Source organism: Cricetulus griseus, chromosome 8 (assembly GCF_003668045.3).
Source record: "Cricetulus griseus strain 17A/GY chromosome 8, alternate assembly CriGri-PICRH-1.0, whole genome shotgun sequence".
NCBI classification, from domain to species: domain Eukaryota; kingdom Metazoa; phylum Chordata; class Mammalia; order Rodentia; family Cricetidae; genus Cricetulus; species Cricetulus griseus.
In genome coordinates, this window is record NC_048601.1 from 3,669,687 (window position 1) to 3,741,775 (window position 72,089).

Sequence of the window (72,089 nt, forward strand, 5' to 3'; positions counted from 1 at the left end):
AATAAATAAATAAATAAATAAATGAATAAATAAATAAATAAATAAATAAATATCTTCAGTCAAATAATGTACCAATGACAGTTTAGACTCCTGTTTATTTTGTAACTCACCTTTAAAATCCTCTGTATCTTACAACTTAGAGCATGCCCCTGCTCAGGCTAACCCCTGCTCGGCCTCGCCATTTCAAATATTTGGGGGCCATCTGTGTCTACCTATGACAAGAAGACAGCAAAGACCTAGATCAGTTTCCTTGTCTGTAATGTGAATGATAAGACTATCAGTAGTTTTCCAATTGCCCTGGATTTGAGTGCTGGAGCTTCTTCAAAGTGCCTCAGTGGAGTGGTGTGTGTGTGTGTGTGTGTGTGTGTGTGTGTGTGTGTGTGTGTGTGCCCCTTAGTGGAGAGTGTGTGTGTGTGTGTGTGTGTGTGTGTGTGTGTGTGTGTGTGTCTGTTAGGGTGTGTGTGTGTGTGTGTGTGTGTGTGTGTGTGTGTGCCTCAGCAGTATGTGTGTGAGAAAGACAGTATATGCATATGTATATGTGTTCATGAGTGTGTATGTGTGAGTGTGTGTATGTGTTGTAATGGTGTGTGAGTGTGTATATGTGTGTATGTATCTGAGAGAAGGTTTGGTTTCAGTGGGATGGAAGACGACCAGCCTTAGGATCAATCATTTGCTTCTGTTTCTGCTTCGTGCCAGGTAATTCTAGACTTCATTGTTTTAAGTCTCTATTGGACTTTAGTGTCTGATCTTGTTGAAAGAACTGGTTCGTGGCTAAATAAAGAAGCTGGCAACCTTGTACAGCATAGCCTGCAAGCTGCACTGGTAACCACAGCGTAGACTCTCACATGCCTAAACAAGAAGTCCCAGGCCAGGCCAGGCCAGGGGTCACAGCACCAGCTGACAAGCATGGGCATGGCCCCACACTTTGGATGGTTATAAAGGACATATGGCCCCATGACTGTACCCTGTATCAGCCACAAAAGGATCCCCAATCGGGTTACTGGTTAACAGTGAACGGAGGGGCGGGACCTGAGCTTGACCTGGGTCTCTTAAGCCTTTGCCATAGGTTAAAGCATGTGGGGTGTGGGCTGAATGGCGCACAAGGGTCAGGCCCGTGTGAAGCAGTCTTGGCTCTCTTGCTGAGTGTTCTGATAAGAGCACACACTGCCCCATAGGGGTCTCCATGTGGCTGTGTGCATTTTGCCGTGCTCTCGTAGTTTGAAATGGAAACAGAAGACACAAGCGGTTCAACAGCTGCGAGATTCAAATGGCGGCATCAGCAGAGGGTGAAGGCTGTCATCAAACCCAGCACACCCACTCACTTCCCAGGGCCAAACCAGTGTGAGACAGACCTTGTGGCTGCAGGCTTTGAAACCCAACCCCTGGGGAAAGACACACATTTTGGTTCAATTATTTTCCTTCATTTAACGAGTTTTGAAGCGGTACTGGTGTATTCAGTTAGACACATGGTCCTCACTCCTCTGGGACTTGGAAATGTTTCGGTAAAATGAAGATGTCTTCCTCATTACTTGGCTAAGGTTTCCCTAGTCTTAGGAAAACTCGAGAAGAGCGAGACATACGTCAAACTATATAGCTTCTTGCTATGTGGATGTTGCCAAGGGGACAAAACCACAGCTGTGTGCCCTGCACACAACAGTCTTCTCTCTCCTTGGATGCTGCTTGATTCTTTGGGCTGTGTGTCGGATGCCATGATATAATAAGAAGTATATATTTTAGTCTCCACTCTCAGTTTCTAGCCAGGGCTCCTGAAACACTGAACAATTTGTAAATGATAAAAGTTTAAAGGCCTTGGGTTATTCATAATAAATGCCTTTGTGAATTTATGTTAATGAGGAGACTTTTGGAAAGTCCCTAAGGGTGGATGTGTGGTTGCCATGGGAATCATGTATGTGGTTGGAGGGTTGGGATGTCTAGGAAGTGGGAAGGGGCAAGAGATTGAGTTAATCACCATCGAGCAATGATTGAATGAATGGCTCATAGCCACATCAGGATGCCTCCACAAATACCCAAAGAGATCAGGGTGTACAGCTTCTACATCCCACACACATGGGGTATTTATGGGGTGGAGTTCCCAGAGAGTTCAGACAGCCCTATCACTTCTCCCATGGCTTTTCCTACACAGCTCATCGTCTGGCCCTTCAGCTCTATCCTTTAATAAAGTTAGTAGTGATTCGTGGTAGTCTAGTAAGTCAACTTTGGCTCTGTGACCTGCTCTCACTAGGATTCAGCCCAAGAAGGGGGCGATAAGACCTCTGACTGCTGCCAAGAGAAACAGAAGCTGGAGTAACCTAAGGACCTGGACCTGGACCTGTGCATGGCACCTGAGGAGGAAGGCGGTCCTAGTGTCGGAATGCTGGTGATAGGATAACAGGCCGGTGAATGATGAGAGAGAACTGGAGAATTCCTGTAGAAACACACACACACATGCACACAAATACACACACATGCATACCCATACATATACACACACATGCATACATACAAACACACATATATACAAATACACATGCATGCATACTCACACACGCACATATATGTATACACAAATACACATGCATGCATACATACAAAGACCCACACATACACACATATATATACAAATACACATGCATGGGTATTCATACATACACACTCACACACATGTATATATACAAACACACACACATACACAAATACACATACATGAATATATACAAAGACACACATATGCATACACACACAAACATACATGCATACATACACACATGCATAAATATACACAAGTACGTACTCATGGGTATGCATACATGTGCGCGTGCGCGCGCACACACACACACACACACACACACACACACACGCACGCGCCACCCTCACTTTGATGGCCAGAAATGAAGCATCTGTAGTGATTAATTGGAGCATAGTGGGTAATAGTTTGTTTTCCCCATCAGATAACACGTAGAAACAAGTCCTCGGGGTAGCACTTGCTCTCTCTCCAGGCCTAAGTGACAACACATAATTCAGAATGATTAACAATGATAGCCTTTGCAATGTCCCCAGCACAGACCTGTGCATCTCCTGTGACATGTTGCTTCATTTCATTTCACAACCTTCAGGAGAAGCACAAGACCTGCAGAGCAGAGAGCTGTCTCTGGGGATAGGAGGCTTTCCCCACATCACGGTGCTACGGAGAGAGGTAGACTGGCTCCTCCCCCTTTGCCTAGAATTTAAATTCTAAACCAAAGCTGCACCCAAACAATTAAGATATTAAATGATAATCGTCCTGAGAGTCACCCGACCTGGAGCATCTGCCACCCTCCAGTAACATCACAATGTGTGATTTCCCCTTTTTCCTTAATGCCCTGCATTGCCTAACACGGAGCGAGTAAATTTCTGCGATGGTTAGCTTACTGAACATGCTTGCTGGTAACTGGTCCCGGGAGGTCAGAGTCAATTCTCACCTGCCCACTGCAGGATCAAGAGGAGACAAACTGTGGTCGATGCAGACCCTGCTGACCACACAACCGTCCCGCCACGATCCCTGCATCTCATATCCAGCCCTACTGAAGCTCTTTCACATACTTCCAGGACAGAATTGAGGGTGCTGTACACCTTGTTTTGTCATGGCAGGCCCTTGAACAAGTCCAGTCCTACCAAGGCTTATCTTCAGAGTGTTGGCTTTGAGTGGTGGGAGCAGACACCACGGGGTAGGAGCACTAACTCACTCTTAAGGGCTACACCAAGACCTTCGGACTCTTACCCTACAGGTCATCAGATCCCTGCATTATTGAACAAGAAAGCTATGGAGTTATTTTTTTATTTTTTGTCATAGTGGTAGAAGAAATGGCAAGTAATTAAGTTCTTGCTCAACCATCACTTCAGACGAGACTGATTAGGTTATATATGCCTAAGCTTGACAGACACAGAAAAAACACATGTATTTACAACTGCCAGTCTAAGCCAATCACTGCCTTCCTAAGAATGTATGTCTCTCACCGCACAAACTCCTGGATTCCCTCAAAGGGCCTACCTTATGTCTTATTTCTAAGAGAACAGAAGTGGTTTGATGAATGGTTATTCTGATACATGGATTTAACCATATAAAGCCTTTGCAGAGCGTTTCAAACTCATTACGCTCAACTCTTCATTTTACAATGTACTTTCTTTTTAAAAAAACAGAAGGGAGTAAAATTTAGATTTTCCAAGAAAAGCAGCAACTTGACTCAAGAGAATTACTTTCAGCTGGCTCACCTCTTGCTTAACCTGGTCCAGGTAGGTCATGCAAACCAGTTAGGAAGCACGTGGACACCTCAAGTGTTTACATTGCCTCCTGAAAAACATAAGTTCTTTTCTAGGTCCACGAAAGAGACTCGAGTGGTTTGTGGGTTGACCTGTGATTTGGATGAAGTTCTGGATGGGTTCATTTCATTACTTCTCTCTCCTCAAAGCTCCAATGCGCCTTTCTTGAACTTATGACCTTTGCCATTATTTCAGTAGAAGCAGCAAGAAGAGACCTTTCACAAATGACTCCATCTCTCACGTGAACGGACTTGCCCACAGACAGCCCGCCTCCTTTCCCTGATGGACGGATGTCCCCTGCCGCCGGGTAAAGCCAAGCCTCTGCTTTAACACCTGGCGTCTCCTCACTGACTCCACCTCATCTCCAGCTCCCATTTCAATATATGCTGTTGTCTTTTCCACTTGACCAATTTTATCTGCGTAGGAATATGCTTTTATTTCATTTATCTACAAAACAAACCTTCTCAGCCCTGCATTTTCTTCTGGATTCTGTCATATTTCTTGAGATAGGAAATGCCTTGAGACAGGTATCATGGCTCCTATCTATACTCCTAGATTTTAAAAGGCTGGGGCAGGAGGTTTGCCAGGAGTTCAAGGCCAGCTTTGGCTATATAGTGACCTCTAAGTTGCAGAATGAGACAGTGACTAAAACCAAAAAGAAGAGGGGTGGGGGCGAGGAGGAGGAAGGAGCAGGAGCTGGGAGGGTAAGAGGAGGATGAGGAGGATGAGGAAGAGGGGGAGGAAGAGAGGAAAACCTCAAGAGAATTTTACTTATTTACTATTTTTATTGTCTCCTGACTCTTTCTCTGGGTCCCCATTATACTCAAACCTCTCTTTTAATGAGACAGGTCTTTCCAGCGCAGCCAGTAAGCCTTCTGGTCACTCTTACTTGAGCCATCTGCAGCATTTCATGCCAACATTTACCTCCTCCTCCAAACCTTCCTCAGCTCAACTTCTAAGATGCCAAGCCCTTGCGCCATTCCTTTGCCCTCTGTGAGCATTTGTCCTTGTTTCATTGTATCCAACTATTGCAAGGTTGGTTTGGGTTGTTCTCTCTTTTGTATCTATACTTCCTTACAGGTCTTGTCCATTTCATGGCTTTTGGTCCTGCCCCAAATTGTAAAACACCTGAGTACACATCTCCAGCATAGACCACGCTCCTTAACTCCAGACTTCTATCACCAGATGCCTGCTCAATACCTTCAGGAAGCTGTGTCAATCATCCCAACCAAAACACCAACCTTCATGTACCACCCTGAACCTCCTCCTCCATCTTCCCTCTCTAGGAAAATGGCAACGACCTCACCCTTCTTGACTTTCGGAAGGAGGAAGATGAGAATGGAAACAGTGCCTATCTCACAGGGCTGTTGCCGGGATGAGATGATCAGTGCTTGCCATGAACCTGGAATAATGCCCAGCATGGAATTACTACATTGACTCTTGCTAAATGATTAAAGTAACATCTTTGGCTCTTCTCGGTCTCTCAATTCCCTGTATCTAATCATCAGTTAATCCTTTTGGCACTCCCTCAGAAACACATCCAGAGCACGGCTGCTTCTCCTCTGTGTTGGTGATTCCTTCTTAAGACAAGCCACTGTCACCTCTTGCCTGGATGGTGTCTTCCTCAGCCTCTGCCCCACTACTGTCAGTACCAACCCGGCACTTGGAGTGGTCCCTTCTAAGTAGAAGTCACATCATGTCACGTCTTACTCAAAACACTTTAACAGCTCTCAGTTGACTCTTACTGTAATGTTGCCTTCCCTGTCCCCACCTGGTTGAGGGGCATCTCTGTCATGGACGCCTCACACCCCTGCCACAGCCATGCTCTGCCTTTCTTTGTCTTGCTTTAGTACCAAGCATGCTCCTGCCTCCAGTCTCACTCGTTTCCTGTTCTTTGTGCATGGGTTGCTTCTTCTTTGCTCTCATTTCCCTCAGACACACTCTAATGTCTCGTTAGAGAAGTCATGGCTGCTAGCCTCCCATTTGGTAACTATTGTCTCCACACTTTCCTTTCCAGCCTTCCAGGGAATCCCAAACCCACGTGGTCAAAACTTCAGTGGTTATTTGTCTGTGGATTGTTTCCCAGAAACTGTGAAGTCTAGAGCCTGTTTTAAGTGCCACAGTACCTCCAAAGCCTACAACATCTGGCACACACAGAGACGGTACTGAGTCAGTACTGACTGAAGTACTCAGGAGCAAAGCCCCGTTACTTGTGAAGGTCCCATCTCCCACATGAGGTTGGCTCTTAAGTGTAGACCCAAGGAATTCCTATTTGGGAAAAGTTCTGAGTCACAAGAGCTTTCATAGTCACCTTTCAATGAGGAAGGCAGAGAAAAAGACAGACTCCATGGATGTAAGGTAAAGCTGCCGACGTCTGACAGAAGCCCTCACGGTCTTCTGACGCCCTCGCTGCCTGCTTCTATCACACATCTGCTCCACACATGTGGAAAACCCCACCTAGGACTGGAGGGTGCAATGTGAGCAAAGGAGCTGACATGAGGGAGTGGGGACAGAAAGCTGCTTTGGGGGAAGAGACTTAGTCACGATGCCCCAGAACAGGTCAGGCACCAGGCTGGAGGATGCACCATCCTGGGAGCATTATTCCTCTTTGTTTTTAAATCAGTGGAGTAATCAACTAAAAATAGGTTGAGCAGCTCTAATGAGCAACAACCCAAAGAACATAACCGCTGTCATCCTCAGCACTCCCCTGATAAAAGTTAAGCATCTTAGCCTCTCTTCATTCTTATAAAAGCCACACTGAGGTGAGCCTTACACCTGTAAAATCAGTAGCATTAAATGAAATCGTTGTAGTACATTTGGAGAGTTATGTGATCGGCACAAGTTGGCAGAAAGTTTTTTTTCTATTCACCTGGAGAACATGCATAGATTTGTGTGTATGTCTGTGTGTATGTGGTTACAGGTGAGTAAGTACATGATTGTGTCGGCCAAAGGCCAACCCTAGGTACTGACTTCAGTACCCTAACTCTAACCATACTCCTTGTGTTTGGTTTGTTTCCTTGTTTCATTAACACACACACACACACACACACACACACACACACACACACACACACACACACTCGGTTTCACTATGTAGCCCTGAATGGCTTGGAACTCAATATGTAGCCCAGGCTGGTCTCAAACTCATGGAGATCCATCTGCCTCTGCCTCTCCAGTCCTGGGACTCAAGACATACACCACCAACCCTAACCCCCTTGTTTCTGAGACAAAAGTGTGGTGCAACAGAATAATTGTTTAACTATGTAAAGATGTGTTACTATTTCACCAAGCCTGCCTAAGGAACCTGATTGGTCTAATAAAAAGCTGAATGGCCAATAGCTAGACTTAGGAGGGACAGGCAGCGCTGGTAGGCAGAGAGACAAGGGGAACCAGCCAGTCAGCCAGGGCCCAACCAACCCGGAGTTAGACAGACAGACACAGAGGAAGCAGGAAGGCAGGGTGAACAGGAGGCAAATGAGAAATGGGTTAATTTAAGTTAAAAAACATCTAGCTAGAAACAAGCCTCAACCTAAGGACAAGCATTCATAATTAATAAGTCTCTAGGTCATGATTTGGGAGTTGGCAGTCTGAGAGAACCTGGATCACAAAAGTCTCTCACTAGGACCTAGAACTTGCTGATTGGGCCTGGCGGAGCCATTTCTCCAGCTCTTGTGCAGAGTTTAAAATCATGAATGGATCTTAGATTTTGTCAAGTGCTCTTCCTTTATCTATTGAGAGGATCTTGTTATTTGCCCTCATATTTTCATCATGGGTGTGGTCTCATGTCTTTAGTCACCCTTATATTCTGGGTGACATCATGATTTGTCTCAGAGTGCAATCAATCTTGCATATTCCTAAATTTAACTTGTCAGTATTGTGGCAGTGATTATTGGGCCTATGTTCATGAAGGTTATTAATCCAGAGCTTTCTTTTCTTGTGATGTTTTTATTCAGCTTTAGTATCAGGATAATATTAACTTCAGACAGTAAAGTGTTCACGTCTATACTTTCTGGGGGAAAAAAATGAAGGTCTAGTGCCTACTTCTTTAAATATAGAGAGAATTTGGTATCTCTGTCTGGGCTTCTGTCAAACAAAATTTTTAACTTAAAAATTCTAATTTACTTATTTGTCTATTCAGGAAGTTTATTTCTTCCTAAATGAGTTACTTATTGTTCTAAGTTGTTGGAATGAGATTGCTCACGACCTTTCCATAGAGTTCTCTTATTGCTGTAGGATTCGTAGTGATGCTCCTATTTTGAACTGGATTTTGTGAGCTTGTGCCTTCTCTTTTCTAGGTTCCTGCCTTGAGTTCCTGTCCCAACATCCATTCAGGATGGACTCTCAACTGTAAGATGACATAAACCCTTTCCTCCCCAAGTTGCTTTTAGTCATGGTGTTCATCACAGTCATAGAAAGCTGACCAGGACAGTCAATATATTGATTTTCTTGATCATTACAAGTTGCTTTTTTATAATTTCTTTAAATTGAAACTAATATCACTAATTTGAAGCTATTTTATTTTTAGCATAGGCACTTAAAATCATGAATTTTCAGACTAGGGTTCAGCTCATGTGCAGAGTTCTGGCGAAAGTGTGAGAGCCTACATTTGCTACCCAGGACTGGAAACCACACCTGTAACAATGATAACAGAACATATGAGTTTCCCTGTAAGTATGGCTTTGCCTCGGACATTGTGGATTGTTACGTTATATTCTGGCTTCCTTTTGTTACTAATATCATCTGGTTTTCCGTGTGATTTGTTGAGAGTATTTTTTAATTTCTCAATATTTGGGAATTTCTCTGATTTAAGTTTCTGATTCTTAGCTAACTTGATCAGAGGGTGTTTTTAACCTTAATTCTGATCTTAATCGTCTAAACCTACTGAGACTTATCCAGGGTCCCACCTATCATGGTCTGTCCTTATGTGCCTGAAAAGAATATACATTCTGCAATAGCTGTGCACTTACACCAAGTGCAGTGAGGTGGCCTCATCATAGCCTTGATGCTTTCATGTACTGTTTCTGTGCGTTGTTCAGGATGGTGCTGAAATCTCTGACTCTTAATTCTTCCGTTGTAAAATTCCCTTCCAGCTCTGGTCTATTTGTTTCACAAACGTTTGGGCTCCTCTTGTTAGGTTTTCTTATAATGATATCTTCCTGGTGTCATGACAGGGAAGGATAATCACTTCCTGCCTTTAAGGTCATCTTTTGTCTCCTTCCTGGCCATTTCCTCACCAGTCAAATAAAGCCAATGATGATACAATGGGGCTCAAGACACATCGTGCCCAAGCATGAGCATAGAAGACCTGAACACACAACCTGCAAATACACTTTGTAGAATGCCTCACTCTCTCCCCGATTCCTCTCTCTCCCTCCTTAAAGGGTTGTAGGGGAGACTGTAGCCACTGTAGCCAGCCCCTAGCAGGCATGGCTACAGTCTCCCCTACAAGGGGTATTTAAGAATTTTAAGCTTTTCTATGGGGGGGTCTCCTTTAGATTTTATTCATATTTATTTCTCTTCCAAGTAGACATGAAGCACACTCTGGTATCAGCTTCTTTTTGTTTTCTTCTTGCTGATCTGTGTTATGGAGAGACATAGTTAAGGATTATTCTGAGTAGGAGGAGACTGTTGGGGAGTTGTAGCAATTAATAATTAAAATGGAAAAGCCACTGTATGGTGCCAAGCACTTCCCTGTCCCTGTTCCTTCTTGTCTCTGGAAGAGTGCACATTTGGCTTTGAAAGCAATTTCTTGTATGACTTTTGTTTGTGTAAATGTCATTATTCTCTATAGGAAGGAGGCATGAAGGGCTCCCTAGGCAGGCAGGGAGGCGAGAGAGTGAGCCTTGGTTCTCCATGGCTGTGAGCCACTGGGGAGCAAGCGGCTGTCACATCACCAGTCCCTGCACACTGTCTTTCTGGACAAATAAGAACTCAGCCCCTCTCACTTGGTGACTATAAGCTCCTGAGTCTGAACAGAACCATTTTTCTCTGTTGAAAGAATTAGAATCAAAGCAAGGAAATATCTGCTGCGTGAGTTAGGAGATTAAAAATTAAACAGCAATTACCCTTCATATGCAAAGAAATATTTCTAATGGAGATTTTTAAAAAAGGCATTGTTATAGTGGCGCAGCAAGGGCTTCTGGATGTTAGCAACCTGATTTCCAATCCAGGTTTTCAATCTGTGCATTCTTTTATCAGCTTGGCATTCACACTGCATGCAGTTTTTTCTGTGAGCTTTATGCTCTGGGAAAGAACAGTGGATTCAATACTGAAAGGGTGGGTGGGGCTAGAGCAACGGCTCATCAGTTAAGAGAACTGACTGCTCTTGTGTAGGACCCAGGTTGGATTCCCAGCGTCTACAGGGTGGCTCACAACCATCTGTGACTCCAGTTCTGGGGGTTTTAACAGCCTCTTCTGCCCTCCATGTGCACCAGAAACACACATCATACATACATGCATGCATGCATACACACATACGTGCATGCAGGCAAAACACTTATAAAATAATAACAAATAAAAAATCTAAACCCTGAAGGGGTGACCAGCTACAGTTGTTATTACTATTTTTATGGGCGCTAGAAATTGAAGCAAGCTCTCCCACATGCTAAGTTTGGGCTCACGGCTGACCTGCTCCCTTCCCTTACCCCAGCTGCAGACAGTCTTCAGTGAGACTTCACTCCTCAGCCCACACCACAGGAAGAGCTACACTCACTCACAGGGTCCTACAGGATCATCAGCCGTGTGCTGTCACCAGCTCTGAAGATGAGGACAGTGGCCTGGGGAGAGTTAATCATTCAACTCTTAATTATTTGGTCATCTGTCTTAGCTGTGGGTGCTAGGTATGGAGACGTCAGGCTTAGCATTCAGGGGTGTTTCTGCTTCAAAGCTGGTCCCCTTACCCAGGAGACTGTCCATGGTTAGAATACAGTTGAATTTTCCTGGGAGGGGGACCTCATACAATTGTCTTTGGTTTTTTTTGTTCAGATGTTGCCCAGATAGTCACAAGTTTACAGGATGTGGCTACATTGTCTCTCCTTTTCCATATCAACAAAAGCAGCCTGTCATTCCTCAACTACTCCCAAAAAGGAAATCTCTCTGAGGTGAAATGACATTTTAACAGTTAACTTATTTAAGGCCCTGGTGACTTTGAATGTAAATATATAAGGATGGGTTACACGCATGGCTCCAGACTCAATCTTTTACTTGGTTATATACTTGCTTCTTCTATGTGATACAACCTGCCCCTCCCATTTGTAATATTTGACATTGGTGCTATTTTTCTCTTATTTTGATGTTCATTGTTTCTTTAATCTAAATGAGATGAGGATGCATACTATGACTGGCTTTTAAAAAAATCTATTTACAGGCAATTCATGTTTTGTGTATTTTTGTATTTGAACAAGACTAAGTCTACCATGGTTTTATTCAGCCATTAACTTTGCCTGTTTTTTTTTTTGGAAAGGGCTTTATTTACCTTCTGTACACACTTGTTTTAAACTAGCACTGCTATGGATATGATAGAGTCAAAGAATGCCGCTAGTCAACAGAAGTTCAAAACCCCGACCTTATACAAGAATGGTGCTACATAATTTTAGCCATATTAGACATATCCAAAATTTCATAATGAAAATTGTGCTTTGCTTTGTCTCAGGATTTTCTCTTAAAGGGAAGGCAGAATATTGCATAGGAAAAGGGTGTTTAAAGCATTTAATGTCAACCCCACAGGGCAGTCACTTGTTCTGAGTCCTAGAGGGTCACTGGTCTCCCAGGACAGAGAGAGACCACAGTGGTTAAATAACCCAATAGAATGAGGATCTTTTCTAGCCCTCTGAGGGAGGCCTGTGCCTTTTGCAAAGGTGGGTAGTCATACCAATAGTGAGTCCCCAGATATTATTGCTTCTTCAAGCCAAGCCATGCCTTCGCTTACCGTGTGTGTGTGTGTGTGTGTGTGTGTGTGTGTGTGTGTGTGTGTGTGTGTGTGTGTTGCATTCAATGGGAAAGTAGTCCACATTTTTCTTTCCTATTATGAACCACTTCTAGCCATGACATGACATGTCTTAAAGGTTGGCTTTGAAAGGTCAATGTCAAGCATGATGTACACAGTACTTTTCCATTTCAGGTATTCATTTTATTAAAGGGATTCAAAGAAATGTTCATTGTTTTCCATCCCAGTCCTTTCTTTGGTACTTCTGAGAAAGTGACGTCAATTTTGAAGCAATGGTCAGTGTTCTGGTTTGAACAGAAAATGTCCCCCCAGAAGCCACGGGGGGTTGAAGGCCTGGCCCCCAGTGAAATGTTCAGAGGTATGTTTCAGGCGAAGTGATTGGATCATGGGGGCTCTGACAAGAATAGGCCATTGTGGATTCATACCTTGGTGGGAAATAGTAGAAGCTAGGAGGCAGGGCCTAACCGGAGAGAGTATAGCATTGGGGCAGCCTAAAGTGTCTCATGCCCACCATGCCACTTCTCAGGTCCTCAGCAACCATGAGGGGGCAGCCCCACCTGACTGGATATTCCTTCCTGTGATGTTTTACCTCACTGCAGTCTAGCTGCAACTAAGGAAGAGGCTAGAGAGACCACTCGGTGGTAAAGGGCACAGACTGATCTTCCAAGGGCCCCTGCCCACATGACGGCTCACAACCATCTGCGACTTCCATGGCAGAGGCTCCAGGGCACTCTTAGGGCTTCCATGCACAATGGGAGCAGGTGGTACACAGACACCCATTCGAGCAAAACACCCATTTACATCAAATAACACAATTAGAATTTTTAAAAAAATGAAACTGAGATCTCTGGCCATAGGCAGAAACCATGAACCAGAACAAAGCTTTTCTCCATTAAGTTGTTTATAACACATAATGACATAAATCGAAAAACCATCAATTATAGAAGCATATTTCCCCAACCTGTACCTGATATTTTTCTGGTTGCTATGACAAAACACTCAACAAACATGACTGAAGGAAAGAGGGTTAACTTTGGGTCATAAGTCCAGCAGGGTAGGAAGGCACAGTGGTAGGAGCCGGAGGTGCTGATCACACTGTGCCTGCAGGCAGGAAGCAAAGAAGGATGGGCTCTGGTGCTCCCTGCACATTCTTGCTCTCCTCCCTCTTTATTTGGTCTGGAGTGCTCCCTTCTCAGGAGGGATCTTCCCCTCTCAGCTAAACCGGTCCCCACATAGCTTTACAGACACACCAACGTGTGTCTCCTAGGTGATTCTAAGGTCCAGCCAACTGACAAAGAGGATGAACCACCCCCCTAATCCAAGCAGAGTACATCTCCCCTGTGATAATGGGTTAGTATGTACGTGTGCATTGCGTGTGTGAAGGGTACACGGTGGGATTGAACTCTACGCCACCCCACAGCTTACAGACACACCAACGGTGGTGCCCAAACTACTGACCAGTCCCTCCAGGGTCCCATCAGCATAGACTTGCGCATTTTCCCATCTGGCAGCACCTACCCCTCCAACACAACACTCTACTCCAGGTACCTCATTGTCTCTCTGCCCCATCACCTAATTTCTTAGTGCATTTGCTGTTTCTTCTACCTGGGGCATGGTCATCGAAACTCATTGCCCAGCTCTTGCTTGTCATTCAGGTTCTCGGTGCAGTAACATCCCTATAAAGGGGCCTCCCGTTGCCAGCCATCCTGTTGTCACCCGCCGCTCCCCTCTCCCATGAGAAACTGTTCTGCACAGGCCCTGACCACTGTAAGAAAAGACCTGCTTATTGTCTTCCCTTCCCGGTGTCTTGTCCGTGTCAGCCCAGGCCTATCTCTTGTGTGGATGTTGGTGACTTCTGCTCCTAGAACGGTGAAACCCAGGTTCTGCGGTAAATCCTAGTGAGGTAGAATCTTTTAGGTTTTCTTTCTCTCTTGCCTGCCTTTTTTTTTTTTTTTTAATCTTGTAGCAAAGAGACAGGGGTATCCCAAAGAAGCTGAAAATACTCAAAGGTCAGTGCATGTGGTCATAGTAGAAGAGCTCATGGCAGAACCTCAGGAAAGAGCACCAAGTGCGAGGTCCTCAGTGAGCAGAGGCAGAACTGAGACTGTGGGGACGTGAGTTGACAGTGCCTGGGCCCTGGCCGCCCTTCCAGCTCGGTCTCCACATCCAGGGCACATCTTTTTGATCAGCTCTTCTCCAAACATATACTTGGAATGGGAAACACATGAATAATTGAACAGTCCAGGCACCGATGCTGTGTAATAAAAGTTTTGGGGCAATGTGACTAAGCAGGCTATTACAGGGATATGGCACTCACTCCTACAGAGATTCTCCGCTAGGGAGTCACTCTGGGTGAGGGGTGAGGCAAGGCCAGAGGCTCAGTCGTGGGGACAGCTCCCTGGCTGTTCCTCCTGCCTCAGAGGCAGAGGGCTGAAATAGAAGCCTCTAGCTAAGCAGGAAGGGAGGCAGGGGACGGCGGGAATGGGGGAGACCCATCTCAGGCCCAGACTGAATTACTTCCATTATTTCTCAATTTGAGTTAGGGTAAAAGCAGTCCGACTGTCTTCTTTAGTCCGTCCCTTGCTCGCCTTTCAATAGATATCTGAAGTCTAGAAATTGATATAATTTAAGTTAATGAAAGGAAATCTCAACAGCTGCATTAGATTTCACGCCATTCTTTCCCCCTCCCTGGGTCCAGCCTCACCCAGCTCCTGTGGCCTCCTGTCCCGTTGCCAAGGACCCAGTGTGGAGTGGAAGAGATACTCTCAGGCCACAGCCAGCCGCCCAGCTGAGCCCACATGAGTCACTTGCTAAGATAAGCTGGAGCCAAGTCCTTTTTTAAAAAATTAATTTATTTTTAAGTTGAGCAGGTGAAGGATGCTTCTAGCTGTTCAGAGGCACAGGCAATGATGGCCATGGTCAGCATTTGTTTCTCTTCTGCCTCCAAGGCCTGGTGTTTCAGCTTTAAGTCACTTGTTTGGCCCCTCTCTGGAATAGTGGGGAGGGAGGATCTGATCTATTTGTGCAATGAGCACAGCCCTCCATTCTCAAGCCGGTGTGTGTGTGTTCATTATGCTGCATTTGTGGTTATAAAGCAGACAGACAATAAAGTCAGACCCAGAGGATGGTACTCTGCAGTGTGAACCGTGGGGCCTCGATGCCAGTTCCTTTTCCTTGCTGGCATTAAATGGCCTTCTGAATGTAACCATGTCAGACCGTAGTGGCGTCTTGCCTGTGAGCCTGTAACGGTGGCCACATCCCTTTGGGCATGGCTTCAGACAGACAGAAGCCCGAAAGAGTAAAGCGTGAGGTGTGGTCTCTCTCTTGTGGGGTCTTCCTCTTGGGTGAGCGGATCCACTTGGAAGGGCAGAGAAACGCTCCTGTGGTTCTTCCCCAATAAACACCCATTTATCTTGGGTCTAGTGATATCATTGCACCCTTCGCCTTCAGTTCACACAGGAGCTTGAAGAGGCCAGAGGATAGGCGTCGCTCCTTGGGTGCATGCTGCCTACCTTGTTTTTTAAGACAGTATCTCTCCCTAGTCTGAGGCTTGCCGATTGATTAGCCCAAGCCGTGAGTGAACCCTGGGGTCTGCCTGCCTCAGTCTCCTCCCAGCACTGGCATTATGAGCACACACGCCTGGTTTGCTTGTTTAAGCCATGAATTCCAGTATATCAAGCTAAAGTCCTCATGCTTACAAGGCCACAACTTTAATTACTGTGTCATCTCTCTGTCCTCTGAAATTGCTCCCTATATTAAATGGAAGTTGTGTACATAGGGTGTAGACAGAAGAAAAAAGACTTTGCTATCATATCAACTCAGAGCTGCCTTATTATCCTCAGTCCCCACCATATACCACAACAGAATCCCTCCTTCTTGCATCTCTATACCAAATCTTCAAATTCAAAGATGGGCCAGGAAGCAAGATGGTCCTGATAACAAACCTGGGTTACACCCTTGGAATGTTCCAGATACTCTGCCCTGCAGGTGACAGACAGTAGCCCATGTAAGACTCACAAGGCACTTAACAAAGCACTCACAAACCCCCTCCTTTGATGAGTGAGGGGACTTAGGGAAGGGTAGTTGAGGACTTGGAGTACAAATAGCTAACAAATGGCAGCTCAGCCTGGATGAGGACCTGTGCAGATGGACTGATGGAGAGTCTGTGTTTTCAACCTCGGAACCACAGAGCTGCCTGGCTGCCTCCTAGAAATCCCCAGTCATGCTTAGCCTCTCCTGATGGGTGTTGTGGCCCCTTGTCTCCCTCTCTGACTTCCACTCTAAATCACTGAGGCTGGGACAAGACAGGTAACTTCTATTTAGCTTTCTTATATGTTAAAAAAGAAAACATATTAGGAGAAATGTCTGTGGATAAATAACTAAATAATTGGGATGTAGAAGAACCACAGGCAGGGTCCTTGGAAAGTAGGTGGCTGAGCCTGTGTCCCAGAGAACATGAATAGGGATTTTGAGCTTCCTGAGGTTAGAACTTGCACAATTGCAGGACTTAGACAAACAGTAAGACACTTTAAATTCCCAAGGTAAGATAAAAATAAAGTATCTTAGTTATGTTTTTTATTGCTGTGAATAGAGGCCATGACCATGGCAACTCCTATAGAGGAAAACATTTCACTGGGACTGGCTTACAGGTTCTAGAGATTTAGTCCATTATCGTCATGGCAGGAAGCAAGGGGCATGCAGACAGACATGGTGTTGGAGAAGTAGCTGAGAGTTCTACTTCTGAATTGGCAGGCAGCAGGAAAAGAGAGTGACAATGGGCCTGGCTTGAGCTTCTGAAACCTTAAAGCCCTCCCCCTGTGACACACTTCCTCCAAAAAGGCCACACCCACTCCTGCAATAATGCCACTCCCTGTGAGTCTGTGAGGGCCCTTTTTCTCTCAAACCACCACATCCCACTCCTGGGCCCCCACAGACTTGTAGCCATATCATACTGAAAAATGCTTTTAGTTCAACCTCAAAAGTCCTCATAGTCTTTAATAGTCTCAACCCTGCTTAAAAATCCAAAGTCTCTTCAGAGACTCATGGCAAACTCTTATCCACAAAAGGAGAGGAAAACCATGCTGGTTTTTGGCACAAGTCTGCACTGGGTAATGGGGTGGATCTGGATGACGGGGCAGACAGTCTCTGCTCTATTCTGCTTGATCTGGTGAAACAAATAGCATGCCAGGCTAGGGGGCCTCTTGCTTTACAGCCTAGACATCAGTTTGAGAAAGAATCTTCCTCCAGTTAAGAAAAAATGTGTAGGGATCAGCTAAAGAGATTGTGATAATATTTTCTTTTGCTTTTGTATTTTTTTCTCAAGTCAAATAAGTATTAAAAAACAACTTTTGATTATTAGCAACAAGATGCAAACTTGAAAAAAAAAAAGGTTCTCTTTTGCTTCATGTCAAGGTCCCAGGGGCGCTCCTGGAGTACGAATTTGGGTGTGAAAAAGAGAAGTGTTGTCTCCAATATATATATATATATATATTAAAATCCAGTAATTTTATTAATGCTTCTAGAGCCCAGCTCTTACAAAGCAGCATGTGACCCCTTCAGAAATCCTGAGTGTCCTGTGGAAGTATCACACGCGTTCCTTCATGTGACCTCCGGTTACAGTGTGACGATGAAGTGTCCCCATAGACTCATGTCCTCAAGTTCAGCTGCTGATGGACTTTTGGGGAGTGGTTGGAACCTGGGGTCTCTGACCTAATTGATGGATTGATGCCTTAATGGGTTCATAATTTGGTGTATTATTGTAAGGGGTTGGAAAGGGGGAGGTGGGGCCTCCCCGAGGAAGTAGGGTGGTGAGGGGTGCGTTCTTAGGGGTTATAGCCTGCCCTGGCCTTTTCTACCCTGTGTCCCTGATTCTCGTCCATCAAGAAGCAGCCAGCCTCTGTCGCACAATCCCGCCATCGCGGTGTTCTGCCTATCCCAGGTTCAGAACTGACAGAGCCGGCCATGGCCATCTGAAATCAGGAACTAAAGCAGGTCTTTCTGCCTTTGAAGCTGCTGATGAGAGGTGTGCTGTCACAGAAATGAGCAAAGAAACAAACAGAAAAAGCCTGACATACCTTTCCCTTCTTTCTCTGTCAGGAGCTGCTGTTGTGTTCTGGGAGAAACAAGCATAAAACTCCATGTGAGGGTCTCTCAGGGCTCCCACACTTCAGTCTCCATGGATCTTCCTCTGTTTCTAGTTCTTTTTGTTTCATTTTAAAGAAAAGAAAGGAAGCGAGCTCACTTGGAGTGGAAGGGGCTGGAGGTTTGGGGTAGTGATGATATGGGTGTGCCCTTTGCCTTCTCATGGTCCAGTCAGGTCCCAGGACACCAGTGAAGGCAATGGCTCCTTTCCTCCACAGCTCTACAGAAAAGTCGTCTCATGCCTGGATGACTGTCTGTTTCTAATTTGTAAGCACACTGTGGATCTGCAGCTGATCTGTCTTAGGTCCTCAAGATCTACAGGGTATAAGTGTACAACACTGCACAGTTAGGTTTGGACAGACAGGGCTGGCCTGTTTTGCCCACTTCAGCTCCAACCCTCAGGGCCTTGGGCAGGCAGAGTGGCCTGATAAGCAATGTTTGAAAACAGTCTAGATGAGAAACTGCAAAGCCGGGGGATGCTGGTTTACCCAGAAAGGTCCTTAGTAGGGCTTTCACAAAGTGCTGCCCCACTATGGGATCTGAGTCACAACTGCTATGCAAGGCTCAGGGACAGAGATGATGAAGAGCAGAAGGTGACTGTGTCTATTAGTTACTCTCCCGTTGCTGACACAAAAGCGACTATGGAAGGAAAGGTTTACTCTGACTCATGGTTTAGGTAGGGATAGCGTCATCGTGTTAGGGAAGGACGGCAGGGCAGCTGCCCCATGAGGCAGCTGGTCACACTAAGGAGTCCAGACTGGACAGGATGTGGGCGGGGCTATGAATCCTTCTACAACCTCCCCAAACAGCATCATCAGCTGGGGACCAAGAGTTTAGATGCCCGAGCCTGTGGGGGGACATTTCACCATAGCACCCAGCTGCTGAAAAAGGCTGTATGTATCCATGCAAACACTTCCTATACCTGCCAGGGCTCCAGAGCAAAGGTGACATGCTGTCCTTCCAAGCAGTTATCGCTTCACTCCCTGAAAGACCTTCTGGGGCGTTCACCTACCAGCCTATGCTCGCCTGGCATGGAGTTCATTCTCCAAGGGCACCAAGCCTCAGGGCTTTCCAGATGCCAGGACTTGGGAAGCTCCGGTTCACTTCCCCCACTGATTAGAAATCACATCTGAGAAAGAACACAAGAAAACATCAGTATTCGTGCTGTGTTTGCAGGGGGCAGAGAGAGGGGTTGCTATTGGGTTATCAGTTTCAGAGGACAGAAACTACTAACTGATGAGTGCTTTGCTAGAGGAGCTTCAGGACCTAAGAGGACTTCTCTGGTTTTCTGCTGTGTCTGTGATTCCAACACGTGGATAGTCACCGTTCTCATCACCACCACCACCATCACTTTGTTAGTCAGGGGTCTCTAAAGGAACAGAACGAATAGGACACACACACACACACACACACACACACACACACACACACACACACACACACACACACAGGAGATATGTAGTAGAAACTGCAGCCAGCCTACCCAAGCCATAGTCACCCTGCCCAGGTGCGAGGCCAGCCTGCATGAGCCTCAGCATGCCAGGCAAGCACGTCCTCCCTGAGCCAAGCCTACCATTGTGCCCTGAGACTACAGACGAAGAGACACCTGACCATAGACACCAATGAGGAAAGGACAATGCAGCAGAGTCAGTCAACTGAGCCAATGGGACCTAGGGAGGGGGTATAAAGGCAGGTCTAACTTCCTTAATAAAGGAGTCTGCAGCACTCTCTGCTACTCACTGACTCCCAGTGTCTGAGTCATTGGTGCTGCATCATCTCACCCCCTCCCCCAAGGGGTGTCCGAGCAGGGTCACCTACAGTATTGATTCCTTAGGGTGGCTTACATAATATGGCCCAGATAGCACAGCCATGGCTGCCTCACACTAGAGCAGCCAAGAACCCTACAGTAGCTCAGCCCCTGAGGCTGGACACCTCAGAAATCCCAGGCTGGACTTAGGGGAGGCACTCCCACCTCCAATAATCTGATCCAGAAAACCCCTCACAGGAGTGCTCAGTGGCCTGTGCTTTAGTTGATCTTAGATGTGGTCAAGTTGACTGGTCATCACCGCCACTACCAGCAGTACCATCACCAACTTACAGTGCTGACTGTGGGTACCATTCTAAGTCATCCATTATCACCCTTCAGATGAGGCCCAAAGAGGAGGTACAAAGAAATTGGCTGGCCTGTCTAAGCTCTGAAACTCAGATGCAGACAGACACTTTGATTCCAGAATTATCATGGAACACTTCTCAACTGTCAGGGATGGCCTCTCAGGTTCATATACACAGATGGGATCCTCCAAATATCATGGGGGCTCTCCCAAGACTAAAGAGAAATATGCTTTTGTATATTATTTTCACGTGTTAAAATATGCAGACTATATGGGCAGTGGTGGCTCATGCCTTTAATCCCAGCACTCGGGAGGCAGAGGCAGGTGGATCTCTTGAGTTTGAGGCCAACCTGGTCTGCATAGCTAGTTCTAGGACAGCCAGGGCTTCAGAGGGAAACCCTGTCTAATCTTGTGTGTGTGTGTGTGTGTGTGTGTGTGTGTGTGTGTGTGTGTGTGTGTGTACTATAATTGAGGGACTTGTTGCTTTAAATTTGTATTATTTCATTGAAACAATAGTGGGTATTATAATTACAGTCTTTCTACAGGCCCTTAAATTTACCATTTTTGACCCTATCTTCAATATTCCCTAAGTCAAAGTGCTTTTGAAATAAGAAGAGTCTGTGGGACAAAAAAAGAAGGGACAGGGGCTGGAAAGAGGGGTCAGCCATTTAGAGCATGGGCTGCTGTTCCAGAGGACCGGGGTTCAACTCCCAGCATCCACATGAAGGCCCACAAGTGTCTGTAACTCTAGTTACAGAGGATCTAATGCCCTTTTCTGGACTCCTGGGGCACTACAGTTACATGGTACACAGGCACACATGTGGCTAAAACACCCACAAACACAATAAAAATAAATTTAAAAAGAAAGGATAGTGGGGTCATCTGAAGTCTCTGCTAATTCCCTTGACTTTCAGCAGGAGATGTTTTTAGCTCTTGGGTAGTGTGTGAATGAAGCCCCTATGAAAGCTACCCCCTATGTGAGGGGTCTTTGAAGGACTGTCTTCTTCTTCTTCTTCTTCTTCTTCAGACATAGACATTCCCCATGTCCCAGTGATGGTTTTTCCCATGTTAGACCCCTTCGGTCAGGGACTTCCCACCAATGTCTGCTGATGCCCTCTCATGGCCAGGTGGCAGTGAATGGGGAGCAGATCTCAAGGGCACTTCCGCAAGCCCTGGAGAGCTCTGACTTGTCCATTTGGGAATGCAAGTTGTATTCAGATAAAAATCAAGCAACTCAACCACCTCCTGTTAAGTGAACTTCAACTTGTCACTAGGAAAGAAGAAACGGGAAGCAGCAGATTTCCCCAGTATTTTATAGAGTGGGGGTTTCTAATTGGATGTGCTAAAATCTTTCCCTGTAAGATTATGAGTAGCTTTGGCCTAAAGACTGAGATCTTCAACAATCCTTGAGAGAATGGCTGTTTTATCATCCAAATGGGAAGATTCTCTTTGCTCCCCATTTTAAAGTTTATTTATTTATTTATTTATTTATTTATTTATTTATTTATTTAGGGTTGTGTCTGTCTGAGTATATACCAGGTGTGTCTGCTAACCCATCTAGGGACCTCTGGGAAAGCAGCCGGTGCCCTTAACTGCTGAGCCACCTCTCCAGCCCCCTAGGTCCCAGTTTTGAAGCTCAGTAAAGAAATATGGCAATCTGAGGCATATTTGTTCTTTGGAAGGTCACAGGTCTGTGGGGAGGAGAGAACAACAGCCTGGACCCCTTCACTCATGAGCAACTCTCCCTAGGGATGCTGAGGCAGCAGAACCACATGGAAATGTCACCTATGAGCAGCGTTTGACTTGTGCAGGTCCACACCCCATCTGTTCTGGGAAAGCTCCTTGGTAACCACACACAAAGGTCCTTTTAATTTTTAATTGAATCCTAAGAGGTCTATTTTTTTTTTCTTCTGGAGGTGCCAGCTTACAGTAATTACTAGAATTCCCAACAGGGCTAATCAGAGATTCATAGAAAATAAAGATGGACAAAGGGACCTTACCCAATAGGCTGCTGTCACTTTGCTCTCAAGGCTCTGAAGATCCGGGGCAGAGGTCACAGTCCCTGCCGTCCTGCGCTATTAATAGGAGTCTTGAAATCAATCCCCTCCTGGTGAGATAAGAGAAACTGATTATACTGCCTGGGTATCTCTCCTTCAAGGGCCAAGACGCCTCCCGTTTTCATCAGCTGTTTATCAAAATCAGATTAGTAAAGGAATAATCAGATCAGAATTGTTTACGCCTGCCTCAGCCTTGAGTTGCAAATGGCTTTGCTGTGCGTCCTGAACTGAACGAGCCACCCTGACCTACGGATGAACCCTGACTTTGTATTCCCTGCACCTTGCACTGAACCTGTAATTCCCCAAAGACCACAAGCATTAAGCCTGGCTGTTGATTGCCGTAAGGTAGGTGAGGCCAGTTCCAAGGCGCTGAGGAGACACTGGCAAGAGATTCTATCTTGATGATAAGTCATAAGTCAGTAATAGGTTGCTCTGAGTGCCCCCGAGTAGAAGACAATGAAGCATTTAGTAGGTTCTGGAGTTACATAAGACGGCGCTTTCCAAACAGAGAACAGGCAGGACACCCAGCCAAAGGGCTGAGCACAGGAGGCGGCGGTGGTGTGGGCTGGTGGTTCCAGGGAGAGATGGGGGGGCCAGGGCTTCCTGGGTTCAGCTACCAGCCGAGACTCTGACTCAGGGGAAAGCACAGCCAAGTCTCTTGGCTCCAGGCAGAGGCTGTAAAGCCAGGGAGACAAAACCACAGGTCTGTGCTCAGGGACTGGGGAAAACACATTTTGGGAATTAAAGGGGGGAAAAAAAAAGATCACTCTGTTAAGTTACAATTTGGGAGTTTTTCCTTCTTTTTGGCTAGTATTCCCTCCTCTGGGATGGCGTGGTTCCAGGCCAGTGTCTGAGGGTGTTCTGTGGAAGATGACGAGAAGCCTCGGGGTCTGAGGAAAGTCAGTCAACCTTGGTGTGCTGTCTGCAGTGCCCAGGGAGCCAGACCAGGGGCCAAGAGCTCCTGCATGAATTCTCCTCTTCTGTTCATTCTCCCTTCACAGTAAAAGCCCTCTGGACCTGTGTGAGGAAAAGTCCCTTCCCTTTCGCTTTCTGGAATCTCCTTTCAATAGATTTGAGCAAAGTATCACTCAGTTATGACCAGCAGCTACTTTAGCTGCAGGCTGGCAGCACAGCCAAGGCTAATGGGACATAGTCTCCGTGTCCCACCAGCTCTGGAGCCCTGTCACAATCTTGGTCAGACAGAGTAGGTGGCTACCTACACGGCTGTGTTTGAAGCAGCTGGCCAGGTCTCTGCTCTTGGCATCCTGGTTCCTTTCCCTAGATCAGAAAACTCTGCCGGCCTGTAGAAAGAACCTAATACTGGGTGGCTTACATTTATGGGGATCTCTATATCAGCCGCCAACATTTGAGTTCACAATACCTTACCAGAGTCTTGGAGGAAGGAGAGGCTGGTTTGCTGTGGAGTGTGCATGTGTGTATGGGTGTGTGTGCCTGTACGCTGTTTGTGTGATCATCGGAAGACCACAGAGAGTCCACAGAGAAAGTGCACAAGTGGAGATAACCACCTTGGCCACTTTCCCCAGGGTTATCTGGAGCAACTTCGAAACTGCGTGGTAGGTGGAAGGTTTGTTCTGGGTCATTGCTCTTCTCTAACCCAAGCCACGCCAAACAGAGCCCAGGTTCCAATACAGTTTCCTCATCCAAATATGCTCAACATCACTCTCTTCCCGCTCTGGTCAAACTCAGTGTTTGAAATCCTAAGCTTCCCTGTATTAAAATGAAGGAAGCCCTCTCCCCTTAGAGAATTTTTAACATCTTTATGTCATTTTGCTACAATCAAAACCAAACATTACTGAAAGATGAAAGCTACCAGAGGGGAAGCTGTCTCAGAAGACGTGGCCCTCTTTAGTGAGAGTGCATGGACTCTGCCCTGAATGGAAGAACCTAAAATAACTCCGTCACACACTTTCCAATCAGTTTGACTGTTCACCCCACATGCCTCACTAACCTCAGGGCCCACCTGGGCTACCAGTGGTCTAATAGACTCGTATATAGGAAGATGGAGGAAACACCTTGCTGGATCTCACAAGATTACAGTCATCTCTGGTCACGTACTCAGTCCTTGAGTCAGCTCTCATCTGGAACCACACATGATCTGGCAGAGACAACAAAAGGCCTGGAAGGAACTTCAACAGAGTAAATGAAGCATCTCACCTGGAGGGCAGCAGCTCCATGTTTCAGGGCCAGGGCTACACTGGGTCTCTCACCCCTTACTCTTCAGTCCCCTACTTGGGTACTGAGAACCAAGCGGCATGGCACAGACAAGGCACCAGGCTTGCTCTCCCGCTGCAGTCACAGAGGATGGTCCCACCAAAACTTGGGATCCCCATAATCTTAGCATTAGGAATGCTGATAAAAACCTCTGCTTTCCCCAACAGTTCTGTGATTGTATGTCACAGTCCCTTGGGCTAAGAATTATTCTACTGCTCCACCCCAACAGAAACAACTGCCTTTAAATTCCCAGGCTTCTCAGGGGACCACTACACAAGTATAAATATTTGCTGCAAAGACAGAATGAGCATTTTGTTGTCTCAGAACAGTCTGACTTTCGCTTACACTTTGAATTTTTAAAAATGCAGGGTAATATATGTTATATTTCACAATGACTGGCTTACATCCAAGTTACTCCTTTAGCTAGATGTGGGAAACAGGCCTGCGTCCATGAAAATACTCACATGTTCTGAAGTTTTCCTGGGTAAGTGCGGCTTCATTTTGCTTCCCCCAGGAGGCTGTGAGGGAGGCAGTTCCATTTTTCTGTATTACATATGCAGAAACTAAAACCAAATGGCCTGTCTAGGGGGTCAGACTTCTGACCCTGGGGCCTTGACACTGAGGAATGAAATTTGGCTCAAGGGGTGCACAGGTACTGACCACTCTTGCTCTTCGCATTGTAGAAGCTTCCCTCAGTAAACAGAAAGAGACAGCACTCACAGAATGACAGACACAGTATGTCCACTGCCTCAGAGTTGGTAAGAGGATGTCCTTGATCCAGATCTGAGTGGAGAAGGCCACCATATGTGCACATATTTATAACTGGAATATGAGGAGCAAGTATCCTGTTTTTAGGCCCAGTCAGCTTTATTTGACATTGATTGACAGACCTTAGGAATCTGCATTCCAGGCACCTCTGGAAAGATTCCCTCCAGCCTGTATTCTCCCTGGGGACCAATTACAGCCTTGACCTCTAGCCTCATGCAAAGTGTAAAATGCAGATTGCCTGGGACTAAACCAGCATCCCTGTCAAGCTGGTTCTTGTCTATTCCCAACACAGGGTTTTTGTTTTGTTTTGTTTTATTCTTTTAATTCTTTTCTAAATTATGTTTTTAAAGGTAGCATAGAAAGTATTATGTTTCATTATGACCTTTTAAAAATACTCATTTTGTTCTTATTCATACCAATCCCACCACTGTCACTCCCCTGTCCCTGCCTTCAATTTCCTGGTCCTCTGTCCTTACCCATAGCCTCTCTTCCCTTTCAAGTCACTGCATGCCAACGCCCTCCCTTCCCCCACAGCATTAAGATCTCTTCTTTCTCCATTATGGTATCCTTTGAAGTTTAATCACACACACACACACACACACACACACACACACACACACACACACACACACACACGAGCAAACAGGCAGTACTAGTCTTTCTGAACCTGGCTCATTTCACCTAACACAATGCTCTGCAGTTTTACATATACCAATTCACACAAACCGCACGGTCACTTTAAAACATACTCAACACCATGCCTTGTGGATTATGCAAAGTTTATTAATAAAGGAAACACACGAACCCCCCCCTTTAAAAACAACCACCTCAAATGTATAGAAACGCTTCATCTTTTGATTTGATCAAGGCCAGGCAAGGAAACCGGCAGCACCAAGACCCAGACCCGCAGCTCTGAAGGGACAGTGCTCCTTCAAGATAAGAAAATAAAAGACGTGAACTCATTTCAGTGGTTTGACCACTAAGGATTTGGCCACCAGACAGACAGAACTTACACTGCTCTGCTAAAGCACATTGTGGGCTTTTAAACTAGAGAAAAATCTAGTGGCATATTTATACAAATGTGACCAGGCAGCAAGAATTCAGAGATGGTCGCCAGGAAATAGGACACAGTTCATGTTTGTAAGTGACAGACAGCTTTCACGTTCATTTCTGATGGCCGTTTAGTAACTGTTTCACAGTTGCCCCCTAACACCCCAGACAGATTTTATCCAGTCTCTACTAGAGTCTCACAAGCGTATCACATACTGCACATAGAAGTAAGCAAAAGAGCATCAGGAGATCGTGTTGAACGTGGAGAGAAAGCACACACGGGCTGGACCTTCACTGTGGGAACACACTGCAAGGCGCTCAGAAGGGAACATTTAAGCCCTCAATCTAAGGAAGGAGACACACGAGGCCTGCTACTTGACTACAGTTTCTAGGGCTTGGGAGTAGCTATGGTTTAGGCATGGCTCCAAGGTGCTGCCTACACCACTTTGGACAGAGCTTGGGAGCCACAGATGATGATCACGCGAAGGCACAGACCCGTTGAGTGGGCTCAGTTACAGTCTGTACATTCGGGCTGTTGTATTCCTATTCCAAGTACTGCCAAGTCCTGGCCATTTCTCATCTTTGCAAAATCTTGATTCATTTAATTCTCCTGAAGTAGGCTTTGGGGAGGGGAGCTGTGCAAACCTTGCTGTTTTAGGGTTTGGAAGGCACAGTCACCACCCTGGCTCCTCGACAGATTGGAAGTGTAACATTTTGCTAAGTGAGAAGCTGTGTGCCGGCTCCTTCTCTGTTGCCTTACTGCAGCTTCAATATTTGCAAAACATAATGTCAAAATACTTCAAATCCAACCCAAAGCCATTTGTTATTCATGCAATACAATTCTTACACACGCCACTATACAGAGAGTTTTAGCAAAGGGATCCTTACATTTGGCTTTGCTCCTTCTATGAACTTACAACCTTCCCCCTTCTTTTGGGGAGTTAAGAAGAATTCGATCATATAATAGTAAAATTCCCATTCTATGCAGACAAAATATTATAAGCTTAAACAGTACCTACTCTTGATTGTGTTAGAAAACAAGAAACCTGCAGGCTAAAATTATTTTACCCTTTAAAATACTCTGTGAGTCGTTTGTAAAGCATAGAGCAACCTAAATGTGTAGGGATATTAATTTTCTCATAAAAAGGAAAAAAAAAAAACCTGTTGACTTTGCTGGTCAAAGCTGCGAAAGTGTTCTGTGTGTCTCTAACGGTACGCAATGCACAGCAACAGGCATGAAAGCAGCCTCACTTTGAAAGGACAGCTTGTTACATCACAGATTCCCAACCATTTTACTATTTCTATAGAAAACTACCACAAGTCGATGTGAATTTGGTTATTCTTTATATGTGTGCAGGTGCAACTGTGTGTGTGTGTGTGTGTGTGTGTGTAGGCCAGAGGTCAGCTGCCCACTTTGGTTTATATTTTGTTTCCATTTCTTGAGACAAACTCTCTTACCAGGGACCCAGAATTTGATCATTAAATTAAAGCTGTCTGATCCAGGAGTCCCAGGCACCTGCCTGTCTCTGCTTCCTTAGTGCCAGGATTGTAAGCACATGTCACCATGCCTTGCCTTTTTTTCTGGGTTCTAAGAATCAAGTTCTTACTGGGGCTCACTTTGCTCACTGAGCTATCTCCCCAGCCTAGAGGTGATTATTCTTAACAAGTATGGAAGGTTTTTCAGGTCAGTATCTAGAGGCCTATTGCTGTGCTCACGAAAAGTTGAGATCAGACCTCTGGTGGAATTTTACCCACTATTCTCTCTGAGGAGCATTCCTGACCTGAGATAGCAGGCAAGAGAGGCAGGCTTAAAGTCAGAACATAAGGAGTTTTGCCTGGAGGAAACCACAATGGCAGTCTTCCAGGTGGCTAGCCTAACACATTCCTGCAATTGGGATGTGTGTGTCACACAGAACTGACTCCATTGTCCCCATCATGGAACTCTCCACTGACTCTCAAAGGCAAAGGAGAATACATGTCCCCTTAAGGCAAATGTTGTGACCAGGAGAGTAACTGGACAGGCAGGGTGGAGAGCAAACTTGGCTCAACTGTGACCTGGAACTTCTGCTTTTAAAAACACAAATTAAGAGAGACATTTGTAGTAGTGTTTTCATGGTGTGGATTTCTCAGGTGAACACTTTGTTTGATGCCCAAATGTTCTTCTGAGTTCGCTAATAACAGTAACACAGCAGAGGCCATCCTAAAGAGGTACCTGTCTTAAGTCTAAACCAATAACAAAACTAAATCAGCCCTCTAACCGTAGACATATCCCCCAAATAATGACATTGAGATATTTGTCTCTAGGTAGGCCATAAAAGTCATCATTAATGGGATTTATAGAAAGTCCAAGTTCATGACAGAACTCACCAGGGTACCAAGTCACCACCAAAGGTTCTTGGTTGTCAAGGGAGATGCTTTTCAACATATCACACTAGTGTGTTCATAGTGCAGGTGTTCCTCTGATGGAAGCTCTTGTTTCTTGTGTTTGTTTGTTTGTTTTTTCCTCCAAGAGAGTTTTAAACCTGAGTATTAGTGTTCTACAAGTTCTTTTTTGCAGTGGTTGGCTTCCAGGAAAGTGGATCTTCAGACATCTTCCCTGGTGGCTATAATTTTTCTTAACACCAACAGTGCTGCCTAAGTACAGCCAGAGCTCATTAAACAGACTTCTGAGCATAATTGTAATGAACAATTAGCTGGAAATTAGTCTTAATGATTTGTTTTAGATGCTGGACTAGAAGCATAATATAATTATTTTCAAGCTTTCTACATCGCTAAGAATGCAATGGCACCACCTTTCAATTATGGGAAGTGGACAGTCACGGAGGGAGGTTGCAGCCCACTCAGGAGCAGAGTTAAGGCAGCTAGAAGGCTGCACCCCAGCCCAGGTGTTTATAATTAATTTCTCAGCCTTCCTGTTCTACTAGGCGTTTTTAAAAAAACAGAAAAAAGGAAAAAAAGCTATTTCATTCCTTAAAGACATCTCTACTGTGAAAAATAAAAGCATTCAGTACAGAGATTCATCTTTCCCCAGACCTCCACCCTTCTTTGAGACATCACGTAGATAATGACAGTTGGTAGAAGGAACTAGAAGGGTCTAGCGTCTAGGACGCAGCCTTAGATACCAGTCCACACCATCACACTGGAGCGACAGGAAAGGAGGTAAGTCATGGATAAAAGGGTGTTAGCAGGAAGCACCGGCATGTAGCAAGAGACTGAGGTCATTCATTCCTTGTTCGTTATTCCTTTTCCTTTTAGTGTTTATCAAACCAATTTGAATCTTGTTTCTCATTTAAAAAAAAACTTAAAAAATAAGTCTTAATTTTTTAAAAAAATTATGTATGTGTGTGTATGTGTGGGACACCCAATGCCCCTGGAACTGGAAATACAGGTAGCTATGATGTACCCAACTTGGGTTCTGAAATAACTTGAACGAGGTTCCTCTGCAAGAGAACTTGTGTGCCATCTCTCCACCCCATCCTCACAAGAATTTTTTTTTTTTAATGTACAATAAGAGATCTAAAAAAAAGTTATTTTGTTTTCTGAAAAAAATCTAAAAATACTCAGAGAATGAATAAGCATTTGTTATCAAAAGTTTGCCTTTAAAAAATTGTGGTTTCCACCTTGGCTCCTGGGGGTTCTGTTTCTGCCTCTACCCCCAAGCCAAGCTGTTAGGCCTTTTGTTGTTGGGCATCAGAAGCCATCAGGGAGCGTAGCCCGACACCCACATAAAAGACCTGGTACCTGTGTTTCCACATCACAAAGCAAGCCAGCAAGCACACAAGACCACAGACCGGGTTCAGAACCATCTGCACGATTAGGAACAATTTGAAAGTGTCGGTGACGCTGGTACAGTCGGCCACATCCCTGTAGACAAAGGTCCTGCTGAGGGGCTCTGAGGAGGGCAGTTTGCACAGGCAAGCATCCAGGGAGGTCTCACAGGTAAACTGCTCGAGCAGGGAATAGTGGTGTGCAGCAAATGCCACCGCCAGCATGCAGACCGTCAGGCCCAGGGCACTCAGGAGGAAGTAGAGCACCTGCAAGAGAGAAGAAAAGCTTTCTGTTAGAGAGAGCAGCAGACTCTCCAACACTGCTTCACTGGCTCTCTGAGGCAAGGGCCACTCTCTTCTCAAAACACAATGCCAAGACATGGGTATATACATGTTCATTAGTTAGATGACTGGCTGATTTTTGCAACAGGGTCTCACCTGCTCCAGGCTGACCCCGAACTTGCTCCATAGCTGCTGAAGACGGCCTTGCTTTCCCAACCCTCCTGCCTCCAGTGCTCAAGTGTGAGTGCCCGAGCGCCAGCTCTAGAGTTATTTACTGGGAAACCACCCTTAAGCCATTTGCCATGCAGCCGTTGGCTCTTCCCATGACCTGCAATGACCTGTTGTTAGCCTGACTGGAATGTTTATGTCTAGATTTAGCAGGTAATGTAAATGAATCCCAAACAAGCCCTCTCTCCCAGATGATACACAGCATTTATTTTTTAAATTGAGAAATGCCATGGTCATGGGATAGAAACGAGATTTGAAAGGAAAGGACAGACAGGCTTCTATGAACATGAACACAGAGTTGGTCAAAATTATTACAAACTGATTAACTATCAATAAAAGTTCATGGAAAACAGACTGCACTTGATGTGGGAGCTATCACAGGACAGCCATGATGGTCAAGACCCCTTTGCAGGAGGGGACCTCTGGGTGGAAAAGTGGATGATGGCTACAGAAGGCAGGTGACTTGGCCTACTGTTGGCTCTGGGATTGGGAGTGCTGGTTAAGTTCTGACTGCTGGGAAGGAACTGTGGACTCTCCAAAAGATCTCTGATTTAGTTTGTTTACATCCTGGAACACTGTGACCAAAAGTCGTGGGTTCTCACCCACACGGCCACAGTAAAATTCACTGCACAGTACAAGAGATGCTCTTGTGACTGGTTTCACACACTGGACCCAACTCTCTTAGTGGTCCACCTGGGCGGGGCCCAGATAAAGACCAGACTTTGGGACTGGTGTCTAGAGTTTATAGGGCAGGATTTATACTGCCACACAGACAAAAGCTACCCCTTACTGGGAACAGTTGTATGCTGCCACACAGCTACCCCTTACTGGGAACAGTTCTGGTCTGTGACTCCTCATCCTCCTGCCTCCTCCTCTTAAGTGCTGGGATATGAGGCAGGTATCACCATGCCTGGCTGAAACATCTTGTCTCTTGGAAACATAACAGAAATAATTTGTATTTGACATGTTTAGTGTTCCTTGGAGGGAAAGGATCAGATAAATGCAAAGTGGCATCATTATAAAATTTAGAAAGGATTTATTTAATCTGTGATATTAAAAAGAGGGCTTTGGTCCCATCCCCAGAACATTCAGTGTAATTTTTTACGTAGACTTGGAGTGCTTAGACTTTAAAATATGGATTTATTGTGTATGGCTAATGGCATAGAATATTGAAAATATTGTGGATTATTCTGAAGTCTTTGGACTTGGTGATTGAATTTAAATTCTTGGCATGAGAACCAGTTTATGCTGGCCATGTGTGAGTGCTAGGAGGAGGAACGAGAGTTAAAATGGTCTTTTCCCTCTGGGTAGCTATCCACTTAGTAGAACATCCCCAAATTGAATTTATGCCACACCATTTTTGTTTTGGGCCACCAGCAGATAGATCCTGTGGTTGCTTTTCTATCTACCACACACCCCGGTGTGCACACGTTCACAATCTCTCTCAGATGCTTACGCATGTCCTTAAACATTAGCTATTTGCATCACTATGGGGAAAGTCCATCTGTTGACAATGAGAAGTTTGTCTGTTTTAAAGAAAACAGGACTGGCAAGATGGCTTAGTGGGTAAAGGCCCTTACCACCAAGTCTGATGACCTGAGTTCAATACCTGGAACCCACATGGTGGGAGGGGAGAGCCAAAGTCCTGCAAGATGCACCCTGACCTACACACACACACACACACACAGAGAGAGAGAGAGAGAGAGAGAGAGAGAGAGAGAGTGCGAGAGAGAGAGAGAGCGAGCGAGCGAGCGAGAGAGAGAGAGAATAAATAAAATATAATTTTAAAAAATTTTAAAGGATACGTTTTATCTCAAATATTTACTTGCCAAAGACCTTTTAACATGGACACAACATCAAAGGACGTGAACCAGCAGGCCAGGCCACCTAATTAAGGCTTCACTCCCAATGCTACCTGGGGCTCATCTGTTGGACCTATTAACTGGTATCACTTGACCTGCAAGTTTGGAATGATCTATCTAACCTGAGTTCATATCATCACTACGAGGCTCAAGAGCTGACATCTCTGCAGGGCACCAGAGCTAAAGCAGCAGAGAAGGGATGCTATCATTTCCTGGAATCTCCCAGGACCAGCCCTGCTATCCGTCCTGTTTTCTGTTGCGTGGTGTGGGAGGGACAATGCGGACTTGGCTGGTAGAAGGTTGTAAACACTGACACAAATGCAGAGGTTGCTTCATTGTCATCTAACTTCTTAAATATGCAGAGTCCAGACGCTCAAGGACAGGGGAAGAGAAGCAAAGTGCCACGGGCACACATCAGAGTCAGGAAAGCTTCTGGTCTCTTAGGTCACACTCGGGCCTGCTGGTGACACCTGCAATGCACTTCCTTAAAAACCACAATTTAAAACCAGGCACCTGTTTTTGCCCACATGGTAGGAATAAACTATCAATGAAGGCAGGTGTGTGTGGCCTGACCTTGGGATGTGACAGCAGCCATTGTGGGTGTCCCTGCAGAACATCCCTGGAGGCCGGCTCTGTGCTTATGTAATCCCCAGGCTTGCTCCTGCCCTGCTGTAATTGGAGCCCGCTGAGGTTTTCCCAGCTGGTGGCTCTGAGGAGACTAGGTGTCTGTTTAGATTTAATGATCTCCCTTGGCCAGAATGGTAAGGCTTCTCCGCCGCTGGGGCAGGTCTGCCACCAAGCAGCCCAAGGAACCACAACTGTCTGCAGGTACATGACCTTCCAGTTGGGCAAATGCAGGAGAGCACTGAGGAAAAGGGGCACCCAGAGGGCGGGTAGGAGGGTCCACACTTGGTGACCTGCCAGGTTCAGAGGCAGAGGCCTGGGGAAAAGCAGGGAAGTGCTGGTGGCTTCCAGGTCTAAGAGGGAGAGAGAGGGGGGAATCGAGAGGGGAGAGAGAGAGAGAGAGAGAGAGAGAGAGAGAGAGAGAGATTTATTGAGTGTGTTTTGTGTGTGAGTGTGTGTGTATTTGTGTGTATGAGTGTGTGAGAGTATAAGTGTATATGTTTGTGTGTGTGAGTTTGTGTGTGTGTATGTGTGTGTGTGTGTGTGTGTGTGTGTGTGTGTGTGTGTTTGTACAAGAAGAAAATAAACCAAAAAGCTTTGTCCAGGGCTAGAGGGCTAAAGGGCAGTGACAAGCCCCTCCTAAAGGTTCAGTTCATTCCCCACAAAAGGCTTTGGGACACACAGGGGACACCAGCTGTGTCCTGTTGGGCCTGGATGGGGCTGCTGAGGACTGAAGATGACACAGAGGGCTTCTCAGATTGATAAGGGATGTCCTTCTGTATATATGTTTCTCTTATTTGGCTGATGAATAAAACACTGTTTGGCCAGTAGAGGCAGGAAGATGGGCGGGCCTAGGAGGCAAGGAGAATGCTGGGGAGAGAGGTAGAGAGGCCGTGAAGAAACGCCATGTAGCCGCCAAAGGAGTAACAGGTCCAGGCATTCTCCAAAAAGCCAAGACCATGTGAAAACACATAGATTAATAGTTATGGGTTAATAATTAAGACAGAAGTAGTCAGTAAACAGTATATAAATTAATGTAAATCTTTGTGTGCTTATTTGCGGCTGTGGGACCAGGTAGGACAAAATCCTCCACCTACATCAGACTGCTTCTGGCAGCAGTCTGGCTGAAGGAAGGGCCTCCTGTCTGTGTGTCTGTCATGGTGAAGAAAGGAAAGAGCTAATAAGGTCTTCCCAGTGGGGAGTCTGCAGTCTACCTGACACTGGCAGCCACTTTTCTTCTTTCTTCTTTTTCCCCATTCCCCCTTTTTTTGAGGTACAGATGCCTGGTGGGGGGACTTGCTGAAAGGGAGGCTTCACCCCTGCTTTCTTCAGGGATCCCAAAAGGAGTGGGGAAGTTGTGTGCTTTCCTTGACTGGATAAAATCCACGTTAGAATGCTTCTACCTGCTGGATGAATTTCCTGAAACTTAGCAAGCGATTTCTTACTAGGTTTTTTTTCTTTTCTTCTTTTGTTTTCTTTCCCTCTTCTCACTACCATACCTTGTTATTTGGGTCAATCTCACCCTGAACTGTGTCTATTCTCTAGTCTTCTTCTAAAAAACAAACAAACAAAAACCGGTCATATCAAAACAATTTCAGGGCTGGAGAGATGGCCCAGGGTGAAGAACACTTGCTGTTCTCGCAGAGGACCAGGTTCGGTTCCCAGCAGCCACATAGTGGCTCCCAACTGTCCTTCAAATTGTATGCACATTGTTTTCTTAACCACCATTTTGAATATGACATTGTTCCTCTCCTCCTTTTCCTTGTTCTTGACACAGGATTCCATGTGGCTTAGCTTGTCTCCAACTGAATATATGGCTGAGGCTGGCCTTGAACTTTTGAACTTCTGATCCCTGTTTCTACTCCATGAGAGGGGAGATTACAGTCAGGCAACACTGTGCTCCATTTGTTAGGTGCTGGGAGTGAAATCTAGGGCTTTGTCCACACTAGGCAAACACTGTACCCACTGAGCTAATTCTCCACATTTTAAACACATCCTTTTTTTTTTTTTTAATCTTTGTGGTTTTTAAATAATGCTGTTGACTTAATCTTGGGCTTCATGTTTCCTGATTGTAGCAAAGAACATGCCTGGAAGAAAAGCCAACTACAAATGGATAAGAGAAACATAGAGAATACTCTCCATCCTTGGCTATGGCACTGAGTGAAAACCAACAGCCAGACTGCTCACTTGTTTTATCTCCTCCTCACCTCTGAGGGATGTGTTTCTGTCTCTGTTTAAGTGTTAAGTGTAATCTGGAGGTTATATTTGTGCAGTGAAGTGCTGTGCACTTAGACAGACAGCCACCAAATGCACCGTCCACAACAGACAAAAAGTTCACGGTAAAGAAAGACATACAACTTCCAAGCCACCGCACGGCCTAGCCATTTCCCACGGACTATTGGCAGGGCCCACTGGATTCACCCAATGTTCCCTTTCTGTCTCGGTGCTCCCACCTACAAGGGGAAATACACTCGGATTGTTTTATTGTTGAAATATTCCAAATGATCACGAGATATGGAAGTGGGCACCCAGAAAGATACCTTTCCCTGGCCAAGTGTTTCCTTGAACTGGTGGCTGCTCAATACTCCTTTGGGGACATTAAAAGTCCAGCTTCATGTGCTCTAGGAACAGCCTAACTCGTGGAAATTAACTAAAAAGACTAGCATTACAACTCACCTTCATAGAAAACTGGACGCACGTCCTCTCATCAACCTGGTAGGAGACACAAAGCATGAACAGTCCAAGGTAGGCCACCACGCAGACCTGCCACAGGAAACACAGCAGGAGGAACATTACTGGGGTATGCGCGTCAGGATTCCCACCACAGGAAGCTCCCTGCCCTTCCACGGTGTCATCTACGTCGCCAAGCTCTTCCGTTCATTCTATTTATGTGATACAGGTTTTTCTCAACTCGTGACACACAATTTTAAAGACATGTTTTTACTATTTGTAATTGAGTATGTTTGTGTGTCCACGGGTGTGTATGTGTACACGAACGCAGTGTCCTCTGAGGCCGGAGGGTGTCGGATCTCTTGGAGCTGGCACTGTGCTGAGAACTGGGAGGTCCTCTTCATAAGCAGTCTGCACTTTTAATCATGGAACCATCTATCCCACCCAGTGGCACATGGTTTGAAAACAGCAAAGGCGTTATTTCAATTCAGTAAATATTGACTAGTATTGACTAAGTTCCTCTGTGTTCCGGGTACTATAATAGACAGTTCAGAGCATGCTACAATGATAAATAAAACTTAATCTATTTGATTAGCGATGTCCAGTAGAGTCCAAAATAAACTCACACACTACTCTAAGGCAGAATAATTATAAAAGGTTAAGGAACTTAAATCTAAAAGGAAAATATAGACGGCTCTGCTTAAAATGTGGGCTTGAAAGGCCTTATCATATTGACAGCCACTAGCAGCGATCTGGAGCTCATCTGAGGGCTTTCTATGTCCTTCTTCTTGTGATCATCACAGAACCCTATAAAGTGGGTGCTGGGGAGATGGAGGGGAAGCTAGGGGACCACCCTGCAGGCCTGGGGCACGCAGCAGGCAGCCTGGCTGAAAGCGGATACAGGGGCCACAGGCCAGCAATGGGACAATGCAGGCTAGCAGAGTGGGCAGACCCACAGCAGAACTGTAACAAAACATAGCTTAGAAAAGGCTGGGTGACCACAGAGAACAAAGGGGTGACGAGGAGGTGGCTTGGCTCTCCAGCAGGAGTGTGACACGGCTTCAGACACACTTCAGGAAAATGGGCAGAGATGTTTGGTGACGTGGTAAGGATCCTAAGATGCTACTGCAGCAATCTGAACAAGATCACTCGTTAGGAAACTGAGCGTGGTGGCCCCATGCCTGTCACCTCAGTGCCCTGGAGGCTGAAGCAGGAGGACCACTGTAAGCTCCAGGTGACATTTCTAAGAGGCACATCACTGGAATCATGAGCGTGCTGGTCTCCAGAGATGTGGATGGAAGACAAAGCAAGATTCAGGTGGTGGTTATGCAGCCCAGGACCGAAAGGTGCCGGGTGGGCAGGGGAGCAGCTCACGTTTCTAAGTCACGGAGCAAGTCCTTTCTGAAAGCACTTTTAAAAATTATTTCATCTGCATGTATTAATAACAGACAACAGATGTCATCATGACATTTTCTTACGAACGCTACATCTTAATCACACCTATCCACTGCCCTCACTGCCCTCTCCCCCTCCAAAGACTCCCTTTCTCCTTCCAACAACCCCCACTGCTATCTTCATGTCTTTAAGTACGTTTTTAAACGTTCCAATGGGGCACCAGTTTGACAAGGCTGCAGGGGTTCACTTCCTGTCCTCACACAGGATCTACAGAACTGAAGCAAAGGAACAAAAAAGACCTTGGTTTTGGTTTTCGGCAGCAGCAAGCCAGATAGAATGTTCTAAACTCACTCCTGTCACATCCTGAAGCACGTTCCTGGGCTTTCTCCTTCTGACAGAAGGACCAAGATTTCTCCCACATAATTGTCTTGGTCCCTGGAGGCTGCCGGGCTAACACCACAATTGCCAAGTTCTCCCTCGTCCTCGTGAGACACGTACATTCTAATGATCAAGACAGAGTGACCGGCCAGCACCTTAAAGACAAACACAGTCTCTCCACAACAAAAAGCCCCCTTTCATTAGCAGCTTGTGTCACCTTCACTAGGCCTGACCTCAGCAAGACAATGCACAGCATAGCAACGCCCAGCCACATCCAACAGTCCACCCCATGTCCACCCACCAAACTTCATGGCTCACACAGTCTGCACACTGTTCTATGGCTCTGGGAACAGAGAGACAAAAATCACAGTCTCACTCAGAGGCTGGCCCGGCCTGACAGAGGGAAGTGGCAATGTGATGGAGGTGTGAACGCCATGTAAGCTACAGGCTTAAGAAGCTCCTGGGAGGGAGGTGGGTGAGTGTATGTTTGTCCTGTACCTATATGAAGCAGTTAAAATAACAGGAAATACAGGCCCAACCAGCGAGCCGTGTGAAAATAGAAAATGTCCAAGTTACCCACTTTGGACAGGAAGCACCTTAACTTTGGTACATTGGGCCATGTTGTTACGGAGTTTGAGCTAGCTCAACATATGTCAATAAGTTAGCCTGTGTCAGCTGAGGTGGAGACTCCTTACCCACAGCTTTGCAGGAACTAACAACAGTTTGTTTTCTTTTTATTGGTGGTGTGTACAAGGATGTTCTGGAAAAAAACATTTATTGAATACTTCAAGATGAAGGCTTTATGGCCATTGGGAAAGAAACTAGAGTTGTCATGCCAGACTGAAGGGCCTACTTCCTAAGATGGCAGGAAGTGGGCATGCCCAGAAGACAGGGTGCTCTGGTTTCTAGGCAAGGAAGGGGAGGGTGTGCTAACACAGGTTTCCTTGGAATCGGGGCTAGCGTTCCCGTTTTACAGTGAGAGGAGGCCCAAGAACATAAAGTGGGCATTTGTGTGGGGCTTTTAAGAAGTTACTCATTGGAGCACACACACAGGGCCTGAGTGGGCCAGGTAGCGCCTCACGGCACAAAGCCCAAGGACTCTGAACATCAGTGCCAAGAAGCAACAGGCCCAGGGTCACTGAAGGCTTGGGGAGGTCGGTCCACCACAGGTGGATAACTGTGATGATAAGAAAACCTTGAAGTATTTTTTTTTGAATGGGAAGGAGCAAATTACAAAAATCATTTTAACCTATTTTTAGACATAAGCTTCTGCAAGCTCTTTGCTTGTAAACCCCACAATCTATAGAAGGAGAGTTTTGTATGTATAGGGGAAAGTCTGCCTCTTGTGAGCCTGAGAGCTAAGCAGGGCTGGAATGTTCTCTGAATGTTGAGTCTGTTTCCAGACGGAGGTCTTGCCGCAGAGTGGCTTTGCTTATTTGACCTAACGGACTGTAGATGCATCCGTTAAATAATCAGGAGTGGGAAGCAGAAGCAAGGCAGAGAGGTGCGTGTATGCATCGTTTTGTCACTTTGTCACGGCAAGAAGGTGCCACCCAGAGCGTGCTGCAAAGATGAGAGTTATTGTCATTTACCTCTCTCATGCACATTTATATTCTGGCTTCGTGACATCCTCACCACCTCCAATCTATTGGTTTTCTTCTTTCAGCATTGTTGACAGAGTTGCTAGCAGGGTTACTGGGGGACACAAACTTCTCCTGCCAAATAACTTTCATGCTTTCTCTTCCCTTCTCAGCCCCGTTGGTCACTTGTAAACATGAACGTGACTTTATTTCTTTAAGTATTGGATGCGAAGTGCCTTCGTTCAATAAATATTGCAACAATAAGAACCCAGACTCTGTGCATGGTCACAGAGTCAATGGACCACTCATGAAAGCAGAGCGACTGCATCTCACTGGATTTTTCTGAAGGGAATCTCTATAGATGTCACCTGCATTATGTAAGTTGAGTAAACTATTTGGAGTCATTTTCAACAAATGGTAAATGTATTGTAGTCTCGGTGTGGTGTTGTCTTACTCAAGAGAGCTGTTAACACATTAATGTGCCAGGAAAATAAATAATAAGAAACAACAAAAGAGCCATTAACGGGTGCTTATTGGATCAAAGATTTCAGAACTGCAGGGATATGTAAGCATGGCTGAGGGACTTTTTTGATTCTATTCTCATTGCTGCTTTCTTGTTGGACAAGGCCAAGAAGTCTGGCTCAGAATCACCTGAAGAGCCTGGTTCATCCCATCCTCATAACTTTGGATTCAACAGGTCTAGGGTTGAGCCCCGGGATCTGTATCCTTAACAAATTCCAATACTGCTGCTGCTGGTCCTGGAGCCACACCCCGGGAAATGCAGGCCTAGGTGTGAACACGTCCCCTGAGCACCTGTGTGGAGTTTATCAAAATGGCAGGGCACTACATAGAGTTATTTCTTATGAACAGTGAAAAAAGTATGCATTACACTGTGTTCAGCCCTGTGAAGAATGTCGCAGCCTTTCTTGGACCACCATCCCCCAAATTACGACACGGAGACTTATTAGTTATGAATGCTCAGCCTTATCTTACGCTTGTCCCACTATGCTTGTCCCACTGACTCTTATAACTTAAATTAACCTGTTTCTCTTTATCTACATTTTGCCTCAGGACATTTTACCTTTCTTTCATTGTGTGTGTCCTATTCTGTGTCTGGCTGGCTGGCTGGCCCCTCACATCTACCTCCTTTTCTCCTTTGCCCCTGGCCAGTCTAGATTTCTCCTCCTACTTATTCTCTCTGCCTGCCAGCCCCACCCACTCTGCCCAGCTATTGGCCATTTAGCTTTTTAGTAGACCAATCAGGTGTTTTAGGCAGGCAAAGCAACACATCTTTACGTCATTAAACAAATACAGCATTAAGCAAATGCAGCGCAGCGTTACATAAAGTAATATTCCATAGCAGCAGAATGCTCCACACGCATTGCTTCCCCTATTCCTCCAAGACCTCAAAGTGTAAAAGGTTAGGTGTACGATCATTGCAAGATGGATTTTTCATATTCATAATGTATACACAATAAAAGTGTTGGTGCCATGAGACAAGTTAGTGCTTCATGAAGTAAGAAGTCTTAAAATCGGGGACAATACCTCTCTGTCGTCATTGCTACTTAAACACGACCTCACTCAGGGCTCGAGGCCTCCACATTCATCGTGTGTCACATGACATACCCATATACTGAATGGGTGTCACCCACAGCAAACCGAAGCAAAATGGTCTTTTCCAAACTGGACCACCTCTTCAGGGGTGTGACGGTAAACTTCAACAATGGTCAGAGCTGTTTGCCACATGCTGTCATTTCCATGGAGTAAATTCGGCCATGGCAGATTTCAAAGTGCTGAGGTGAGGATGCTGAGCAAGACGGCCAGACTTCCTCCTACACTCCAGGCCACCACATCTTCGGCCTCCGCTGTGATGGGAGCACCTGCTCACCCGATGAGGTTGCTTTACTCTAAGTTTGGAAAATTAAGCTTTACTAACTGCTTAGAATCCCTGCAATATGCACCAAGACTCAGTTCAGAGGGGCACAGGAGAAAGGAGAAACCCCACTACACACTCTAGTCCACCTTTATCTATGAGAAACGTATTCTAAGGACCCCATCAGATGCTTGAGACAACAGGTTCTATCTATCTGTCTGTCTGTCTATCTATGGCAAATGTATCATAATATACATAACGAAGCATGGCATCAGGCTAATTACAAAATGCAACACTTATAACGATGCACCCTAATAAAGCTCTCAGCATCAATACTCTGGTATGCCAAGACCATTAGACAACAAAATAGAATTATTTGAATATAAGCACTGTACTAGAACCACAGTTGATTTGCTGGTCTGCATATCTGCTACATGGGCAATAGGTAGGTTGTACATACAACATGGGAACGCTGAACAAAGGGATGAGTCACATTTCCCTGTGAAATGAGCAGCCAATACTGGGCTTCCTTCCAATTGTGACCAGTTCCTTTATCCATTTCATAAGGTTATAGCCATTGAAAGAGCTCTATCTCCCTTTGCTATAAAACTTTGGGGGTTGAACAAATAGAATTTAAGAGCAATGGAATTGTGAACAACACCCTCCCTATTTGTTACCATGTTATCACTTTTCATTAAAGATTTAGGCAAAAGCAAAATAATAAGACACTGAAATGTGTCCTTCCCAATTATATCACACTCACATAGCAGTCAAAAACACAAAACACTAAGTCACAGTTCCTTTAACAATCGAAAACTAATTGCTTGGTTAAGTTGAAAATCAAGTATGAAACTGTACATGTGATTAGAGCTGTGTGGCAGGAAACTGTGGGTTTTAGAGCTTGAATTTTAATTCCATTTTTTTACTTGTGAAGTATCTAAGACGTAAGTCTCTCTCCCTCTGACCCCTGGGTTTTATGACAGAATCTCATGAAATCCAGGCTGGCTAGGAAGACACTGTGCAGCTGGAACTAGCCCTGAACCCTCCTGGGTACTGGGGTTGCAGGCATGCACCGCCATGCCTGGCTTTAACGGATTCTCTGTTCTGACATCTGCAAAAAAGAAGCAATAACACTTCACTGTAATAGTTAATCTGATGACTAATAGAAATGTAAAGAAAGTAGCTGGGATAATCCGTCCACACAGCCAGAGGACACCATTGATTGCTGGTATATCATTAGCTAGTGATTACTAACGCCATAGTTATTGCGGCTGTCAGAGATCAAGTTTAAAGTCTGTGAAGTGTACTGTCAACTTAGGCAGCCTCACAACTGAGACTGTTGGATACAAATGCTGTAGACACTCTGCAGCTGAACATGACCTTAAACTCCTGACCCTCCTGACTCTGCTTCTTAAACCGTGAGTTTACAAATGTGTACCACACCTGGCTTCTATTTCACATTCGCAAGTGTCCCAGGAAGTCCCTGTTACTAGTTTTGTTTTATAGACAAGGAATGGAAAACTTATTAAGAAGGGCCTGATGATCAATGTCGCAGAACATAATGTCACAGAGTTAACAGCATGCTTGTCAGAGCACATTGCCTGTCTCCTCACTGTTATAGGGCACAGTGTCTCCCTGGAGGAATCCTGGCAGCAAGTGGCAGAGATCAGTGAAGCCTGCCAGCTCCTGCTCCTCCCCTGAATGGCTGAGTCATGGGTGAAGCACTCCGGCTTTGACTCAGCCAGGAAGGCTCACTTATCTAGTACTCAGTGGAGAGAGTAATACTGACTAATTTAGAAATCATTTCAAAGACTTTTAAGTAATATGCCTGGAACAGCAGCAGGTATTATTTTATTTCCCGTGTCACATGAGCTCAATCTTTGCCAGTAACTTACGCTGAAATCTTAGCTGAAAATGAATAATATATGTAAATGAAAGCCCTGTCATATCTTAGACGTAATCTCATCTGTTCTTTTAGCAAATTTTCATTGTACTCTTGCCATGTACCAGGGACTCGTGGAGGCTTGCAGACCCCACAGTGAGGAGTCGAAACCCAAACTCCTGCCTAGGTGGCCGTGAATAGAGAGGGGTCCTTCAGCACAAATAAGTAAGGGTGCTGTAACACAGCGGTGGCTGGGAGCTACAGACAACCCTCAACGTTCTTCCCTAGCAGGGCAAAGTGATAGTAATAGTAATTGTTTTACCTGTAAAACAAGAATTGGAAATTGTCAGGGGAGGGCATTTAAGGTAGCCGCTCCACTGTTGCTTAGATGGTTAGTTGGTATCATCCTTGTAAATCTCTGGACATTTCCCTAGTGCCTGATTTCACTTTAAACCTATACTGGCTCCCTCTCTGATGGTATCTCTTATTTTGCTCTCCTCTATTCTTCCCCCTACACAACCTTCCTGCTCCCTTATGTCCTCCTCACCCCTCCTCTTCTCCCCTTCTCATTCTCCTAGCTCCCTCTCCCCTCCCCCCATGCTCCCAATTTGCTCAGAAGATCTTGTCCCTTTCCCCTTCTCCAGGGGACAAAGTTTGTCTCTTTTAGAGTCCTCCTTGTTGCCTAGCTTCTCTGGTGGTGTGGATTATAGGTGGGTAATCCTTTGCTCTATGTCTAAAATCCATATATGAGTGAGTACATACCATGTTTGTCTTTTTGTGACTGGGTTACCTCACTCAGAATGGTTTCTTCTAGTTCTATCCATTTGCCTGCGAATTTCAATATTCCATTGTTTTTTTCTGCTGAGTAGTACTCCATTGTGTAAATGTACTACATTTTCTATATTCATTCTTCAGTTGAGGGGCATCTAGGTTGCTAATGAGATTGATGACTAACATATACCATCCTAGAGCCTTCATCCAGCAGCTGATGGAAGTAGAAGCAGACACCCACAGCTAAACACTGAACTGAACTGGAATCCGGTTGCAGAGAAGGAGGAGTGATGAGCAAAGAGGTCCAGACCACGCTGGTGAAATCCACAAATAGCTGACCTGAACAAGAGGGAGCTCTTGGCCCCCGGACTGATCACTGGGAAACCAGCATGGAATTGATCCAGACCCCATGAATGTGGGTGTCAGTGAGGAGGCCTCGGAAATCTATGGGGCCTCTTGCAGTAGATCAGTACTTACCCTAGCATAGGAATGGACTTTGGGATCCCATTTCACCTTGAGGGATACTGCCTCAGCCTAGACACACCAGGGAGGGCCTAGGCCCTATCCCAAAGGATATGATAGACTCTGAAGACTGACCCCCCCATGGAAGGTGTCACTCTCCCTGGGGAGCAGAACTGGTATTAGAAAGGTAGGGTGTTACTGGGGGGCAGGGGAGAAGGGGAGGGAGAGGGATTGGGGATTGACACGTAAAACAATCTTGTTTCTAATTTAAATTAAAAATTAAAATTAAAATGTAACAACAAGGGCGTTGGTGGCACACCCCTTTAATCCCAGCACTCAGGAGGCAGAGGCAGGCAGATCTCTGTGAATTCGAGGCCAGCCTGGTCTCCAGAGCTGGTACCAGGATAGGCTCCAAAGCTACACAGAGAACCCCCCCAAAAAAAAATAACAACAACAACAACAACAAAAGAATTGGAAATTGTCAACAATTCCAACATGAAAGTTTGCACATGCACATTCAAGAGCACACATGCATATACACGTGTGTGCATACACACGCATGCACGCGCACATGTACACACCAGTGAATTAGCAGTTGCTTCTTATGTGAGTCTTTCTAGTTCCCTTTCTTCATCAACACAGACCCACTGCACATTTTCCCAACCCTCACAGCTGCATATATGACAGGCATGGACCAAAGGAACAGAAAATGAAGTCAACAGTCCACACAGTTTTACATTAAGATGGGCCACAAGGCTTAAGATGGAAACTTAGCACTGGATCTGTCAGTTACAGAATGTCTAGGACCTCAGCGATGTCTGATTCCTATACTGCTGAAGGAGTTAACGCAGAGGCATATAGAGAAGGCTTAACGTAACACCCAGCACACAAGGCAGCTGATAAATACCACCAAGTGGGTAAATGAATCCATTCATGTGGTGGCCTGGCCTACTCCTTCGAGGGCCACTTGTCAGGCAGCTCTCTGGTAATGCTGGCATGAACAGTTAGCAAATACCTGGCTGATAGAAAACTTCTTTCTCTGCTTCGTTCTGTTTCTGCTGTAGGTCAATTTATTACCAAATGCCCAGGAGATGCCACTCTTTGAAACCACAGTGTGCTCTGTGTGTTTCTCATCACTCTATCCTACAATAATTTTATTGAGGTGAACATTTATAAATGGTGAAAAAATGTTGATTGAGCCAGGCTTTGGTGTTGCACGCCTTTAATCCCAGCACTTGGGAGGCAGAGGCAGGCGGATCTCTGTGAGTTCAAGGCCAGCTTGTGGTTTACAGAGGGAGTTCCAGGATTAGCTCCAAAGCCACAGAGAAACCCTGTCTCCAAAAAAAAAAAAAAATGTTGATTGAAAAAACAGTTTCAGGCCAGAGCAGATCCAATTATTGTTTAAAAACACAGTACTTCCAGGCAAAATTAGTGAGCAAGACATTAGCAGACACCAGAAGTGACAGGGGACAAATAGAAAGACTAAAAACCAGGCTGAGGAGTCAGGGCTGAACCAAACAGGAAGAGATGGGGAGCACCAGGGGCAGGCATCAAACTTGGGGTTTTAACTATAATCTTTAAAAACAAAACAAAACAAACAAACAAACAAAAAACCCTTGGTTTCATAAATCAGACTCAGAATACTGGCTTCTTTGCTACTCTACACAAAACTATATAGTCAAAGAATTATACACCCAGGAACTGCTGCCAAGGGGCATCTCATGACAGGAGGGTGGTCAGTGCCTTGTCACCCACTCTACTTCTCATTTTTAAACTTTTTTTGCTGGAGCGGAAGCTGTCAACAGAAAGGTCTAGCAGAGAAATCTCTTTGCCTGCCCATGAAGATTTGGTCTGAGTTTTGGCCTGCAGCCTAGGCTTTATATTTCTACATCTTCCAGGGGAGTTGTGGGAAATCTTTACTATTTAGATTGTAAAGATGACAAGGTTTCGTGAAACACGGGCTGGCAGGGAGCTCACTATGCAGTGAGACTGGCCTCGAACTCCTGACTTTCCCTGCCTCCCTAAACCCTATGGCTTCTGTGAATTTTCCTTGATTCTTCTCCCAAAGCAAGATATCTGCTGCAAAACCTGGGGGATGCATGGGAGCTATGCCAGCACTCGGGAGCCCCAACGCGTTCAAAAGCCTCCTTTGAAAACCATTTGCAGTGAGTCATCACCGTAAGTCACTGGGCTCTCAGACTGGCATTTCGGCAACTCTTGGGAACCCACGTCCATCCCAGCGTATTCTTTACACTATGTTGTCTCTTTACACTATGACACAGATCTGGGAATTTGGATGAAGGTTCACACTTTCAGGAACTGCTGAGAAATTTCATGATCACATGTCCTCAAAAGATGGAATAAATACAGACAACAGAATCTTGAAGCAACTAAGTAAGTGATGGATGAACACTAGGATAGATACCAACAGGACGGCAACTGGACCTTTGACTGAAAATGCCCTTTTTGTTCCTGATCTGCCTGGGCTACCCAACACCACTCCTTTGTCTAAAACTGAGCCATAGTCATTTATTCTTTAAGCTATATCCAAGTATGTCCCCTTCTCAAAAAGAAAGAAAAGCCACCTGGCATTGTACACATTTACTTACAAAGATGTAGTAAACAAAAAGAAAAAGTATTATATTCCTTTATAGAAAATCGTGACTCTGGAAAGTTAAGAGCATTATGAGTTGATCCAAAAAAGATTTTTGAAGCATCAAGAAGTTTTATTTCATATAATATAAAGGACTAAATGACATGAAAACTCCTTATAAAACACATTAAAAGACTGGATTAAATGCAGCAAATATCCTTTACATTAACTAGCAAGAAAATAAAAGGAGTTGACAAGGGCAAAGGAGAGGTGGTGCAGAGTGCAGGGGTATGTGACCATTTCTGAGGAAGAAGAGACCTATGGCAAGTCTGGATATCTCTGTAGGCATCAAGATGGAACCAAGGAACCAAGTCTGCACCATTCACATGGCCACACCTTGAGAAGTCTAGAAAATAGTCAACCACCAGTCCTAGATGTTTCCAGAACTGTGTTGGCCAGTATGGCATGGGTTGGGGTGAGGTCTTTTAAACTACCTGCATGATTCTGGAACCTGTTAAGATGGACATGAAAATGAGCTTGACTAACACTTGGTTACTGGAAGTAAAAGGCAAATCTTTTAGTAAAGGAAATATAAAAAAAAAAATCATATTAACTAATTGTGACTAGATCTTGATTTTTAACAAACTGTGAAGAAATATTCACAAATTAATTATGGATGTTCATTTGAACACTGATTTTTTTTCCTAGTAAGAAATTAATTTATGTGTGATATTAGAATTTGATCATGTTTTGAACTTTACCATTTGGCTTAAATGGCAAAATATTTATGGATAAAATGACATCAAGACTGGGGTTTACTTCAAAATAACTATAAGGGTATATAGTGAATTATGAGAATATACAGAACAAACGAGAGAAAGTGTAAGTTGATAATCACCAAAGATGGGTGAGGGAACATAGAAGCTCATTACGAAGTTTTATCTGTTCTGAGTCTGTCTGAATCGTCATAACAAATGGAGTAAGAGAAATGGTTAATAAGTTTATGGAACCATTAGAATGCTGGGTAAAACCAAACTACCTCGAGGATACACTCAAATAGGCCACTCTGAGTTATTACACAACACTTTCTGAAAGGCAAACCAAAACAGTAAATACATAAAGAATTAATTTATCAACAAAGGTCAGTACCTGTGTTTATGTACACACTCTAAAAATTAAAGCCAAAGCCGTAAGAACTCCCAACAAGAAGGCTGGAGTGACAGTCAGTAAAGTCTCTAACCTGTACGTATGAGGTCCTGAGTTCAAGTCACCCCAAACCCACAAGAAAAGAGCCAGATGTGGTGCTTGCAATCTCAGCAAGAGGGTGTGGAGATGGGTGGGTCCCTGGGGCTTGTTGGTAGGCCAGCCTGGAATTTGGTGAGCTCCAGGCCAATGAGACCCTATCTAAGAAGAATGAGGACAAGGGAGGAAGAGGAGGAGGAGGAGGGGCATGAGGAAGAGGGAGAGGGATGGGGGAAGGATAAAAGGAGGGGGAAGAATGAAAGAAAGACATGACTGCAGACAAGGTCTGACATCCCTGGGCTCACACATGAGAACAGCACGCTTGACAGAAAATGACTCAACAGTACAACACATGACATGCAGAGCAAATCACTGTGACCCATCTCGTATGATCCTTAAAACATTATAAAGTGGCCACTCGAACTGACAACGTTTTCGAAAAATATAAGCTGGCTGTAAGGGAGAATTAAGCAACTGATGCTAGTAAAACCTTACGTCTGAGAATCTTTCTGTCCTTTTCAACACGAGGAGGTCAATGTCCCCGAGCAGACCACAGTCTGTCCTGTGTGCCTCCCCACAACCTGGCCAGCCAGACACAGGGCTTTTTGTGAGGTGTGAGTGAGGACAGGGAGAAGTGGAGTAAGACTTCAGGGAGGTCTCGACATGGAAAAATCTGTGACGCACTGGATTTGATGGCTGAGTGAGAATTATGTATTGAGGGTTCCAGGACACAATCGCTTTGGTCACCCCAGGTTCATTTTTAAAATCGTAGTTGGTCTCAGAACCCTGAACAGAGTTCAAAACCCTTCCATAAACACTGGATAAATGGCCTTTTCAGGAGCGTTTGGTCCCTCTCTGGAGAAGAGGCAGCGTGATTGAGGACTGGACCTGGCTCTCCTGAGAAGGGGGCTCCTGAGGAAAAATCGGAACTCAGCCTTTCGTACAGAGTAGTTTCCCTTTTGTTTGCCATGACACCTTTATTTGTCCTTCTCATGGCCTGGGGTGCCCTTCCCAAGGTACCATCACTCTCTTTCTTCCCCTAAGAATGGGGCACCCCTGCCTTTGCCTTTCTCTCTCCAGATTCCACTAGGACCACAGGGGCCTCAGCTTTCACTACACAGCTGAGCAGGAGATAAGGTACAGCCTGGGCCTAGGGGTCTGATCAGGGTCCCCCTTCTGCAGCTGTAGAAAAGCCAGGGTGACATTCTCCACAGCTGTCATGGTAACATGGCCCCCAAAGTGGCCAACACATCAGCTATTCCCCGGTTTTTTTTTTTTTTTTTTCTTGTCTCCTGTGATTATCCTCCACTCAGGAGAAGAGGCCTTGATAATAGCTTATCATAAAGAGCTTTGTAATGGTGGTGTGACAATGACTGCTGAATTAAGCACTTTCAAAACAACACTGGAGTGAGATATCACTGAGAGGGTTCCATACAGGGCTCTCACAGCCTCTCTCAAGGGGAGCGCAGTCCCAGACAGGAGGTAGCTGCTCATTTCTACCCTGACAGACACTGGAGTCCTTCTTATCAGGACCCCAGCAGACCCTTTATTCCTGATAACCGGTCATCTACTGGCCTTTTTCCACCCTCCGGAAAAGGCAGTGTGGGAGCATGTCAGTGGTCCTGAGGAAGGGGCTGTGGCTTTGAAGGCATTAGATGAGCAAACATCAGCATTATGATCAGAAATCAAAAGAGGGGGCTGGGAAGGTGTCGAGTAAGTTAGGTGCTTGCCATGCCAGCATGAGAACACACATGACAAAGCCCAGCAAGACCACTTGTGCACCCCTAATCCCAGAACTGGGAAGTTAGGGAAAGACTTGTTCCTGCTGCTCTCTGGCCTATTGGTGAGCTCCAGATTCAGTGAGAGACCCTGTGTCATAAAATCAGGAGAAGGATTGCCTAAGATACTCTGTCAGCCTCTGGCTGTGCACAAGTGTACACACGTGTGTGTGTGTGTGTGTGTGTGTGTGTGTGTGTGTGTGTGTGTGTGTGTGTGTATGTGTGTGTGTGTGCGCACATATACACACATCTCAGAGGAGGCATAGGAAGGCACTTGAACTTTAACAGTGGTTGTGCTTCCTGTTGGCAACTGGTTTGGGAACAAAGCTAGGACTGACTGCCCCGAATGGCTGCAAGCTGCCTTCCCAGCTTTCTCTTGGGATGGCTCAAACTTGTGCAGCTTGGAAAAGGAAAAGCAAAGCCTGGTAGAGATATCCGTGACTGACAAACAGAATCCTACAAGGTGTCCTTGAATCCATATCTAAGTGGGCCACGACCCAGGAGGTACGGCTGTGACATTCGGAGATCCAGGATGGAGACACACTTGGAGATTTGTGATAAATTCTGTAAATCAAAATATGAGTGGAACTTTAATTACTAACACCAAAAACAGCAAACAGTGGCTGCAGAGCATAAAGACAAGCTTAGGGCTGGCTTCTCTTGAGTTCCAGAACACCAAGGATCTTAGTTTATTTTCCTTTGCTGCGATAAAAATACCCCAACCACAGCAACTTAAGAGAGAGGGTTTACTTTGGCCGATAGTTGAGAAGTCACCGCAACAGGAGCTTGAGAGGGCTGGCAAATGGCATCTGTGGCCAAGAAGCAGAGAGATGAAAGCCAGTATGGACTCGGGTGGCTTTCTTCATGTCACACAGCTCAGGATTCCTGCCTAGGGAATGGTGTCGACCACAGTGGGACACTCTTCTCACTTAATTAAGGCAAGCAAGACAACCCCACACCTCGGGCATACATAGAGGCCCATCTCCCAGGTGACCCCAGATCCTGACAAGTTGACAGTTAACAGCATCCATTACAACAAATATGAACCATCTCCCTCATGGGATTTCCTCACACTGTGAGCATCTTCCCACAACACCGCTCAACTAAGCATACTGACCTCAGAAGCCAAGATGTCTGTCTGTTAGCGGCATTTTAACATCAAGGCACTCCCTAGAGCACAGAAGGGAGGCAGGAATTGACTGAAGCCCCCAGTCCCACGCATAGGCTTGTAAGAGTTAATGCAGCCAGTGAAATTCTTCATTACTCTTAACAACCACTTTAACTGGGTAAGCTTGACTTTTAATTTAATAGAAACTTGACAAAATCAGTAACTGCAGAGAAAGCAACCTATCTCTAAACCTATGACCACCATGTTACCAGATCAGCATAACCGCAAACTTAGTCATTCTAAGTACATATACTATCTCTCACAAGAGCTCCTCTGTGCAACGTACAGACCATTGCAGAAAATCACAACCCATTAAAATGCAGAGAACAACTGATCCTGGGGTGCTAAGACCCAGGGGATATATCTACAACACAATCCCTGCACCCAAGGCTCGGGGAACATTGGGGAAGAACTCTAAGAGGCAGAGGACCAGGAAATCTGTTGCAATATATAGCATCTCCTAGAAGTGAGCAGGAAGCATCTCCCATGACACTTCAACAACATGGCTTCCTGAACAAGATTTGAACAAAGACAAGAATACTGATAGGCATGCTGTATTTGCATATTTATATGCACACTGTGGTGGTTTGAAAGAAAATGCCCCCCCCCCACACACAAAGGCAATGGCACTATTAGGAGGTGTGGCCTTGTTGGAGGAAGTGTGTCACTATGGGGGCGGGCTTTGAGTTCTCTTGCTCAAGTTTCTCTCAGTGTGAGTCGGTCGACTTCCTGTTGTCTCTGAGTCGAGATGTAGCACTCTCAGTTCCAGCACCACATCTCTCATGCTCGCTGCCATGATGACAATGGACTGAGCCTCTGAAACTAAGTGAGCCAGTGCAATTAAATGCTTTCCTTGTAAGAGTTGGTGTAGTCATGGTGTCTCTTCACAGCATGTAAGGGAAGTCATGGGAGGAATTACAGGAAGGAAAGGTATTAGGGTAAATGATGTAATCAGATTTTTAAAAAGAAACCTCTTCCAAATGAGTCCCTCAGACATGAGTGTGAACAACCACATATTCACACTGTGTACTTGCTTTCACCAACTGAGAATTTTTACTGGCTGTTCTAGGAAACTCTGAGGCCTTTAGCAATTAGACAAGAAATGTGCTTATGAGTCACTGAACAATACTGTCACTCTCTTCAGGTGTAGTCACATGGGATTTAAACTCTGGAATTGGGAAGGTAGAAGCAGGAGGATCAGAAGTTCAAGGCCAGCCTGGGACATATGAAACCTTGTCTCACAAACAAAAAAGCATGGCCAGCAAGATGGGTCAAAAGGTAAAAGCTCTTGAGTTTGGTTCCTGGGACCCACATGGTGGGAGGAAAGAACTAATTCTCCCAAATTGTCCTCTGACCCTAACACACATGTATGGCATGATCTCTCTCTCTCTCTCTCTCTCTCTCTCTCACACACACACACACACACACACACACACACACACACACACACCATGAAAACTGGGGCAATACAATAAAATAAAAAGCCTATGACATCCCAAGATGCCATTGGGCTCCGTATGCCTTCTGGTTTTTATGGTTAGCATTTCAGATTGACATGTGCTCAGCTCCCAGAATGAACTGCATTTTTCAATGAAATGGTACCTAGCTCAAGTCCAGTGGCTAATTCTCATTCTTGTCCTGACATTACATCAAGATTTGCAGGCTGGCATCTTTGGCATGGCCTGCATACATCCTTTTAATGCTGATGTGCTATCCCGGGGCACAGCACCAAAGAGCAGGGCCAATTAGACAGCAATCTTAACAGAAATGGCAAGGATGGCGCCGTAGTGGTGGGGGAGGGTGAGAGTACCCAGACATTTTCTCAGAGCAAGGGAGAAGTGGACAGCATAGCATAAATCTGAAAGGCTAGACCGAAAATTACAGATTTACCCTATTGCTTCCCTCACAGGGAGTCAACTCCATCGTATCAGCCCCCAAAAGTCATTTATTCTAGCTGGGGAAATTAAAATTAAGTCAAGTGAATTCATCTCTTTTGTGGTTGTTATTACTACTTGGTTCTTTTCTAAGGTTTATTTTATTATTTTATATGTGTGTGTATGTATGCAAATGTATATACAGGTCCCTGAGGAGGCCAGAAGAGGTCATCGGATCCAATGGATCTGGAGTGCTGCAAACCAAACTCTTGTCCTCTGAAGATTAGCAAGCTGTGTCTTCTCTCCAGCCTCAAGCCACTTTTAAAACATCTTGGAAATCATGAATTAGGGTTCTGAATACTCCTGGAGCTCTGAGCCACAATGCAGCAATGACAGCACACTATTGTCATTTAGAGTCCTCTTAAAGTTCTATTACTTTAAAATGGGCATGAATAAGTCCAGACAGAAACTCTGGATAACAGCAAGTTAGAGAGGCACAGCTTCAGTGTGATGTATTACATCTTAGGGGACACAGCAGCCCTAAGCTTCGGAGGGTTAAATAACACATGACTTCCCTTTCCTACAGTTTCCCCCAAAGTCTATGCACTAGAATTAATCTTACAAAACACCAAAAGCTCAGATGATTCACACGGACATCTCAGAGGCGTTTCCAGACACTAACTTCTGGGTAAATTTCTGAGTGGGTTATATCCACAAGTGAAGGGTTTTAAAAATATGTCAGCATCGGCTCCATCTCAATATTGAAGGAAGCATCTTTAGGTCCTTAGCACTCTCCACTGCCTAGCCCCGAACTCTGGGCTAGAGTGAAGCTAGATGCAGAGGGAGAACTTTCCCCACACCATTCTGGGCATCTTAAGATTTTGTTGTGTCCTCACCTTCTCTTCTCCCATGAAATCCTCAAGTACTCCATGCGATTTTCATATACTCATTAAAATTTTTATATTTGATGTGAGAATTTCACATAGGTATCAAGTTATTTTCTTACTACTTATCTGTTATTTATGCTCCACGGCCGAATCAGCCCTGTACTTATTATTCCTTCGTTCTAACAACCCTGTGACAGTCACATAATAAAAACTATCACCCAGTGGTACCTGAGGTGCTGTGTTGGGTTTGGAAACACACATTAAAGTCCCAATGTGAAAAATAATAAATTATTACACAGTGTGTTTCTAAAAGTATTCTTCCAGATTTAATTTTTCAAATCTCAAAATTCCTATGAGGAAACTGGCAGCACCTTTAGCTTCCTGACTCGATGAAAGGTTTATGAAAACCAGTGCCAAACCTTGTGCTCTTCTGGCCTTCACGACGATGGCAGAGTTCCTTAGTTACATCATGTGTCTAGCTTCCTGTAGTTGTGAATCCTAAGTAATAACTACACCTCAGCCTGACTTGCTACGTGTTCTAGATCTACCTGCCAATTTCACAGTAAATTCTCCCTTAAAACAGCTAGTCACCTTTCCCTTCCGTTGTGTCAAATCTGAACCAGATTTGGAACATCGGAACACATCTGCATTTCTAATCCCTCAGAAAACTTGAAATTGAAATTAGAAAGAAATGTTGAAATTATTTGCGTGTGTGCGTACGTTTTGAGACAGGGTGTCAGGGTGTTGTCTAGATTGGCCCGGAACTTGCAATCCTCCTGCCTCAGCCACCTGAGTGTTGGGATTACTGCCATGCAGTTATTGTTACTGCCATGCCGGCATTATTAATACCGGATAGGACTTTTAATCATTACACAGTCACACGATGGGTTTCATGACTGATGCTGAATACAGGAAACACAATTGCCTTCCTCTTAAGCCCTTGCCTTAAACTCTCCAATGGGGTTAATACGACACAAATCTCAGAGTTTGGATTCCAGCGGATGGGACATAGGGATGATGGCGGGAGAGGCAAGCAGAGAAGCTAAAGAACATACCAGGAGGCAGGGCATAGCTGCACCCACCTGCAATTCCAGCACTCGGAAGGCAGAGGCAGGGAGAGGACAGTAAGTTCTCATCAGCCTCATCTACTTGGTGAATATAGATACCTGCTGGGTCCTAGATATACGAACATCACAAAGTCCTTAGGGGAGGTGAGAAGCAAGAGCAAGTGCTGGAATTGACTTTGGGGCGTTGATGCCAAAGGAAATGAATCACCACTGGGGACTCTCTGAGAGGTAAAAGGGCTTCAGAAACACTGCTGTAGGTTACTTTTTGTTTGTTTTTTGAGACAGGGTTTCTCTGTGTAGCTTTGGAGCCTATCCTGGCACTCTCTCTGGAGAACAGTCTGGCCTCAAACTCAGAGAGATCCGCCTGCCTATGCCTCCCAAGTGCTGGGATTAAAGGCGTGCGACACCACCGCCCGGGTGTAGGTTATTTTTTAATGAGCACTATTCATTACTCTCAGGTGTGATAAGGGCTCACTCCATCAGCAGTTGGAGACCTTGCCCAGCTGCAGGAACACGATTTTAGACTCGTGCAGACACCCCTAACAAATGTTACTAAACAGAGAAAAATAAGCCTGAGTTTAAACAGGCAAGACATCTCAATTAGAAATGCACTCACTGAATTCCCAAAGTCTCGGTTCCTTCACGGGCATAAGATCTGAAATGACCTAGACATGTGGGACGCAGAGGCAGTAAAATCTGGAGTTCAAGGCCAGCTACGTAGACTTCTACATAGAGTTGGCTATGTCAAGTTCCTACATTAGGCCCTGTCTTGAAAACTGAACATGAAATTAAAATCTAGATTGGCAATCTGGTTCAAACAACAAACAGGAAAAGAGGGCACTGAGGACGAACGTCTCTCTCCTGGGTGCTTTGCCAGCAGCCCCATTTTTTTTCTCAGAGATATCACCTTTCATCTTGTCACTAACAACCTCTGCCATCTCCAAAGGACGCCGAGCCGGAGTCACAGTCTCCACCAAAGCTCCATTCACTGTCTCCCTTTCCCGTACAGAAAGCGTAGGTAACTGAAATGCACAGTGGAGTCACAGATATGGAGACTCACAATGGAGGAGAGGAAGGAGGGACAGACAATAGCCATGCTGCTCTCCCACCATGCCACTGGACTGAAATCTCTGTGCATAAATCACCCAGGGTCTCTTTAGTTTCTATGTAAGAGGAGGTCGCTGAGCAAGTCACACACAGGCTCTGGTCAAGGAGAAGCCACCTGTGTGGGTTCACCCAGATATCCGAGTTGTACCAGGGAAATGCCAACACCCAAACCTCAAGTTAATAGGACAGCAGGGTCTGAAAACCGAAGCCAATCCTTACACCAAGAGGCAGCCTGAGTAAATAAAAGAATGATGCACACACACAGCTTCGGACTGAGCGGAGCGGGAGCCTCAGCCTGCATTCCGGAAGTGGGTGTGGCTCTGTTCAGCCTTGGGTTTGGTACTGAACCTTCTTCTGCTCAGGGTAATGTCTCAGGATCCCCTGGGACATACCAGACTCGAATCACTCGGCATCCTAAAATGGGCCCTGGGAGAGGCCCCTTCCACATTCATTTTTATCAATCTACAGAGGTTCTCAGGCCGTCCTGGGCTAACATCATACTGATTGCTGAGATTGCTAAACAGTGACTTGGCTGGGAAAGATGAGATGGTCAAACGGATACCTCCTTTGGGGCTCTAACTGACTTGTGAAACACAGCGATTCAGGACTCTGCTGCCACCCTGGAGATGGCTCTTGAAGAGTGCCACCATCAGTGACTGTCAGCTATGGGTTGGCAGTGTGTCAGGGGCTTCACATGTATTGACATGTTCATTCCTCAGGGTGGCCCGAGGGCTGGGACTTACTGTAGTGTCAATAAAGAACTGGAAACCAGGGCTGGGGAGAGGACTCAGGGTAAAGTGCCTGATGCTCAATCGTATGGACCTGAGTTCAGAGCCCAGGTAAAAAGACAGGTGTGGCTACAAGTGTCTGTGACCTCACCACAGAGATAGGGAGACCCAGGGGGCTCCTTGGCTAGCCACTCTAGCCCAGTTGGTGAGTTTTGGGGTCAGTGTCTCAAAAACAGGGGTGGTGAGTGACTGAGGAAGGCACCACAGTGTTGCCCTCTGACCTCCACAGGTGTATGTGCCTGCCCTCCCTGACACATATGTTTGCATACATGAATACACACACACACACACCATCCCCCAAACCCCAAAATTGAAACCTAGAGACATTTACTAACTTGCCCACAGTTATTCAGCAAATAATGTTTGAGCAGGGACCCAACACCAGGTGTTTACACACCTGCCCTCCATCGTCTGCCTCTTGCCTCGCCCTTCCTGACAGACTGGAAGAATGCCCTGAGACCAACCAGACAGTGTGGTCAGGCAAGCACAGGGTCCCTATGTCTGAGAGACAGTGACACACTGCCCACAGCCCTCATCCTGCTGAGATGAGACATGCCCCCCACGGGCATCCTAAATGCTCCCTCAGTAGGCTGGGGACATCTGTGCTAGCTGCTCAACTCTACCCAGATCCTCTGTTCAGAGAGAATTCAAGCAGGGCCGCATTTTCTATGAGTCCTAGGCTGTAAAGAAGAAACAAGAGAAAGAGAGAGTCCGTTGGTGTGTGTAAGGTTCTCCATGCCACGACCAGGAAGCCATTAGGAACAGCAAACGTTGATGCACCTTTTGGTTCTCCAAGTTTCAGGATTTCTGTGTCATGCCTTAAACATTAAAACATGGTTTTGTCCCCCTATCTAATTCATTGCTTTGGAACTGGTCTCCTTGAAGTTGATATAAAAGCTAGTTCTCAAAACCAGTTTCATCCCTTACTCTTCCTTTTGCCTAACCTTCAAGGACAGATATCCCCCCCTCCCCGCCCAGAGTATGTTGACAGCCATCAAGGTGACTAAAATATCCAGTATGTCTAAGTGAGAAGTTATTTTTAAAACCATTTGGCTGAGAAAACTCCAATCATGATAATTTCAAGGGAATTCTCGGGACATAAATTAAATGTTTTTAAATTACGCTTTAAAGATTTGTGAGTTCGAATAATCTTAAATTAAAAATATCTGCACCCATGCATATGTATCAGGTGTCTCTAAGTTCTGTACCGTACAAAATTATGTTGGAGGTTTCCTTGTGTGGTCATCAACAGTAATGACACCGTCTCCCTTGACTGGGCCGCTTTTACCTTCTGGGCTTGAGGGTGTCTTTTACATTATCTTCGTGGGCTTCCTTGTGTCCAAACAGGGGTAATGATCCTCACTCTTTCATGGATCAACTGAAAAACGTGTCTGAGAGTTTAGCACTGGCTTTAGATAACATGGTATTAAAATAGCAAGCCCCAATCTGACTACAGGGATGCGGCCTGGCTGTCTGAATGCTGTCTGAGCTCATGACCTCGGGTGGGTCCAGCCTGGCTTCTCTAACTTGAGGACTGAAGATCCCCACCAGGGCAGGCACATCGTAGGTATTCAGCAAGCCGCACCTACTTTACCTTGAAGAATTCACAGGCCATCTCAAAGCCCTGAACATCAGTACAGTCCCAAACACATTTCTGCAGCAGCTAGAAAAGCTTCAACCGCCCTACACTGTGTGGATTGGGGCTGTGCTTTGCCTTCTGGGGCCCTGCCTGAGAAAGCTGTTTCTGGAAGCCTACGAGGAGGCACTGTAGCTTAACAAAAACTAGTGTGTCTACTCCAGGCTCAGGTTTTCCTACCCTGCCATTCCCTTGGTGAACCTCACTTTGTGCTACTTAGGCAGACAGGCGTGAGGCCTGGGGAATGGACAAGGACCGGACTGAGGCTGGCTGGGCCTGCCCTTGTCTTTGAGACTGTGCAGGGTGACCACAGGCCTCTCCAGCTCCAGCAGATTGCAAGCCAGGGCCCTGGGAGGAGCTAGAAGCCTCAGGCAGGAGAATGCCTGAATCCTGAGTCCAGCCTCGCTGGGGAGGGAGCCCAAGTGTGCCCACAGTCAGTCTCCAAGCAGTTAGGGGTGCAGCTGGGGTGGGGTGGGGGGCGCATGCAGCTGGGTTAGTCTCCACTCCGCCACGCGGCTTGGCATGCCCGCTGGCGCTTAGGCAGAACAGACTTGATGCTTACAATGATGCCAGCCCAGAACGGAGTGTCTCTGACTAGCAGGGAGGGGCTGATGCTCGCCATGAGGAAGCCCAGCACGGTCACCGCTATGCCCAGAGCCAGCTGCAGCAGCGCCAGCAGCAGCGGGAAGCGGCAGCCACAGCAGGTCCGCGCCTCCTCGTCCACTCGCTCTTGCGCCCCAGGGCCCGGCTTGCGCCCCATGTTCCCAACGGTGGTGGCTGCGCCTGGGCCGCGGCTGGGCTTGCCTGGTCTGCAGCCCGGGTGAGCAAATGTGGAAAACACTCTCAGGCCAGGAGCGGCCTAGGGGGACCCGAGGGGGGTCGCTAACTGCCAACGCGTGGGGACCCGGCGCCCAGGGCCTGTGTGATGGGAATGCCAGCCCGCTGTGCTTTTTTGGTTCCCAGGATGTGCAAGACCCGGTGCTGAATGCTAAAACCGCTTGCATTTAATTAATAGATCATTGAAGACAAAAATGGGTTCGGCTGCACTAGCAGCTGTGAAGTCGTTGCCAAAAGTTATTTTTTTTTTCTAAATGTGTAATCCAACTAACAACGGAGGGAGGGAGGGAGGGAGGGAGGGAGGGAGGGAGGGAGGGAGGGAGGGAGGGAGGGAGGATCAGAGGAAAAAAATAAAATGGAACAGAAAAAGAAGAAAACAGGAAAGAAAAATAAAACTTTTTTTTCTCACTGAGGCACCTTTTATTCATGTTGGGTGAGATGATCTGAGTTCACACGTGGCCCACACATCATGCACACGCGTGCGCGCACACACAAATAATAATGATAATAATAACAATAACAATACTAATAATAAGTGAAGTAGGTCTTCACCTTGTGGCTAAGTGTCTGAGGGTGCTGACGACTCTTGACAGAGATGCACAGTTGCACCCAGCAACAGTTAAGAGCCACCGTTAGCGAGAGTGATGTGCTATGACAGGTAGCTACAGATCTGGTCCCCACCAGAAGGCACAGAACAGATGGGTGATCCCAGATAGTCCCTTTTTTTCATACCTTCACACAGACTAGTGTGAAGCCACTAAGAAAGAAATAGTCCCGTTTGGGAGTGGGAGTTTAGGCTTCCTTTTGTTAGGTCATTGTAGCATTCGGAAGCTTTATTCAAAATAAATAATAAATAATAAATAAATGGTGTTAAATAAATAAATAAATAAATAAATGGTGTTAATAAATAAATAAATAAATAAATGGTGTTAATAAATAAATAAATAAATGGTGTTAATAAATAAATAAATAAATGGTGTTAATAAATAAATAAATAAATGGTGTTAATAAATAAATAAATAAATAAATGGTGTTAATAAATAAATAAATGGTGTTAATAAATAAATAAATAAATAAATAAATAAATAAATAAATAAATGGTGTTAATAAATAAACGGTGCTGCCTATTCCTAGGTTGGTCGACGCTGCCAAGTCTAACTTCCCGCTACCCCCTCAGAGTTCCAGACTAACTACGGTTGGCAGAGACCCACTCACTCAATGGGCCTCGGTACACTCCCCAAGTTCCCACTCACGATGGCCCGGTCACTGCCACACTCACCAGGGACACAGATCCATGAGGATTTCCAGAAGGAACAGACAAAAAAGCTGGTACTAAGAATAGAATATGATTCCCACTGACAAGGACAGCCCAGCAGAAACAAACAAACAAACAAACAAACAAACAAACAAAACAAAACAACCACTTGGTTTTTCTATATAAATCTGGATTCTAATATTTCCAATATAAACATTTCTTGGAAATCTTTGAACTGCATATCTTAGCTGTCTGTTGTTGTCTGTAGGAACCATTTCACCAGCACATTTTGGATGAATGATAATCAGGTTTTCTACACAGTAACATAACATAAAAAGACCTTAAAGACTGGCTCTGTGGTCATCTTTAACATGTGTGCTGCCTGCACTTAACTCCAATCTATCCGCTATCACTCTTCCTGCTAACTGTGGATCTACAACTAACCATGGCAGGGCTGGCTCTTTCTGTCCCCCAGTTCTGTGACCTGCCAACCTCCTCCGCAGTCCCCACCTACCATGCCTGTGAGTGGAGCACCTACCTGCACCTCAGTTTGCTTTCCTCGCTGTGAGACTGTGGAGTGACAACGCTTGCCTCAGAAGGTTGGCTGCAGGTTTAAATGCTGACACATCCTGGTATCAATAACTGATCGACTGTAAGTGATCAGTAATTACTAGCTGTCATCTTGATGCTGTCCCCCCCACCCTCTGCCTTTTTATTTATAAGATTCTTCAGTGTGCTTTGTGACGTTGGCATTAAAATGGAAAGTTTTCTCCATATATGATTTGCATAGTTTATTTCAAGTTATATTGTGGAAGTTATTGATTACTAGCACTGCAAAAACATTTTTTTGTCATGGTGGCATACTCTTGTACTTCCAGAACTTGGAAGACGGAGGCATGAGAATAAGGAGTTCAAGGCCAGCCCCAGCTACATAGCAAGTTCCTGGCCAGTCAGGGCTATATGAAACCCCACCTCAAAATCACACAACAAAAGAAATGGTTTGATAATCTAACTTTGATAGTTAATCTTCATTGTCAACCTGACTAAATTTAGAATCTCCTAGGATACACAGCTTCAGGTATGCCTGTGAGGGCTTTAACTGAGCAGGAAGAAAGAATCCACTCTGAATGTGGAATCCTGAACTCTGTGGATTGGGGGCTCAGATAGAATAAAAAGAAGACATGGGGAGGGGCTGAGTACCACATTCCCTCTGCTTCCTTACCGGACACAGTGTGACCAGCTGTCCCCCACTCCTGCCTCCATAACTTTTCCACTATGGTAGGCTGCACCCTCAAACAAGACAAACCAAACTCTTTTTCCCTTAAGTTGCTTTTGCCAGGTCAGAACAATGAAAAAGAACTAACATGGTAACATTGAACTAGATGTTGCCCAATTCAGTAGGAGAAAATTCTTATGTCTCAAACATTTCACCCTAAAGTATTATCCACCGTGTGTTAGAGGCGGTCACTGTTTTTTGCCTCTCTCTCTTTGTGTCAAGAAACAACGCACCCCATCTTGGCATCATCTATAGAGCACCTATGTCCTAAGAACCGGGGCCTCAGCTTGACGAACCACAAAATCATGGGTACCCTGCCCACTACCCTGGGATCAAGGGGTGTGTGTGTGAAGGGTGTGCTGGAGCAGGAGGTATAAGATGGCCTCTTTAGATAAGAAGAGATGCTACAGTGGAGGGGGCGTCTGTTCCTTTGGGAGCCAGCTGCCCATGACTGGTGTTCTCTCCCATAACTTAATGCCAGTCAATGTGGCAGGTGGGAATCAGGTCAATGGGAAATAAGAGACAGACTAATAGAGAAAAAAAAAATGGTGTGGGAGGAGGCTGGTTGTTACGATAAATCTTTCCGCCAAATGCCGCCTGAGCCCCACCGCCACGTGTGAGCTTTACGCCAGCCGCCCGCCCGAGTTAGGCCCAAATGAATACACAGAAACTTGTATTAGGTTCAAAGCTGCTGGCCAATGACTACGATTCTTCATCTGTTAGCTCAGTCTTAACTATCATAAATCTATATATTTTATAAGACTTATCTGATGCCTTATTGGCGTCCCTCAGTGCTGGTGGATCACATCGTGCCGCTGGAGCAGGAGTGGAGGGGAAAAAGGAGCCCTTCCTGTTTCTCCTTCGCTTAAATATGAGTCTCCTTGCTATGTCACTTCCTGCCTGGATCACCACTTATCTACTACATTTCCCAGAATCCTCTTTGACTCCTAGTCCTAACTTGCTGTCTCATTGGCCAAACAGTATTTTATTCAATAATCAATAAGATAAACATACACAGTACGTTCCCCATCAGCTGGTGACAGTATTTAAGCATCAAAAAACAAAACAAAACAAAACAAAAAACTGTGGCTGAAGTCAGCGCCCTCTGGAGTGTCCTTTGGGAGAGCTTGTATGTACCACTGCCTCCCCACACCATTTACAATTTGGGATTTCAGGTCCTATTTCATAATCAGCACACTGGTATCTGGGGTGTATTTGTGTCTACAAAGCAGCCTGGCTCGCTTACTAAACTTCTGCCCAAATCTAAGTTCAAGGGTTGTGTAGACATACTCACTTTTGTGTGTCTTGAATGGCAGTTACCAAAAAAAAGTTAAAAAAAAAATTTAAAAAAAAACAGCAAACAAACAAAAAATAAAATACAGAAACAACGCAAGGAACAAAAGTCTTATTTTGGCTCAAGGCCTTAGAGGGCTCTCTCCTTCAGATTGTGGTGGTGGGAGTGGTGGAGGTGTCCCCAGGAATGCCGGCTCTAGCAGCTCTCTCCTTTCCCCCTTTCTAGGCCCTGAGTCATGGGTTTGTGTCAAACTGTGTTCAGAATGGGTTTTTCTTGCTTGGTTCATCCTCTCTGGGAAAGCCCCCACAGCCATATCTACGGACAGACGGATGTACCTCAATCTGTCATTCTGAATCTAGTGGAGGTGACAGTGAAGGTTAACCTCCGCACTAAAGCAGCATGGCCGGATCTGACTTAGCCTTGCTGGGGACATAGCTTGGTGACCAAGGCCTGCTAAGCACAGTCTGGACCCCACAAAGGCAAAGGGCCACACCCCTTTCTAAGTCCTGCTTCCTGTTCACTGTTCCTTCTCAGTCAGCTGACTTGCTGACCTCTTTCCCTGCGGTCCTCACACCCTTAAGGTTCCCATTCTAAGGCAGGAGGTAGCTGGGCTGTGTAGGGCCTGAGAAGACACACAGAGCCAGCTGCTAAGCTGTTGTTTTCATGAGGAAGCATCATGAGAAGAGGCAAACTTCTCTGCAGGACGATGAGCTCAGACTCCGATCCCTGCTTCGGCTTCGGGGCACCAGGCGCTTTAGTGCCTGTGTCTGGGTTGGGACCCTTCCCTGGTGGTCCTGATTCAGGAAAGGGGATAGGAAAGTGTGTACTTCCCAAAGAACTTCCTGGTAATTCTGATACATGGTTAGGCCTGCAGATCACCCTCAGTCAGAGGACAGGAAAGAAGGGAATGGGTGAGGACGTGAGGGATGGATGGAGGGAGGGAGGGAGGAGGGAGACAGACAGACAGACATGAAGGTGTTTGGCAATAATCTCCATCCTGCAGGTACTGGGAAGATAGACAGAGTCTGGAGAGTCTCAGGCAGAAGCAGAGAGAACCAAGCTGAACGTGCCTATGTTGCAAGAAGTCACCTCCACCTCTTGGCAGAGGATAGACACGAAATATGGGTTAATTTAGAATGTAAGAGTTAGCTAGTAACAAGGCTGACCTATCGGCTGAGCATTTATATTTTAATAAGTCTTCCAATGACTATTTGGGAAGGGCCGTGGAGACACAGAAACTCTGCCTATAGCAGGGGAGCTCATAAAATAAATAAATAAGGCTTCTGGAAGTAAACAGCTCAAAGGCTTCCAGAAATCTCTAAAACTGACCAGATTCTTCAACACCCCCCACCACCACCACCATCAAATGTATATAAGCAGTAAAAATGCTGGGAGATACTCAGATCAGACCAGTCAGCAGGAAGGGCTGAGTTATCTGGAAAAGACAGCTTCTACCTGTGGAGGCCCTGCAGCCCGTGCCCTGCACTCTGGAGCAGCTACCTTTGGGTGATTCCTGCTCCTGTAAGTGACCCCAACACACTCACTGGCCAACCAACTGTACTTTCATGGTTTCATTACTTTGGCTGTTATTGGTTCCCTGTCTGAGATGAGCAGGTATTTGTTCATGTCTCCATAGAAACGGAGGGAGAGAGGAAGGAGGGAGGAGGGAGGAGAAAAGGAGGGGGAATGAGGCTGAGGGAGGAGGGGAGGGGGGAGGGAGAGGAGGAGGGAAGGGAAGGAAAGGAATTAGCCATGCCCAGCACCAGAGCCTCTAAAATGGATGACTTGTGGAAGTCAGATATTTACTTGCTAAGATTACAGATATTCAAAAACCTTCAGAATTTCTCTTGAGGAATTTTGATAATTATTAATGTGGCTTTTTTTTTTAATGGTGATCATTAACCTAGAGCAGAGATTTAAAATGGAAATGCTGAATTCATCCCCGATGCCCAAATGCTTTGACCTCAAGCTCTCAGGCAGTCTTTCTACTGCGACTGATCAAATGACTGGCTGCTGGAATGAATGAATGAATGAATGAATGAATGAATGAATGAACGAACGAATGACCCAGTGCTTCAGATCATCAATTTCCCATGACCTCACTACTAGCAAATGTCAGTGCTGGCTGCAAATCAGCTCAGCCTACACTGTACTCAAGGCCTCTCCTGTTTACTGCTAGACAACTGTCAGCCATCCCTCCTGTTAAGTCTATTCTTTGAAAATATCTGAAATATAATGGGGTCTGGAGAGATGGCTCAGTGCTTAAGAGCACTTAGTGCTCTTGCAGAAGACCAGAGTTTGGTTCCAAGCAATCAGATGTGGCTCCCCTGTGTTCCAGGGGATCTTACATACTCTTCAGGCCCCTACAGGTACCCAGGCATGTCCACAGTATACAGATACACATACAGACAAACACTCATCAACAATGAATTTGTAAAAATTAGCACAAATCTATTTTAAAAATAAAAAAAAAGAAAAATGATGGGGCTGTTAGCATTTAAATGCAATTCTTAAAATGTAATTTTAAAAATTCTTGAGCAACAGCCACCCTGTGCAGGGACATACCTTTCAAAGTCTTGAAGGGACAGGTGGCCTTGTACAGCTACATTCTGCATCCGAGGGGTCAGCTTTTGAGTCTGTTTCCACAAAATCACCCCACATGACCTTCTCATAACCATCCCAATGGTAGACACTGGCACTCTGGATTTAGTTTACAGGTTTCTATCAGGTGATCAATTTTCTGGACAAAGGTGATTGCCACACTGGACAAGTTGGGCTCAAATGCCTGACAAAGTACAAAAGCAACTACACCAAGCTCTTTAGTGAGTGTCTCCACTTTCTCAGTCAAAAGCTTTTAGATAACACTGCCATCTCACTGCCTGGTATAAACTGACTTGCATTTCCAAAAGAAACTGCCTTTTTCTAGTGTTTTTCACAGCACTCCCTATTTTGAGCCATCAGCGAGAAAACACAACTATAGTATTACCTGGTCTTAAAAACAAGACTGAATGAAAGGGCCACAATTGTAAACCAATTCTCACCCCTCCAGCAGTGAGAAAGTCCTCAACTCTAGCCATAATGCTCTTCCACCATGTTTGCTGTGATAGGAGAAGACAACACAGAGTTCTGATAGACAAAGGACCGATCAAAGACAAGGTTGCCTCCGTGGCAGGAGAGCTGCCACTCAGAACAGCTTCTTAGACAGGGGAAAGTGAAGACAAGCAGACTCTAAAGGGAGAGAGCTCTCCAGACCTCGAGTTCTTCACCATAGGAGACCATGGGAACACTCAGTTCAAGTGTGAACCCCACCAAAGATTCTGTGCTGGGTCTGGGATGGGATAAAAGAACTGAGGAAGAGGCTCTTGCTCTCTTTCGGGGTTCAGGCCAGGTCTTGGAGTGCGTCTGAGACTGGACTTCTTGGAGTGCCAATCTGGTTATCGGCTTCTCATGTAAGTTGTTCTCATTTAGACTATACCATCAATAAGCATATCTTGTGTACGGTTATGTTCCTTTTCAGTAGGCTGAGCTGGAACTCATAGAAACCTTCCTGGTTCGACCTCTAAAGTGCCAGATTTCACACAGGCATGAGTCAGTTCACCTTCTTGGAAATGTTACTATTTTCGTTCCTGAGGAACACACACTTAAGCAGCTCGCCAGGTTTTTTGTTTTCACTTGTTGTGTCCATGCAAACACCTACTGGACGCTTGCACATAAAGCCGTGCTTGGGTTTTTCAGTGACTGTTGAGTCCCTACCCATGTGGGAGATGCTGGGGGAGTCAGCTAAACTATAAATGTCTTGTTTCTTCCTCTTTCTTCCCCCAAGGCCTCACAAACCTTTCAAGTTTCTGCACATCCTAAAATAATATTGCCAGTATCCCAGGAATTGTAACTACTTGAGTTTAAATTGCCCATCCAATCTACTTTCACCAACATTGCCAGTATCCCAGGAATTGTATCCAAGTATAACTACTTGAGTTTAAATTGTCAATTGGATCTACTTTCACCAACACTGCCAGTATCCCAGGAATTGTATCAGAGTGTAACTACTTAAATATAAATTGTCAGTCACATCTACTTTCCCGTGGAGAGGAGGTGTGCTTCCTACTTACCTCCTTGAGCTCACACCTTGGAGCATGAGCTCTGTGTGTCATTTTGCAGGACCAAACTGCTGGGAGTAGCGTGGGAGGTGACATGAGAGTCCTGATCCTGGTTGTCTCTCCTGACGAGGCTCTGTGAGCATCCTAATGTCTAGAGGTGTCGGGACACTCTGTTCGTTGTTTCAAGAATAGGAATCTCGCTGTGATGTGCCCGGCTGTGTGAACGAATGTTCATCACCTCCGGCTTGGATTCCCGGCTAACGGTGTAGATTCTGAGTCTCTCAGGACCCGTCGTGTGGCCTACCTCCTTCACACCGCCTTGCTTCTCAGCAGTTTCATGATTTGTTCACACCTCCAGGAAGAAACTGGAGAAAGAAAAGAAACACAAGTTCATCAGCTTCTGCCAGCTCTGCCTTTTAATCTTCCTGTTCTCTCATTCCAAATCAGGCTATAAGAGAGTGAGGTGGTCTTGGGGGAGACCAGAGAAGTACAGAGCACACAGCCTCTAGGTGGGACCCACAGGACCCAGCTCACTGAAAATAGCAGCAGCAGAAGTGGGTATTTTTACTAAAGCTACACGTGCACACATGCCTGCTAAAACAATCTGGTATTTAGAGGTTTCAATGCCTAAGTGGTGAACACTATCAGGAAAACACACACAACATTGCACATGTCTGTGTGAGCATGGCAGGGCACAACAGCTGGATGACTGAACTGGCTCAGATGCCTCCTTCGCTAAGCATGGCTTTTTACAATTGTTTTTAATAACTACTGACCATGGCACTAGCACAATTTCGCAAGGCCCCTTTGGAGGCATTTGAGCCCAAGGCTGCACAATGACATGAAAGTTTCTGACCCTGGATCTGTATAGCTACTGGCAACACGCTTGCAGGACTTTTGTTGACCAATGTGTTTGGGAATAAGGTCCCCTAAGCACATGTGGAGAGCAGCAGGCCTTTGGGGAAACGACCCACCTGCTCTGGAATCCTCCTCTTGCAGATGGGTCCCTACTCCGTATTCAGAAAGAGCCAACTGATCACTGTGAAGGAGCTCCAGCCATGGGGAGAAACCAAATCCCTTTCACCCCATCTCCGCTGTCTGGTCATTGGTGGTACCTGTGATCTGGCTCTCTCTCTCTGAGCTCCTTTGACAGATACAGTTATTGCTGTACCTCTCACCCAGAAGAGCTGTGAGTCTGATGGGCGGATGAATTAAACTGGCCCAGACAGCTACTCCACTATCATCTTTACAGGTCTTCAGAATGTCTCAGAAGACATTCAGGTTTTCATCCCATACCAGACTCAGGGAGAACACAGCAGGGGCCAGGCTTACTAGAGACCTGAGTGGCACATGCCAGCCAGCGGGTGGGAGACATCTCCCAATGTCCTGGGTCTGTGCTGAAAAATCCCAGCTACACTGAACTGGACTCGCTTCCATTTTGCTGTTCCCTGTACCAGCCCTGCCCTGTATCGCTGTTCTTACGCTTTTAATATTCTTTGACAATGTCGTATGTGTATTTAATGTATTTTGCTCATTTTCATTCTCCATGACCCTCTCTCATCACACTCCCATTGGACCTTGTTTCCTCTGGATTCCTCCTCTTTCCAGCACTGTTGTTTGTGTTGTGTTTTTGTTACCCCAAGTTTAATTAGGGTTGCTTGTGCACAAACATGTGTGGGAGGTTGTGTAATGGAACACAGACTACTTAACAGTGGCTTTACACTGAAGGACACCCCCAAATTTTAACCAAGGAGTTCAGAATTTGTTCTTAATGTTTTTTTTTTCTAATTTCCCCTCCATCCTCACACCTGTCCACTCAAGCTGGATGTCAGCCTATACCTTCACAATTATTCCATAACCAAGGACCCACAGTCCTTAACTTGCCTCACTCTGGAGCTAGGGTTCTTACTCTTTGCTAGCATTCGCAAATCTAATCCAAGCATACAGGTGCCCTCTCTCGCTCTCAGTGACGGTGGATATCACAGGTACAAAACAGAAAGTATAGACAGAGAAATGAAGAATTGGGTGGGTGGTCCGATGGTTATGTCAACTTGACTATATTTGGAATCTACCCAGGAGACACATTTCCCGGTGTGTCCATGAGGATGTTTCAGAGAAGATTAGTGAAGAGGAGGCCACCCTGAGTGTGGGTGACATATCTAGAGGCGAGGCTTCCAGAACCAGCATTCTCCACTCTCTGCCTTCTGGTTGATACATGAAGAGTCCAAGGTACTTACAGTGCTTACAATCTGGGGACCTAGCTCCAGGGCCTAGCTTCTCTGACTTACACTTCCAGGGATTTCTTGGACTCTTAGTGAGTATAAACCAGATGAGGTCTCTAAGGGCTTCTCTCAGCTTTCCAGTCCCTCCCAGGGTGACCTTGACTGTGGCCATGGGGTAGCATAACTATTCAAAGCTGAGCTTCTTTGATGGTTGTAGATAAAGGCAAAATCAAAATCCCCAGTGGCCCATCAGGATTCTGAGTGCTTGGAACCACACATCAACCAATCCCACATCCAGGGCTTGATGAGTAACAAGCCATTAAAAGTGGGATTCTGGTATCCAGTAATTCCCAGGGGCTCACTAAAAGACTAAAGGGAACACCAACAGTAAGATGGTTCATTAAAGCAAAGTGCCATTTTTCTGATGTCATTTTCTTGATGTCTTCTCTTTGGTCCTTACCACAACCCAACATTTTAAAAACTTTTTAAGATTACTTATATTTGTCATACATGGCACTGCATTTCATAAAGCAAATCACATGCAAACCCCCATTGTAGGGGGAAATGCTGACCACTCCCACTTGAGGGCTGGCACAGGTGACGCTGACCAAGCACACTTGGGCGTGGTCAGAGTGACATGGCAAGGCTTTAAAGATGAGGGATGCACACATGAGGCTCTCTGTTCTCTCTCTTGCCTGGCTGTACAGCACTGGCCCTGTCGCGTGAGTACTTCCTAATAAACCATCTGTTTTTCAAACTAGTTGTGACTCCATTGAGATCCGCATTAATTGCGTTCCACTTAACCCCATGCCTGATCCTCCTTCCTCCATTCCAAGGTCTAATCTGCCAGCCTGTCTCCCTACGTTGGTATTACCTTAAGGTAGAGTCCAAGGAGGACCTTGAAAGTTCACAGTGAGAAACTTGGACTTGACTCTTAAGGTGATAAAAACTATGCAAGTCCTTGAAGAGCAAGTGAAGCATCTGGATTAATGTTGTGAAAATTCCATGATCTGCAGCATGAACAAGGGTCCTATATACAAGGATCCTTCTATAAGGGAACAAGGGTCCCTTATAGAAGGGAAGAAAGGAGGCAGTGACACCCACTAGGAGGCCACCATGACGATCCAGCAGTGAACCGGTGGAGTAAACAGAGCAGGAGAATTGAGAACAAGAGAAGGGAAAAACCATTCCTGAGTACTTAACAATTTTAGGGTGCTGTTTCCGCTACACAGGACAAGGTGCTGAAGTTAGTGACTTTGAAAGAATCCAAACCATGAAAACCAACTATGTATAGAGGAATGACTGCTATTAACCTGGACAAGTAATTAGGATGACAGTATCAGAAACTGAAGAGTTTTGTTATTGCCTTTGTTTTCTATGTATATGTGGTGTGCACGCTTGTGTACATGCATGCTCATGTGTGTTGCTTTATGCACGTGTGTGTGTGTGTGTGTGTGTGTGTGTGTGTGTGTGTGTGTGTGTGTTCACTCATGATGTGTGGGGGCCACAGGCTGTGCCGAGTGCCTTTCTCTGTTACTTTCCCTGTTGAGGCAGAGTCTCTCACTTGAAGCACAGCTCTCCAATTCTGCTGGTCTAGACAGGTGAGTACTCAGGGTGTCCCCTGAGCTGGGGTTACAGGTGGAAGGCTGTGCTCACTCATCATGCACATGGGTGCTGGGATACGAACTCTGATCTTCATGCTCTCGGGCACTGTACTCACTGAGCCAGCTCCCCAGCCCTGGGGACATAGTTTTAGTGCTGAACTTACTGCATCAGCGGGCTCAAAAGGGCCACAAGCAGGTCTCAGTTCCAGTTTAGACACAGGCGGCAGACCAGCCTGATTTCATCTGTCTTAATTCTGTGACTGCATATATAAGAAGTTAGTCTTGTAAAAAGTTTAAGACTGTCACCCAGAATCTCTTCCCCATGCATTTGTGAGTCACAAAATCAGACGTTCTAGGAACCCCCCAGTGACTGTAGCTCTTCTACCATATGACAAACCACAGGCTTACATAACAATAATTCAGATTGAGACAGCTAAGCGGAGCTGAGTGTGTGTGGAGGCTCATGGCTAGAGTGGGAGACCACAAAACAAAAACAAATGGAGAGGGAGAGAGAGAGAGAGAGAGAGAGAGAGAGAGAGAGAGAGAGACAGAGACAGAGAGACAGAGAGACAGAGAGAGAGAGAATGCTCAAAGGGTTTCCAGATCTGAATTGGTTTTGTCTGAGAAATTTAAAAAAAAAAATAAGCTTTACAATTACAATATAATATATTTACTAAAATTATTAGTTTTATTTTGCAATCTTTAATTTCAAAAATAATCTCTGTGGATTATATATACCCCAATTTCCCATTGTGGACTAGCAGTTCAAGCAAACTGTCTCTTTAAAATGTTTATTGAGCTATTATTTTGGCACCAACTCAGCTTTTCTATCTAGCTGAGTGCTGACATGTACTGTTTAGAAACGTAGCGATGGTAGTGTAGCTATGCAGGTCTTTAATCCCCGAGCTCAGGAGGCAGAGGTGGGCCCACCTCTGGGAATTTGAAGCCAGTCTGTTTTACAGAGTGAGTTCCAGGTCATCCAGGGTCACA

General features: G+C 45.5%; 1 protein-coding gene across 1 annotated transcript; it reads right to left on the reverse strand.

Annotated features, from left to right (window-relative positions):
- Window positions 1-26,312: 26,312 nt before the first annotated feature.
- Window positions 26,313-59,351, reverse strand: Sspn (sarcospan). The gene is made up of 3 exons (XM_027430114.2): window positions 59,077-59,351; window positions 36,040-36,126; window positions 26,313-30,634 (listed from the first exon to the last, which is right to left on the reverse strand). The coding sequence occupies exons 1-3, from the start codon at window positions 59,272-59,274 to the stop codon at window positions 30,269-30,271; spliced, it is 651 nt and encodes a 216-aa protein (XP_027285915.1). The 5' UTR covers window positions 59,275-59,351; the 3' UTR covers window positions 26,313-30,268.
- Between the last annotated feature and the right edge of the window lie 12,738 nt (window positions 59,352-72,089).

Excerpts from the sequence above, each read along its gene's own strand:
- Sspn (XM_027430114.2), bottom strand. The coding sequence starts at position 59,274 with ATGGGGCGCAAGCCGGGCCCTGGGGCGCAAGAGCGAGTGGACGAGGAG. Across the intron at positions 36,127-59,076 it reads CGTTCTGGGCTGGCATCATT|GTCTGCGTGGTGGCCTACCT; the intron begins GTAAGCATCAAG and ends TTCCTGTGGCAG. Across the intron at positions 30,635-36,039 it reads GCGTCCAGTTTTCTATGAAG|GTGCTCTACTTCCTCCTGAG; the intron begins GTGAGTTGTAAT and ends TCTCTCTTGCAG.